At 36.2% G+C, this 72,089-nt stretch overlaps 1 protein-coding gene across 2 annotated transcripts; it reads left to right on the forward strand.

Annotated features, from left to right (window-relative positions):
* Nucleotides 1-7,005: 7,005 nt before the first annotated feature.
* Nucleotides 7,006-51,937, forward strand: LOC149771564 (toll-like receptor 1). 2 transcript variants are annotated; one of them, XM_089948339.1, is made up of 2 exons: nt 7,006-7,343; nt 49,511-51,937. In XM_089948339.1, exons 1-2 carry the CDS (start codon nt 7,330-7,332, stop codon nt 51,843-51,845), a joined length of 2,349 nt encoding a protein of 782 aa, XP_089804465.1. In that variant the 5' UTR covers nt 7,006-7,329; the 3' UTR covers nt 51,846-51,937. The 2 variants fall into 2 exon arrangements, with proteins under 2 accessions (XP_089804465.1, XP_089804466.1); XM_089948340.1 differs by lacking the exon at nt 7,006-7,343 and adding an exon at nt 47,937-48,162.
* Nucleotides 51,938-72,089: the final 20,152 nt, after the last annotated feature.

Below are 72,089 nucleotides of genomic sequence, written 5' to 3' on the forward strand. Positions count from 1 at the left end.
TTTCCAAAAACAATGAAACATACACGAGGTACCGGATGAGACAATTGCAGTTTATCAATTCACTAAAGTTTATGAATTTGTCAACGGAGAAGTTAATGAATAATCTGACGACAGATAACTTCAGTATCACTGTCCAACCAATGCTGACTTATAACGAGGAAAGGCGTATATTCCTACGAATTCTTAAACGACTAAAACATATTTGCTGCAACTCAGTTGCCTCCAATTGAGGCGTTTTATTCATTGTTGCCACGTGAAGGTATTCCCGCCGACGACTATGAACTCGCCAAAAACGTTTGTTCTGCGTTCAAATGAAAAATCGATGGTGATTATAACGATATGTACCTATGCGCCGATGTGATATTGCTCTCAGCCGTGTATAGGGCATATCGTGACAATGTATTGTACTTGCACTAGCCTCGCCCGCAATATATTAGTATGGACGCAAATCCACCGAATGGACCGTAATGGTACTGAGTGTTCGAACCAACACAATTAAGTACTGCTCGTTCGAAGTCTGCAGTTGTATTTGCGATTGAGAGTGTCAAGATCCATTGAGTTCTAAACTTGTGTCAGCATCATTCGGTGGCTCCGTATGTTCAAATGAATCCGGACTTAAACACAAATGCAATCGATGAACTTGAAAAGGAATTTTTTAATTTCATGGTCAATGTCACATTTACAAAAAGCCCGTATAACTAGGACAAACCAATTCTAGTCGATATTTATTTCCGTTATAACAGTGAGCAAGACATACTCAGAATGTTCATTGCGGAACAAGCCTTGGAGTCCATACACATTTTTGAGGGTGAACCTGTTGTTATTCACAAAAGTCGACAAAGCCAAATTATGTTGGTACGTCTGTGGTGGACTTGCCAAACGGCTTTATCAGGATCGGGTCATAATGATGCACACCGATGCTGACTCACTACTGATTCACATCACCACTGATCGTGTGCACGCGGACATGGAGCAGCCACTATAGTTTGGAAAAAATGTGGTACCTGGGATTATCCCAAAGAACGTCTGAAGAACGTCCGTTCTTTAGAGTCGCCAATAAAACGTTTAAAGACGGTAAGCCTTTCGAAGAAGATGTGAGGATATGACCCGCAATCTACTCGATTGTGGTCGGATCCAAAATTATTAAAATAGCCAAAGGTATTCCACTGGTGATCGTGCAGGTAGATCTCAAACACTAACTGTTATACGTTGTTATAATAAAATAATGTCTTCATTTTGTATCAGATATTGCGCAAAAACACGTACCAATAATCCTGTTAGGGTTCAGACACGCAATTAATGGATCTTGTGTTCAATGTGGAGCAAAGAAAGGCACATTTATTGAAACGTCGAATTCCATCGAGAAAGTTTTTAACGCCAAATACGAGTGATTTCATGCACTATCACAACATATAAGTTATGAATCAGTTACATGGCAGTACTTTGATACAAAACACTGACGATTCGTGTCCTAGAAAGGGATTCGGATGTTACAGTAGTTGTCAGATATAATGTTGACATACATTGGTACATTGATTAATTCTGGATTGACATTTTAAGCAGAACGAAATAAACTAGGTCGATCATATGATAAGGGTAATAGAAAAATGAATTGATTTAATACTACTTTGGAAAATGTACAGTCTCAAAACAAGAATACATCGCCAAATGCGTCTAAAGACTTACGATAATTTTAGTGGATTCGCTAGCTATAATAACGATCCTATCCAGGAGTCAATCACCTAAACAATTACAGATTGGTATTAACATAGGTGTGACATCAAACTCACCACTCTTCATTTTATCTATGAAAGGTATTATATCGACAAACATGATTAGCAGCGCAAGAAAGGATAAAAATTTACATATGTTATTGCTAAACACAAGGAAGCAAAGTCAATTGATGAAGTGTACAAACGCTCCAGAAAAATGATATTATTAGATACCAACGCACATAGTCAGGTCATGCTCGAGATGGTGAAATACTTTGTCGTGAAATGTCATTCCAGCTTCTTCATTGTGGCATCCTAGTAAAATCATACAATCAGCATTGTCGGCTACATGGATACGTTCACTTCTACTGTCAAATTACACAACCAACTGTGACATCACATACGCTTGTTATTGCATAGCAGAATAAAAATAGTATAAACTAAAACTTAGCCAGAATTGAAGATATTGCTGTTTCTAATCCGATTAAACTACGAAACTTAAGTCATTGACATAATTCTTAATTTGATACACTTCCAAACCTATACGATTACCATGCCGTAGCTAAAGCAGATCTCACAATAGCTTATATAAAAATATCAGGTCGTATGCTAAAGGCTGCGATACACTAAATATTGAGATCAACTAAAGCAACCTGTTCCAGCGATTATTAATCCACAAGCGGTTGCCACTGCACTGGAATAACAACAGCAACGTATACTAAATATACTTAAGTTTATTTTGCTTCTGAAATGACGTGTCTCTTGCTAAAGGCATATTAAATTTGAGATGTAATACCATATTTAGGGTTTAACACTTCACTAAAAACACGCAGTCAATGTTAAACTATACGGTATTCATTTGAAGAGGCTTCCTGTTTGCTAAATATTTTGCTGGGCAAAAAAGTTCATAAGTACTAGCGTAGTTGGAGAGAGAGAGAGAGAGAGAGAGAGAGAGAGAGAGAGAGAAACAGAGAGAGAAACAGAGAGAGAGATGATAATTACATAAAAGATAAGTGTATGTATGCATGTGAACACAATTTAGAAACGTTCATTTTGTCTCTGGGTTTATGAAAATGTAACTGAACTAAACTTACACCAGGTCTCATCAATACATGCATAACTTCCGCACTGAACTGCACTTTTCGTCCTAAATAGCAATTAAAGATCGAAATACTTTGTAACATTCATTGAAGGCAAGTTTAATTATGTATGATACTATTAACATATATCGAATATGCATCAACATAAAATCCACATTCAAGGTAATTAACGCCCGGAAATATATATGGATAAAAGCATAACACTTGTTAAATGAGAACAATGTAACCATGCCATGCTCAGCAATGGCTGAAATCGTAATAGTCAACCTGCAAAGCTTCCTATTTTAACGGTGAGCTTATTACCTTTGAGCATTTTGTCGGTTATGTATCGGTGGATCTGACCTTGTTTGCCCTTGAGTCAATATATCACTGATAAGCCAGTTACGTTGTTTGCTAACTGTAAATAATCGGATATTGTGTGTGTCACTCTTTTCTCGGCGGAAACATATTTGCAAGCTTGAAATGAATTTATGTTTGGTTTAATATAACTGAAACTAATCACTTGGTTTGTTGGTTTCGGTTTACACTTGAGATGAGTAACTGTTTGTTCTAATTAATTACTGACAGGTGGAAATAAATTCAGTTTCGATGGATTCCGGTAGAGACGATAGACGATCTCGTTTCGACCAGATGTATTGCCTGTGTGGATATGCCTACAGTCACATGTTTATATTGTCCAATGGACTGGAATGTAATAATCTTTTAATTCTTGATATGTTACAATAATGAATCAAAAATGACCTTGTCTGATTTCGCTATAACTTCATTTTGTATTATAGGTTGTTTTTTTGTTTTTTTTGGGCCCTTTGTAATGCAAGTTAATAATTAATATAGTTGAACTGACCATAAGTACTATAACCTGAACACAACAATAACACATTTTCTTGTTTGGATGTTAAGGCAAGAACGAGTAAGGTGTAACGAAAACACAATGCATGCAAATACCTAAGACACTGAAATCAGGATGATGTTCAGCTACCTTCCAAAACAAGGAAAGTTGAACAAAAAGTTTATGAATTTCGAAATAGAATGTCCGAGGTGAAGATTTAGATCAATATGTTTACATATATTAATAAAGATCATAATATAGTTATTTAGAACTATAATGTATATGTTACGCTTTAACAATATGAACATGTTAAAGGATGGGTATGCCATGAACTTGAATTCACTCAAAGATAAATTACAAACGCACGCACACACACACACACACACACACATATATATATATATATATATATATATATATATATATATATATATATATATATATATATATATATATATATATATATATGTGTGTGTGTGTGTGTGTGTGTGTGTGTGTGTGTGTGTGTAATCATGAAGAAAAATCCAACATACAATACAAGTTAAATATATGTATCAACTTTTTACATTTTATTGCAAAACGTTTCATATGACTATTGTTACGTATTGGAAATTTTGTTCAGATGAAATGACATAAAGCAAAAGTGCAAGCCCCGACCGCATTTTCGCACTATTTAAGCCCAGTCTGAAACTGTCAGTACGTCGGGACAGAAACATGTATTTCACGATGCTTAAACTAGATCACTCTGCTATATGTAGACAGTGGTAAGATTGATAATTTCGGAAGTGCAGAATTTTCAGGGATGTGTACCCCATTTTGAAACATCATTAAAGCACAAAACATTATCGAAATTTAAATGAACATAAAAAATAACAAGCTCCGATACATCAAGTTCCACCACCATGGGCTTAAAGCAAACGTTTTTTTTTATTTTGTAATCTTCAATACAATTCTCACCAGTCCAAGTAACAAGTCTACACTGTTTTACTTGTGATATACATATATGTGAGGCACAATTCTACAGTCATAGTAGTGTGTGCTGTGGTGTCGAGTAACGTTTTGAATAGCTGTTTCCAAACAAAATTATTTCCAATGACTTGAATAAATTGTCATAAATGTGAATTTTATTTCGGTCACCTCAGCTTTTATCTATATATGGAAAGGAGGAGGTAGCAAAATCTTAATATAAATTGTAGGTTGTCCCAACTTTTCATTGGTTGCAGCTACATTTTATCACCATTCCCGTCTGTAAAATGAACATAACTATTTCCTTCCTTATGGCAATACAAAAGAGAAATAAAATGTCAAGGATTCTTCTAATGAGTTATTGCATCATAAAGCCTTCGCGAATTTGTGTTCTATTTTTGGGTGGATCTGTTTGAATAGAAACAGGACAAATATATCAAGGAAAAATATGTAAGAACGTTGATTGTATAAACGCGGATATTGCGATGTTGCAGTTGTCGTGTAGCTTTAAATCCCTGGACAGGCTAAAGCAAAGACATTTGACAGGAGGCTGATTCAATAGGAAGAATAACAGCGGTAACATGATGACAATTGCTATTGAATATATATACATTTTGAAGGGGTGGCCTTCAGAATCGTAGACTTGTATTTCTGCCGCAGACTTAAAATGATGGAATTAATTAATGCATCTCCACGCACTTATGGATTCGCCAATGAGATACCATGAGGAAGATGTTAAATGTTCAGCAGAGTAAATGATTATATTGATGGTCCTCCTTGATTATTGAATTATTATGTAAATTGCTCTGCCTGAATTGAAAACTCCGCTTATATTATCTTTTTTAACTCTAATAATGAAATTATTTGTAAAAAAGTTTACTAAAGACGTTGTGTTTATTTGTTTCAGTTATGTCATGACCTCATCTTGCAACTTTATATATGTATATTAATATGGGAGGTTATAGCAATATGCAGAGTTGGCTAAATATGATAATTTTATTTCTGCAGGAATATACCACGTGTGGATATGATAGTAATCTGACAATATCACGTGTTTACATACGAGTGCTACGACAGGCCATGACATTACTTCAAATTCCAGTACATCAGCTCAAACTAGTAACATAGCATGCTTATGAACACGTCTGTCATGTAGTGATGTACATATACATTGTATCATAAAGAGTGAGAACTGTACAAGTTTGGAAGGCCCAGCCATCACTATGTATGGGAGTGTCAGGTATTGAAAACGACGTATTCCATTTTCCGTAACTTGCCCATCTGACTCTTTTAATTTTCTTTTTTTTTTTGTTGCTGTTCTTGTTTTCTTTAAAAAAAACGAATAAATTGCAAAATACCCTTATTGTAATACAAAGTATAATTTGTTCTGCTCTTTTATCTCACTTGCAACAATAAAGTTAATATGAAACGAGAGAGAGAGAGAGAGAGAGAGAGAAAGAGAGAGAGATCATTTCTACATTAACCCACTCACTCCTTTTTGCAACTTGGGAATCTAATAAGGCCATCGTTTTATAGCTGAATTTCAGACCTAGTGGTATTTTCCTGCAGCAAAATAAATTCTCAAATTTGGAAACCATAAATAAATGGTTGCCTCAATGAAATCCAGGTGACATCGTCCATAAATATTTTGCTGCCGCACTAATACTACCAGCGTTAATATATCATACATATTAAGAAATTTGTTAATCAAATATTGTATGAGTTTTTTTTTTTTTTATCACTTACATTCATATGGTCCTTTCTACGTCAACGTTCCTACCCTGCACTAAATTACAATAGTTTTAAGGGATATATACACTGAATAGGATACCTAGGCTTTGATAACATGAATCATGAATTCCGTTGCCTCATCCATATTTCTACAGACGCTCGTTTAATTTTGACATGCTTACATTAGCATTCAAACTTGTAATGCATCGAAGACTGGTGATGATATTATAATCCAGACCTTCATTTAAATTAATATATGTCAGGTTACTTTAAATCTTTTTGACACTACTGTCCTAATGTATTTCATGTAAATATTCAGATACGTATAAACCATTTTGCATCAGACATCATATACACAACGACTCGACAACAATAATTATTTGAACTCAATTACAACATAAAACATTATTTTAGTCAGCGCCGATAAAATAATGGAAACAGGTAAAACACATGGTGATCTCAAGGGTTCATACAATATTGTATATAAGGCATACTTTGCTCACATGTATGTGTACCTTTTTATTCTCGTTTCGAAGAGTGTTCACTGTTTACAGTTGATACTAAAGCACCGTATTGGACCCTATGCTGATAGCGCAATGAGTGCACATACATAACACACAAACTTGTTCGTGGATCACAGTGAATCGGATGAATCTATACTTAGACACTTAATGTTTAAATCTTCCGGTATTTATACAATGAAGCTTGCGCAAAGGTATGTGACTTGCTGGGAGTAAAGTGTTTCATGGAACATGCAATGCGGAAATTTATTGTAAATTTGGAAATGAATACTAGTCTTTTAACTGTACTAAATGTGACAAACGTTATATTAGAACACATTGCGAGTATAACTATTTTGAAAACAAGAAAATGTGGTCTCGACTGTTGACATGCTAAGAAGTCATCTCGTAAATTTGAAGTTCTAACCGGAAAGGCTGTGTGTTTGCTGGTTTAGAAAACCGAATTATAATACGGTATACGTAGTTGGAACATGTGCATAAACAGGTAAGTTTAATAGGTAAAGGGAGCTAAGTATTTATTTTTCTTGAAAGATTTGGCGTGAAGAAAGCATATATATATATATATATATATATATATATATATATATATATATATATATATATATATACTTTATTTCGCGAAAAAGCTGCTTGCTTTGTTTGGTATTGCATTAATGACAACGGTATATTTTACTTTATCGAACATCATTATCACACTGTCAATTAAACTATTCATCTTTCAGGATTTTCCATCAGCTATCTCATTTGCATATTGGATGTTAAGTTTGTTTGTTTGTTTGTTTTTATTTTTAACGGTGGATCAGCACTGTTAGGCTATTTAGCGCCAAACAAAATGTTATTTGTATAATCTTTTAAAAAATTAGTAAAGGTCCAATATCGACCAACGATATAAAAGAACAAATGGTTGAAATTAAAAACGGTAAGATGGTATCGGTGCAAAATAAAGCTTCCCGATCAACGGGGGATGTCAATGTTCTATGTTAATGAAAAAAGATGAAAAGGTATTAAAATGGGACGGCATATATATTGCATAAAGCTGCACAAGGTGATAGCATAAAAGTTAGAGTTTAGAGTAAATATTTACGGCTTTCAGGAACTCTATAATACGAGTGATGTTCATAGTATCAAAAAGTTCTTTCATGTCATGCACAATGTAATAACGATCGCGCGTAGGTTGCACGTCAAAACACTCTATCATAAAGTGCTTGACAGTGAATGGTTCATTGCAAGAAACGCACTCTGGTGGGTCTTCACCTTTTAGTATGTGGGAGTGGGTGATATAAGTATGACCAACCCGGATTCTTGCAATGAATATCTCCTCCCTACTTGGATGTTAAGATTGAATCATAGTATAAACGGTAATATCAATCCAACATGCGCAATGACGTCTTCTTGAGTGTATGTTCTTTATTGATTGTTTAAATTATGGTCGAGAGCAGTCCTTACCAGCTGAACGCACATATTACAGATGGAGGTACATGTTTAGATACATAGTTGCAGGTACATTAAGACAAATATTTGCATAGGTTTGACTTGATAGCATTATGATAAATATTGAAAGATCAAAGTTCATGTTCAATGTTTCAAAGAATTGTATCACATAATATATGTATTGATAGTGTTGCATAATTGCCAATGATATATGTTATCCACATTCTACACAAAATCTTGATCACTTATATCATTGGTGCAATATCGGGTATGACATTAATATTCAGAATGAATTAGCAGACACGATCCACTTCCGTCTTAGTGACAGTGGACTCATATTTCGATAGATACAATTGATAGACAAAGTGAAGTACATTTTAAATAATGTATATGCATTTATTTTAAAAGCGGCAACTTCATGATTTGTGGTAGAGGTTGCAGTACATTCATCATCTACAGTTGGCAATATTCCTAAGTTAAGATAGCATTTCGTACGACACTCGTACATTAGTGTCAATGTTTGAAAATGTTATACTCAGAAAGAAACGTTAGACCATCCATTGTTTTCTAAAGGCAGCTTAGCTGTTTAGATGAAAGTATGTCAGACAATTGTATATGAAATAACACATATATGACCGATATGACACACGAACGTTCCAGTGCATAGTTTCTTATCTTATTTATTTTACTTCTTCTCATTTTATTAACTAACAAGGTCATATTACTCGTTAATCGTATCTTTATTTTTGATTCATCATAAAGTGAGGACGTTTGTAACTAAACGGGTCGCATTTTTCTGTCGATGTTGTGTATCAGGTCATCACATTTGCGCATTACAGTAAACTGTCTACGTCACATAACGGACGAATGGATGGTTGGAATGCTACTTATGGAGAATATATAGACAACACTTACAAACATTAAGATGATTTAGTTAGATGATTATGGTGAATATAACAATATATTGCACAAGAGCACCATAATAAACTGAAGTTAAACCGTTGGTTAGTATTTGTCCATTCTTACAGTTATTACTAGAACTTTATGTTCACTAGCACTTACGCACTGAATTAGTTTCACTGATTAAATACGCTCTTCAATGGCTCCTTCAATGTGTTGATGTGGCTTCCTATGGCACCTTCACTGTGTAGTGAAATATATGACGAAACTTGCAACTGGGACTCCCTTGACCTTATGTTGTATGGATATTCCTGATTTGTCCAACCATATGGTAGGATTCCCTAGCTAGCACAATTCTTCTCTTCAGCAGTCTCACAACCTAGTCCTAAGTTGTTCATGTGACTAGCTCTTCCGTGTCCCGACGTTCTTAGGACGTCCACGTATGTCCGTTATTGTAGCAGGATTCCCTGGCTAGCAAAATATAACGTTAGCCGTCTCAACCTGGCCTTATCTCTCCGGGGATGGAAGTTGATATACCATAATGGTCGTATTTTTGATTCGTTTGATATAGGGTGAATGAGAATAGTTCACTGAGTGATTTATATGAAGTGTCATCCACCTATTCTAGTCGAGCACTTGTTTCATATCACGTTTACAAGTAATTGTCTCATGTACACAAGATGAAAACAAATCTAATGGTGTAGTGAGAACTATTATGCCACTATCACGATCATATTACTTACACGAGTCTGTGTTCTACAGTGAACATCATATGATACGTTTTAGTAAATTCTACTTCAGAAAATATATTTTCTGGTCTTTATTATACTAAGAATATAAACTTGTTGAATGCATAAATAAAATAAAGGAATAGTGTTAAATCAGTTCGTGTCTACGTTCCCCAAAACGTTGTTTAAGCGATGAGTATAGTTGCATTTTAAAAGCTACCTCAGTGCCTAATGAAGTGTGATAGAAGTATCTCAGCCATTGTTTTCTCTACCTGGAATGTATTAAATTCTCATAATGAATGTTTTGGAATATTAATATCCATATCAACAAATTTGAATTTGACAGTTTTCACTCGTTCTATACACGAGTGGCTGCTGGTCCGTTTCCAGGATACACATTGATTTAAACAACTACCTGTGGGATTTGGAAGCATATCATATCACTGCGAGGCACTGATTCTCAATGATGGAATAATTCTGCCCCTAGGTGATAGTTTTCTACTGGAATAGACAACATGTCATTTTATATTTCATGTTTCTGTGATAATACTGCGCCTAAACCGATGTCAGAAGCTTCTACAATTAGAATACATTTTATCTAGATATTGCAGTCTACCTATCAGACTAGTTTCCAACATCTCAATTGCTCATTCTTTGATTGCACAGCATTCAATTGTATTCATTTGATCCTTCTTTTTCAAAGTGTTCAGTGGTACAGACGTAGCCGCAAACTAAAATGAACGTCCTAAAGAACTCCACTAAACCTAGATAATAAGGCACCTGCATTTCGATTTAAGGACGTTTTGCTTCCTGTATAAACTGCACAATACTAAGGAATGTAGATAACGTCACAGACTGCCCTCTCATATACCCTAAACAGTTCAGTCACAGACTGCCCTCTCATATACCCTAAACAGTTCAGTCACAGACTGCCCTCTCATATACCCTAAACAGTTCAGTCACAGACTGCCCTCTCATATACCCTAAACAGTTCAGTCACAGACTGCCCTCTCATATACCCTAAACAGTTGAGTTTGCGATACATTACATTAAATTTTGTAGGACGTGCCGTTAATCTAGACGCTCTCAATCTTGCTAACAATCCCCGTAATGCTACGATCTGACTTTGCCATGTTAAGGTAATCACAATTATGTTATATGTATGCTATCTGAATTAGTATAGACGTGCAGAACCTTTCTCATTAATCTAGTGAATATCTCAGGAGCATTAATTACCCCAAATTGACATCATTTTAAACTGAACCTACCAGTGAATTTTTTTCAAACAAAATGCGGCCTTTGCTTTGCCTTCTTTGACAATGTCACATGTCATTACCCTTTACTCAAATCAACTTTGCTGAAGAGTTTGTATTTTGCCATTGTTTAAAATGTTTCTTCAGTATTCGGTAGTTGCTCTTCATCAAGACAGTAACTTTGGTTATATTGTCTACAATCAATGCAAAACCTAACTTTGTTTTCCTTGTTTGCGTACAAGTACGACTGGTGTTGTAAATGGAACAAAGTGAAGATTCAATCAAATCTATCTGCAAGATCTTCACTAACTACATCTTAACTATAAACTGAGAACGAAAAGGAATAATGGTGGTATTGTCTGGTTTGTGAATACATCTGAAAAATCTTGCAAAAAGTATCGATCTCTTGTGTCTGTTCTACTGATAATTCTGAGATCACCATTTCATCTAGGCAACCCCCGTAACATTATGTTAGCGGACGTATCAAAACATCTGTCGGAAAAGTCGCAGGTGGACCGACATCCCCATTCACCTCGTCATCTCCCACTTCAATAACACTAATGACAACTTTCGCCAATACACCTCGCTGTAAACTTCATAATTCTGGTTATCTCTCACTATTTTGCTTCATCATATTTCCATGCAATATCTTGAGGTTGTTTCGAAACTCAACTATGTAGTCTAAATTGCTAATTACATACTTCACAATATGTGGTTCTCTCCACTGCAAGAACACACTTATTCTTCACTGGAATTTTTATTAGTACCTTGCATCCTTCTATAAACTGTATGTCCCATGTTTTACTATAACATTACTTTCTGTACCTTACGCCTGGTGTTATCAATTCATGCAGCGCACGTTTAGAAGTTTATTCTCATCTCTCCATCACAACTAGCACATACAGATATGCACTCCTTTCCTCACTATCATCTAGTTTTTCTGCCCATAATTATTTAAGACTATTTATGGGACCTATAACTGCCCTGGCATACAATAAATAAAAATATACAAATCCTAAGCTTTCTTGTGGAATCTCCCGATGTGCGATCAACATCACTTGAAACTCATCTCGAACTAAGTGATGCGATCTAGCAACGTTGTTTGAAATAAATTATTGGTGGATCAAACCTTTTTGAATACAGAGCTAGCTTGACCACTTCTTCTACTCTGTATAACAACCCCCTCCTTAGCACGCTTTCTACACAACTCAAAAGTACTAACTGCCTTTTTTTCACCAAAAAATCATGCTCATCAATATTTAAGATTTGTGATCGAACGTTCATTTTCATTAAATCTGTTGCCTTATCGTGCGATATAGTTACGGCGTGAGCTAAACAACCCGACTGAAAATCAACAACACCTTCCACCTTCTCAAAAACCGAATCAATATTGTGTTATCTAGGAAAAGACCTCCTGTACCTCCCAGCAAATATGGACTTGTAATGCTTACATAATCCGCTTCCAATCCATTTTAGCTTCCGTCCATATATCTACAAACTCCCGTTTTATCCAAGTACATGTGGGTTTTCACTAAGCTTATTTTAACAATGACAAGTACAACCAGTGTCCATCGTAACCATACTAATATGACCATTTACAATTCTGCCTTAGCAGGAACGATTGGATTTATGCCACTTGGTACTGATCTAGTAAATGTGCAGGAATTGACAAATCCAATTAACTGATCTCGTATCAATACGTCGATAAGTGCTTCACAGCCCTTCTCCACTTTAATCAGTCTAAACCAACGATCTAATTATTCGGGTATCCTACCAATGAACATCACACAAGTTGCATTGTTCTTAGGTTTTGTCCGTTGTCTTATATCCTGCCTCTGTCAATTCAAGTTGCCTAAACGACGCATTTTTTCAACTTATACACCATCATATCCTCTAATGGGGATATCTTGTTCCTCTAAGAATGAAACAGGTATAGCCCACACATATTTACATCTTGCGCCTTGGCATACGTTTCTTAACCGCTTAGGTAAGCGCCCAACTCATCTGTCATTTCATCAAAAGGTGACATCATAACCTTAACTTTTCTCATGTTTAATTTCATCCCTCTTTAACTTAGACTTGTGCTCAACACCCAATTTTGCGAGTACCATTTCTTCAATTTCCCCTTTAGCATATCTCTCTCACCTAATCGTCTCAACCATTTATCTAACCCTTTCCGCACGAAATTTCCCTTGCTCGATCCATTTACTTGCTATATTTTATCGCTAGCATCCTTGGCCTTAATTTCAACGATATTTGTTTCTTGCTTAAACTTGTCTTGAGCATTAGTTAGTTCCTACTCTATCATATTCTTGTCTTGAGATCATGTTTGTTCCTCTCTTCCATTTCCTTAGCTTGTTCGACTCGGACGAATTCCCTTACGTCTTCCTTAGTAGACACACACTTCTACCCAATCTAGCTCAAGTCACTTACGAATAATGATTAGTATGTGCATAATACGTTAATATGTATACACGAAAGAGATGATATAAAATATATCACAACACTTCAGAGACAGGTGTTATGTTGCAAGTGCAATAGCATTTTCCCTATAAGGATTTTAATAGTGACTCAGTCAAGGAACACTCCGGCAGATTGATCTTCTCTTGTCTGCTCCAAATACATTCATTCACATATGCACAACATATTGTAACGACGAGTTACAATATAGTTATGAAAGCTGCAACTTGCTTGTCTCTGTTCATCTAAGAGGCTGTTACAATCAAACAGCCCACTTCTAACACCAGTCACATAACTGGCGAATGGATGGTTGGGATTCTTCTTAATGATACAAATATGGTTGAATTAAATGATTATTGTAAAAAGAAAGCAAAATATATTGAACAATAGTACCATCAACAACCGCAGTTCAACAGTTATTAAGTAGTTACCTATTCTTGAATTTCTTTAGAGCACATTATGTTCAATGGTACTTCCGCACTGAATTAATTTCATTGATTATATATGCTCTCCAATGGCTTTTTTACTGCATAGGTACGCCCTCCAATGGCTCCTTCATTGTGTAGGTGTGCCTTTCTATTACGTCTTCAATGTGTAGTGCACTATAGGATACATCTAGAGACTGGGGCTCCCATGTCCTGACGTTCATAGGAAGTCCCATGTTTGTTCGCCCTTGTAGCATGATTTCCTGTCTAGCACAACTCCTCCTTTCAACCGTCTCTCACAATAGTCATATGTAAGTGGTTCACGTGACTGAGGCTCCCGTGTCCGAGTGTTTATAATACGTTTCGAGTTGCCTGCCCCTGTGTCTGGATTCATTTTCTAGCGCAATTTTCCATTTAAACTCTGAACCATGCATTATCTATACATGGTCAGAGACGGCTAAAAAAAACGAAATTCTTGTTTTAGTCTTATACTATAAGACCAATGTATACATTTGACTGAGTGACTTATATATAGTGACCCCGTTCTGATTTAATCGAGAGCTTTATGTCACGTATACCATTATTTCTATATCTCCACACTAAATGCAACCAAACCTAATATTGTATGAATTCAAGGTAATTAAAACATGAAATATTTACTTCGCAGTAGACCTGTACAATTAGATTACAACATAAAACTTAGTTTGTTCAAATTACCATAGTTGCATACTTTAATGTGATTTACAATGGATTTGATAAATATAATTGACTGTATCTTATCAACAATTATTTATTAAAATATATATGCAAGTAGTGAAAACAATGAGTTGCAGTAAATATAATAGAATGCTCAAAACAGTACACCTCTTCTATATAAACAAAAAAGAACAAAATGTTACGTCCTAGTAGTAACAGTTCAAGTTGCAATACCTGTCAAGATATTATTCAAACTAAATATATAAATAATGAAACGTCATACCTTAATCAAGCAGCTCTATATGTCCAGGTTTTAGCTCCTGTCCATAGAAAGTGTACGTGTCACTGCCCAAGTTATACATTGCATATAGTCGCGTTGTGCTGACCCATTGCAGTTATCGTAGCGTGCACGATCTTCCCGCCTTGTGAGACATATTACATTACTCACGTGTTTAACAGTCTATTTCAGATACTATATTATCAGGTCTTTATCCTAAGGGCAGTTTAGACTGATTTAACGCATGCATAACATGAAGCAATATTGTGATGTCAGTTGGTAAAACTCGAATGCACACTGCAGTTACCTCTTACCCAAAGCATATTTATGAATCGATTACATGAAATACATTTACTGGTACGATATCTTACGTTTTTATTTTTCAAGTTCAATAAGAACACTGATCAGCGGATCCTTCAAGCTTGTTGTAATGCTCATATGTGTGATTTGGTTTATACAACATAAATATCAGATATATATATATAGTTTTCAGTGCATTTATTAATACCAAATTAAGCAGCAGCACTGTAGTGACGGTATTAGTGCCGCCGGCTATTGACCGGCTATTGATTTACATTATGGGCAAATAATGATATAGATGATACTATATTACAATGTAATTACTGGATAAGTATGGGAGTAATATGATTTGTACATTACAATTATGGCATCAATTTGTTTTACATAAATGGGACCTTATTGGGAGATTATATTCAAATTCACTTAATGTCAAACACAGACGTCAATAAACTGTAACATACATGAGCTTCAGAATGATCTTTTAAGTTTATATTTGTTCTTTGACCCGAAAAATAATGTGTAAATTATGGGTCTTGTTTAATTGACAAATACTGAGGCTGACCTAAGTCCAGAAATGAAGCGGATACATAAAGCAAGGAGTTAACTCTTCTTTTCTTAGATTGATATAGCAGCAGAGGGGGCGAATCGGACATTTTGTCCAATCGTTATTTTGCTTAATTATTACTTTCTGCACTCAACGATCTAGTGTCGTCAGCGCCTGGTAAAAAAAAAACGACGACGGTCCATCCTACACGATGGTGACGTCATTTGGTTTAATTAACACCTTCTGCGCGCCGATCCCCAGTGTCGTCAGCGTCCGGTAAGCACATCGACGACCGCGTCGATGTCATCGCCCCCTCTGCTGCTAAGTGGTTATTTACAATGATCTTACAAACAGAGTGATCACTAACTCCTCCTCCTGTAGATCAATTAGGTTATTTGACTGATCGGTGAGTTTAAAATTAATTCTCGTTAAAAACCGATCATGGCATCGCATATAGACCGGATTAATCGGATTCTCAACGATTAAAAATCCCGGAGGGGCTGTTGGTGAAAATGAATAAAGGATATATCCCTGTTGAGCTTGATTTGATTGATTGGTATCTACCTGGTAACTCCCTTCGATAACATCACACACTAGATTGATTGCTATCACCGATGCGATATTTACGTTGTATGGAGCAATATGCCTACCATCATCCCCGTTATCGTGTCTGAGGATATAAGTTGATGGACCGATAAAATCATTAAGAGACTTTCTTAGTTCTGGCGTGTTGTATCTTGGAAACTTAAAATCGGGTAAATCGGCTTCTGCGATATTATACTCGGTTAGGAATTTTTGTTTATTATCAATTCTGCTAGTGGATATTACCCCGATGATTCTTTCATTGATATATTCCATGTCTAATATAAGTTGATTTAACACCTCAACGTGTTTTTGTGCTTTTGTTTCCCGTAGCTGTTCTAGTTGTGATTGGTAAATACGATTAATCTCGATAAAAAACCTATCGATATCATTTAAATTAACTTCGGCCTCGACGACCGATCCAGGAGTTTTCTCGTACCTAAAATACCAATACATGGTATTCCTGTCTTGAAATGTAAACCAGTCGGGGGGTGACGAGTTTTTCATAACAAACAAAACATCTCGATAATTGGGATTAATCTCATGATACGATTGTTTGCCCTCGGGGTTTTCATAAGGTGGATTCTTAGGCCATCCTAGTATGGTTCTTATTGAACTGTTATAAATATCAACCATATACCCCGGTGTGCTTATTTCAATCGTCGACGATAACGTCGGTTCATGAACCGTAATAGCGATTTTTGATTCCTTTCCTGTGATCGATTTTATCCTGCGTTGAAATTCTTTATTGATTTGTTCTATTTGGTATGACCCAGTTGGTATTGTAACCTCCTCCCAGTTTGGGGTTCCATCGGGTTTATTTTTCCGTGCAAAAACCAGCGAGTTATTAGGTTGTTGTCCGTTAAATGCGTCCGCTCGAATATTAGGCCAACTGTGATATACTCGCAATTTTGCCAGCGCTATTTCCTTCACTGGAACCGGTGATGGAAAGTTTACACTGAATTCGGGTTTCGTTGATGTTATCGATATCATATTTGTTTGTACCGGAGTGGTGTTCTCCGCGATCCGCTGAAGTAATTGAAACCCTTCGGGGTTCAGTGACATTATTATTATTTGTTGTCTTTAGTGTTTAATATTAATAACCAGAGCCCATTGAGGTGGTTCCGGCTTCCAGTTGAAAATCCTCGATTTTTGACATCGCGGAGCTATACAACTGGACCATCGTGGAGAATTCAACATCGGATACGAACAAATTATCAATCGATAACGAGATCAACCCGGATAATTTCGAGTATGCGTCGGATACTATTTGATGTTTTACTGTATACTCGTTGAGTTTTTTCTGAAAACACGATGATATCTTTTTAGTGATTGCGTTGGCGACTCCAGCAACTGTTGTCATTGCGGAGACAGCGATTGGAACAGCGATCGGGGCTATCGTGGTTACCGTGGATAAAATAACACCGGTACCGGCTATTATACCCGACACCGAGTACACGACCGCGTCGATGGCGGTTATTTTACGACGGTATTTTTTTATTTTTACACGGTATTGTTCGGAAAGCGTTTTCAAGTTCGCGGAAAATTCTTTTGCGGTATCGAATCGATATTGATGTGACGTCGGTGATACCTCTGATTCAATTTCCTTGGTGGTCATTTTTATTTTAAAAGAGCTAGTGTTTTTAATTACTTAGATCCACTACAAATTCCGCATACCATGTGATGTTTGCCCTAAATAGACTGCTATCAACGGCTTTAATTATAAACCGTTCGATTGTATCCTTGTCGATGATTGTTGATATTGTATTGTTAAACCCGGATGAACTCGGCGATGATATACTGAACTGCATCGCCGAAATCAATGTCAATCGATAAATGCCCTTAACAATTGCGGTGACATCTATTGCATTACGCGTAGGAGTCCAATCGAATGATCCGTATTGAACCGTGTATACGCCACTGCCGATGATCCCATGAGGTGTTTTCATTTTTTCGAGTTGCTCTGTCATTCTAGGTAGTTTGTCCTTAATCGCTTCAACATCAGTTTTGATTGTTTTTATTTCCCCTCCATACGCGTCTACATTTTTTTTGTTCGCTTCAATATTAGTTTCGAGTTGCTCTGTTATTCTCGGTAGTCCGTCTTTAATCGCTTCAACATCAGTTTTGATTATTTCTATTCTACGCAAATTCGCGTCTATATTATTCTTGTTCGTTGCAACATTAGTTTTGATTGTTTCTATTTCCCGTGTATTCTCGGTCATACTTTTTTTGTTCGCTGCAACATCAAGTTTGATTGTTCCTATTTCATATGTATGTACGTCTATACCTTTTTTGTTCGCTGCAACATCAGTTTTGATTAATCCTATTCCCCGCCAATACGCGTCTACATTTTTTTTGTTCGCTTCGACATCAGTTTTGATTGTTCCTATTTCCTGTGTATGCGCGTCCACACCCTTTTTGTTCGCTTCAATATCAGTTTTGATTGTTCCTATTTCCTGTGTATGCGTGTCCATATTATTTATGATCGTTGTAACATCAGTTTTGATTGTTTCTATTTTCCGTCCATGCGAGTCTACATTATTTATGATCGTTGCAACATTAGCGCCGATTATTTCTATTTCCCGTTCATGCGCGTCTACACTCCTTTTGTTTGTTGCAACATCAGTTTTGATTGTTTTTATTTCCTGTCCATACGCAGTGATATCATTTATAGTTATTGTGATTTCATCCGGTTTGGCATTTTTTTTACCAAGGAATTTATCAAAGTTGTCATCGATCCTGTTAACATTTTTTCGTAACGAGGTAAATTGGCCCGACAGCGTCGTAAACTCCAAAATAGTATTTTTTATTGTTGCAAGATTCGGTTCGGTTACCGTCGGGGTTCCAAAAAAACTAGCGGTAGTGAGTTGTATATCGGTGACAGATTTTTTCACCTCGGCGACAGATTTTTTCACCTGCGCGTCAAGTTCGGTCACCGATCTATCTAACCTTGTAAAACCGTCCTGGACTAATGTTACCCTATCCGTCACCGCTGATATATGTCCACCCGGTTTGAGTCGTCCGTCGCTGGTATACAGCGCGATAGTGTCCTCGGCGGCATCACGCTGTCGTATTAAAACGTCATTCAGTGACACATTACCGGATTTCAATTTACCCTGGCGGTCTTGAAATACAACTATTTCGCCCGGGTCAACACTTGTTAGATTCAACGTATCAGCGATTTCATCCTCAATTAGTTTTTTTATGTCATCGGTGGCGGGCGTTTCCGTGGGCTTTTTCAGCGCCGAAACCGGTCGTCCCCAGATATCAATCATTATTATTGTAAATGTTATTCTCTAAAATCCGTTGAGCTTCTACGACCCCACTAGTGTATTCGTTTACAACCACATGAGGTGGTTTTCGCGATGATGAAATCGCCGCAAGTACGTTCAATACCTCGCGGCCACATATCGGTGGGTCACTCAATTGCTGTGTTGGCAGCGTGGAATAAAAAACCCGGGCTGAACACGCCCGGGCTGAACACGCCCGGACATACCGCATGAACTCTTTCGGCGGGGCTAACCCGTATGAATCAAAATAGACGATCGCACGCGGATCAATTGCGTATGCAACCCAATGAGTTCCCGCTCCGGAGGACCCATCGAGGTTAATTATGCCGGTTTCAGTATTCCCTGGGGCCGCCGGTAATTGATCCCTCATAAAAACACCTCTGAAGTTTTTTATCGCTAGCGCGTTTGCGGCATCTATTAAATCAAAATTAGACATTGGAGTCATAGACTCAGGAGTCATTGACTCCCGAGTCAATAAACGGTTCCCGGTAGTCTTAGACCCTTTCCCGAGTACCATGAATACGGGGTTCCCGGTAGTCTTAGACCCTTTCCGGCCACGGGTCGTTTTTTTTTGTAGCCTTTCCCGGTTGCCTTCTTCAATGCCATCCCCGCCGCGGTACCAACGGCTCCTAACGCCGCCGCCTTAGCCACTGCTGGTGCGGCCGCGGCAATCAATGCCGGAATCGCAGCTAACAGCGGAAATATTCCACCGGTCTTTTCCATGTTTTTAATTGCTGCGGCTGAAAAATCTATTTGAACACCCTTTTTATTCTTCATCGCATCATTGAAATGTTTTATTTGACGCGCCGTCAACGATATCTTATGATTACCACCCGCCATCTGCGACGGCTTCAGCGTTATTGTGGTCCCGCATTGTTTAGCCGACTTTGATCGTAATTTCTTGACTTGACCATCAGTCAACTCTACACTGACGACACTATACGACATTTTATTGTAAACGCGTTTATGCTTTCAATTACATGTTTTCCACTGGCGCATCAACGATTCTCATTCGTCCACCAACACCTTCTAGCAGCATTGATTTATCGCTGAGAATGACAGCAACCGCTCTATAATTAACACCAGCCGGGGCTATACGAGCTCTGAAGTGTATATCAACGACGGATTGTCTCGTTAAATCAAGATGTTCCAACGAAAAGTAATAAATCGGATACAGGTTTTTAAAATCAAGTTGTGATATTTGCAAACCGGTGTCGACGTTTTGATCACGACCCATATATGACAGCAATCGATGATACACACGTGCGACATGGTTGTCGCCGTAATTAAGCTGTATATCCTCGGATGGTTCCTGTTGTCCGTTTATTCTCAGCGAAACCTCCATGACTCCTAATCGATCAAATATCATATGGCTGCGTTCTTGATTACCCAATCGTTCCCTATTCTGTAGCGCTATGAATATATGACGCGGGGCTGAAACACCCTGTTTTGATGCTAGGTGCCATGTAAACGTATCGGCGACGTTATCCTCTTTAGCATCAGTTGTTACCGCTAGCCAACTCAACAACGATTTCCCTCCCTGTTCCATAAATGCTAACAATCGTGCTTCCGTGGTAACTGATGGAGTCAGCACCGGCATCCACAATGCCATTTTAGTTAAAATGACTTTACCGGCAGCGACGCCAGCAGCATGCCATATTGCATTGTTATCATCGCCCCTTCGCGTCAGGGCAATTGTATGCTTAGCCCCATAGACAACTTTTCTGACATTTCTGCAGAATCCGAATATGTGATGGAGTGGAATCGCGCATGAAAACTTTCGGCGTGGTCTTTGCAACATTCCTACTCGTGTTGCAAATCCTAGATTAAAATTATCGTTAGTACTTTTTATGATATTGAACTCAGCGCCTGGTCTTGCTCTGCGGTCTGGATTGGCTGCTTCAGCTTGTGGGTCAAATGCGGTATCTCTTTCCACCAGCACGTTAATGTACTGAAGATGATCAGCGTTATCGGTGGAGTCCTTCGCAAACATCATAGATGGGCCCGCCGATCTTGTATAATCATCTGAATACCTCGCTAACCCAATTATCGTCGTTGCAACATCAACCTCGCGTTCTATTGATTCAATTTCTCGCCCGTCAATAAGATATCTGGCGCTCTCAAATAACGCCATGATACCGTTGTTGACGAAGCCAACTCGAACACGATGGTCATCTGCGTATGGTGCATTATCGGCGGCATTTGTCACGAGTTCTCCCTCGATTTCGATAAACGCTTCACACGGCAAAAAATATTTACTGGTATCTTGGACTTGAAGTTCAATTCGCGATCGTAGGTCAGGTTGCGCTGCATAATAAGAATAATATTGATAATCACGGACAGAATCATCCCTGCGTACTGGGGCGTCCATATCAAACGCGGGATCAGCGGTACGCGCAAACATTCTATTATTTATCATGTTGATGTTTTCAATTGCGATTTTTTCGTCGTAAATTCTTTGAATTTAAACCACTCCCCGCTATCGCGTTCATGAGCGCGTTGGTTGCCGCATCGGCGGATGGCGAAGTCGCCAACGACGGAGTCGTCGCCAACGACTGAGTCGCCGCCAACGACTCTAGTTTTTCTTCCACGGCGTTATTTATTACTTTACTGATATTCGCAGGCATCACTGTCGTTGATGGCATCTGTTTTTTTCTCCTGAATTTCACCAATGACATTAGTTTGTCCCGCGCGGCTGAAAACGCCCTTCCGGCAACATCTCCAATAGCACTAATACCCTTATCACGAATAACATCAATAGCCTTCATTCCTAATTGTTTGGCTAACGGCGCTACTTTTGGAGCCATTCTTGTGAATAACCCCGCAATGGTGCTACCGAGACCATCTCCATAGTACGCGCGGTAAACAGGCAATCGCGAGTTTACCACGTAGACGAGTACTGGTTTATCATGGTTGTAGTGTATGATCATCCTTATTAAAAACACCAGTTTTCCAATTAATCATCCACGAGTTCGTCTATGAGCGTTCGATATACATTAATGTCCATAATACCGCCTGCAAATAACCGCTTGCAAATATCAGCGGCCTCATTGATTATTTCCGTAGAGTTATTTCCGGCTCGTTTTCCTCCGATTAGTACTTCCAGCCGTGATATATCACTGAGAACACTATTAGGACAGGTAACGCCATAGGATTCTTTACCAACAGAGTATCCTTTTCCTTTTTTTGGTGTTATAATCTTAACTTCCTTGTGGAATGCGTCGTAATCGGATTTACTATGATGTGGTAATGCATCTTTATGTTTACTTGCTAAATACACTATTCTTGCCCAGTCCTTTAACGACTTTATATTTTTCTCGTAACCGCTATTGATATGCTTCTTATCTCGTATGTTCTTAGCAAAATTGTTGGCAGTAAAATTAATTAATTCTTCCCTGTTGCTGAAGCCTCTAATTTGATCTATTGTGTTCTTCTTGAGTATAATACGGGGTATATTCCCCTCTTTTTCTTCCGGTATTTCTTCTTCTGGTGTTTCTTCGGGTATTTCTTCTTCTGGTTCTTTCGCAGTAGCACCTAGTTCTTCTTCGTCGGCCATTGTAACATAAGGTTCTTGTGGTTCGGTTATAGCGAGTGGTGGTGGTCTCCGTGTTGTAGCAGCCGCTATTTTTGCAGGAAGTGTTTCTAAAGACCTTTTTGTTTGTTCGGTCTGAGCCGCTATCTTTTCAAGCGCACCAAGAACGGGTACAGTTGCCGCCGTAACATCCTTAGTCGCTTTAGTTACCGGGGCAAATAACTGTTCACTTCCAACAGCAAAATCAGTTTGCATTTGTTGTCGCGTTTGAAGTTTCTCTCTCACCCTGTCTCGTAACGGTATAAACTTTCTAAGCGCTGCTAGCCGCTCTCTGGCTAGCCGAGTAGTAAGTGATTCACCTACCATTATTGTAAATTGATCCGCAATTTTCTAATTTTCCGCCGAGTGTACCATCGGGAGCTCCACGGAGTTTTCGTCTATAATCCTTCTAATGTTTTTGATCTTACTAGAAATCTCCCGGCGTCGTTCATAAACACGTCCGAGTTTTTTTCGTATTATTTCAACGGCAGTAAATAGTCCAATGAATGCATTTGCGTCATTGTGGTACAGGTTCTCATTAATCGTATGTTGTAATCGTTTTATAAAAAAATACTCGCGGGCCAGGGTAAAACGCCCCCGTTTCGACTGTTCGTTAATAATCTCATAATCGGATAATATTTTTTCACTGTCGAGACCATCAGATAATTCAATTCCTTGATTTTTTAATTTTGAAATCTCAGTTAATATATTATTGATGTCTTCGATATTCATTATTCTTATAAAACATCTTATTTCTAATATCAAAAATTTTAATAAAATTATTGGGGCCATTTTTGACCCCGTTTTTTGTATGGACAGTACAATGCCATAGATCTCCACTCGAGTGTTGTGGCAGATTGCAGGCATACATGGACAGTACAATGCCGTAGATCTCCACTCGAGTGTTGTGGCAGATTACAGGCATATACATATACTTAATTAAGGACATTCACATCTTGGAACCCCAAAGCATACATCTCCGGGAGGGAGGCCTAGGGTGACAAACGTCATCGTAGACCGCCCAGAAGATATGCTTGGGGGACATCACTACATGTACTTAATTAAGGATGAATATATTTACAATGAAATGATTGATGGATGATGGGACGGCACAAGACAGCACAAACATAAAACGGCGGGGCGGAACTCTACGGCCAATTCAACCAATCAAAAGCAACCCAATTAAATTAACCCGGTTGCATGATTGTGAACAAAAGACAACCACACGCCCGGGTCAAGAGCGTGGGTTAGTTTTGATTAGTTGAATTGGCTTTCGAAAGCCCCAGGCTTATAACGAGTCATCTTATATATAAAGTGACTAATACAGCGGCGTCAGTCACAAGGTGTGTGTTAATTTGAATTCCCTTGAATCGTTCGAATCCTTAAATACTTATTAATGGTGTTTCACGGCATTTAAATGAAACCAAATACTCAAATAAAACATTAAAAAAAAGAATACAGCTGTTAGATAACAGCGTGTATTTCATTAGTTTTCATCGTAAAATGATTAATTAATCGCAACATTAATTGGACTTCAAGGGACGCAACATTAATTAGACTTCAAGGGACGTAACTCTTGTCATGCGACGCTATCACAAAACGAGTTATCTCCCTTTGATGTTATATATGAAAATCGAATTCTATGACCCGTCTTTTTTGAGATCGCTGTTTTAGTTATATTCTCCGCAACATCTAGAACTGATTTACTACAAATATCGAAGTATTTACCAGCCGCATTCATAGAGCGAAATATTTTTTCCTCGTGCGTTATTGTATCAAATGACTTTACGGGTTTTGCCTTTCTCATCCCTCCTGTTTTTCCAAATTTGGAATTTTGACTCGGTGTAACAGCTCTTAGATTACACAGTCTGTTATTTTGAGGACATCCATCAATGTGATCAATAACGAGACCGTCGTTGATCAGTCCGTTAAACGCTTCATACACCATCCTGTGAATAAGACAGATTTTTTTCCCAGCATTAAATCGCAAGTATCCGTGATTATTTACGGTACCAACCGGCTTCTTCAGTCTGCGGTTTCTAACAATACCGTCGCGAGATGCCTCGTAATTAACAAACACAGGGTGAGGTCTGAACTCTTGGTCCATTTGTATAATAATACTACTTGTCTAATTTATTATTTGGTTTAATTATAAACCTTGCAATGTAGTCCTGAGGAGTTTTGATGACGAAGTCTGCGGTGGGGTCAATGACGGCGTTTTTAATTCGCTTGTCATAATAGCGTTTTAGTTCCCTGTATCGCTTTCCGCCACAATTAATACACAACTGGGATTTTCCTCTTACACCGACGTGGCAAACCAAGCACGGTAGGGGGCCAAGAGAACCATTACGAACGCTTTGTAAATGATATCCGCAGAATTCACCTCTACATGATTTATTGCACGGGGTTGTCGACCCAATCATCAACCATTTGCAGTGATTCATTATACTATATTCTTTCATTTAAATACTTGTTTTAATTATATGGATGAGTTTGAGAGATTAGCAGTAATTAAGCCCCGGAAAAATATTAGGTTTAATCTCGATAGAGTCCTCAAGGACACACCAAAAGCGTTAATAAACGATAAAACCCTGTTGAGTAAAATACGCGATTGTATCAATGAATTCAAACGTGATGGTGCATCTCACAGTTGGTCAACATTTCGAATTGATGGCATTGTTGATGCTACCATGAACGACAACCGCGCAGCAATGATAATATCACAACTTGACGGTAAAAGGTATTTCTTCAGAGTAAAATTCATTGTCCGGGTGGAATCAGGCGATTGGATCATGCGTGATAAATTTGAACCAGTTCTCAGCGACAAGAAAACAGTCACTGTCAGCCGCGACTCCAAGCCGGGGTTGTTAACCGGAATTGACAAACCATACTATGAACGAGCGTATCCTGAAACAGCAGTTGTTTATGGAATATACCCGTTAAATAAGAAACCTGATATCGGAAAACTGAAACCGATGAAACAGTCAACTGGGATAAATTGTGTAGCAGAACGAATAATAGAGCATTTTACAAATGCATGTCGAGGAAACAAATTGACTGATTTACGACGTAGCAAAATCAACCAGTGGGAACTAACCGTAAAAGAGCGTGGAGCAACCATCAGCGACATAGCGAGATTAGAAACGTCGTTGAGATTTCCAATAACCGTTACAACGATAACCGGTGAAGTATTATACGAATCGAAGTATAAATCGAAGGGAGCCCCAATCAAAATTATCGATCATAACGAACACGCATGGACGCCCGTGATCACAATATTTCCACGGGATAGAACAGTAAAGTATATACCCGAAGAATTCCTGGGAGAACAATTCTCCAAGGACGGTTTTCTCGCGGAGAGGAAACTATTTGATGCTATTGCCTACTTGTGTAAAAACGACCCTGTATCAATGTGGTTACTTCGCAGCGCTGAAAACGATGCGGATACCTTTGATCAGTTTGTAAGACCAAACGGTGAATTATATCGCACTGAAGCATTTCACAACAGGATGAAAAAAACCGCCATAGAATTTGAGGAGCATGATGAACAACTGCTAACAAATTGTTTTACGATTCCATCGGTTGTAGCTCATGTTGCAGCAAGGAAAAATGCGTGGAGACCAACGCGCAGGGAATTTCTACCGGATGTACAATCCAGTTGTTTGGAATACTATCACGGTGGACTATGGAACACTGAATACAACCGCGACGCTATGATCTCGGTTGATATGGTTGCCTGTTATCCAGCGAGTTTTCTCGGGTATGGATCCGCCGCTGAGTACTTTAGACGATTTGGACACCCCAGTCATGAAATGACTCGTGTTGCTATTAATGGACCACTGCCTGATTTTGATTTAACCGGATTCGCTCGCATAGTATCATTTGAATTCGCGGCAGGACTCCATCGCTGTTGCTATATTTGGATCGGTAGACACATGGCTGAAAAGAGATGGCTGCCAATAGCGCTGCTACGGTATATGATTGATTGTAGCATGCTAGTTTCGTTGATTGTCAGTGACGCGATTATATCATACCGGGCACAGACTGAAGTCTGGTTACCAGAACCGGAGCGTCTAGATAGCATAATTGACGAGTCCAGAAAAAACATTGATGCCGACGAGGAATATATCATCGAATGGTCCAGGAGGATATTTAACCAACGAAACCGCGAGGCAAAAGATCTCGGTAGAAGAATAATTGGTAAGTTCACACAAGGTGGAAAAAACCACGACTACAAACGATATTGCTCACGGCTGATTATAGATGACGCAGAATATGATTTCGTAATCAAGGACACAGTGGCAAAAAATAGATACGTGAACTGCAAAACAGCTTTCTTGTCCAATGGAACGAGGTTGGGTACAGTTGTTACCTACAGCGATGGAGACAGCCCGGCGTATCCACATTTGAGGGCGTCTATGCTGGGTTATGCCGCTATTAATTTATTCTCGATGATAAATAGATTTCCTGACACCGCGGTTAGAGTAGCCGTTGATTCATTTTATATTGACGTAGCGTATAAGGGAAACGTAGCCGAGTTTACTAGTCCGGACGAGAGTTGGGGTACATGGAGAATTAAAAATGAAATACGACGCGATTATTCCCCGTCAGCAGATGTCACCGTTGAGAACGACTACTTACGCGGTGATAAATTGTCAGAATGGTCTAATGCACCATCGTGTTCTGATCCAATTTGTAGACACAAGACGGTTTATTTAAGCGGCTGTGGCGGGTCAGGAAAGACGACTCGGGCAATTGAATTATTTCGAACGCGGGCAAGTATAATCGTGCTTACACCGACCCATAGACTAGCGCGAGAAATAAAACAACGAAATGTTGACGCCGTTACTTATCACAGCTTTTTTCGATACAGCGGCGGTGAGTGGACTCCTGATCGAATGGGTGAAAAATTTATTCCCGACATTATCATCTGGGATGAGATATGTACTGTTTCGTTAGATACTTTACAAATGTTTCTTGAGTGGTTGCTGCGCGCGAATACAGCGGTAATCATGTGTGGGGACCATGGCCAACCACCACCATTTGTCGGCGAGGGTCCACATGATTGGTTAAGGGGTTTTGTGGACTATTATGAAGAAACCGATACTGATTACCGAGCACTTGATGAACAACTGCGCGAGGTTAAGAAATTAATCAGATTACAGCCGGATAGAATTCAATGTGAAATAATTCGCGAGGTGATTCCGGAAACGCCGTTAAATGAATTCTGGGAAACATGGAGACCAAACGATTTGATTGTGGCGAGTAGAAAGATAGTCAGAGACACACTTCAGCGGAAGTTGTTTACGTTGCATAAGGAAAAGTTTCCAACGCGTCCAGTGCCGTTATGTTATAGACCCGCGGACACACGGCGGCAGAACATTGAAGTTGAAATTCCAGGCCGGACAGAAAAACAAATTCTCGTGCTGAATGATATCGTGCTCGTTGATATCAGCGTCGTCGAGGACGCGCTACGTGCTGATAAATCCCCGTGGACGCTAGGATACGCAACAACAATACATTCCTCGCAGGGACTAACCATCACGGACACAATTGTTTGGATAGTTGATAATCGCATCGAATGGTCAAATCTAGTCTATCTTGCAGTGTCCAGAGTACGAAGGATAAATCAGCTTCGAAGAATTGTTATTGACGGAGCCGATGACGGAGTCACTGACGAAGCCGGCGACAAAGTCACCATCGATGCAAGCGTCATTGATAGAAAACTCTCGGGTTACCGCCAACAGGATAAAAAAAAACAGCGGCGTTTTGATATTGATGCCGAATTAATAATCTCGCTACGACAACAACAGAATAATCACTGCGCGAGTTGCAATTGTATAATGAGTTGGCGTTATTCGGATAAAGACACTCGCCAATTTACCGTGGATAGGATCGATAACAGTCTCGGTCATGTCAAAAACAATGTGAGGTTGACCTGTCTTGAGTGCAATAGACGCAACGGCGCTAGTTAAGACCACGTGGGGGTAATTGAGTATCGTTAGGTATCACTTGTAGTTGCTCGCGTGTAAATCCGCGCTGAGGAGCAGTTGAATCCAGTCTATAGATCGGTGGTCTACCAGTTGATCGTGTTATCGTTGATATGTTATGTGTGGTAACACTCCAAATAGGATCGGTAGCCCTTTTTTTACCGCCTTCAAGCTCTCCTGGTTCATATAGATATCTAACAGTGACATCGCCAAGAATCGGCTTAGAAACGCTATTTATTTTTAATTTTCCGGGTATATACTCGTATTTAATCGCGTCGCTGGGCTTCATGTTGATTACTCGGGTAATCTCGTTATTTAACGCTGCAATTACACCTGGCAACCTTTTAACCCATTCACGAGATCGTTTTTCTTGGATGAATTCCTTCGCGTATTGATATCCAAATAACCGTTCAGCGAGAGTCCGATTGAATCGTTCAACAATTGCCTGATCACGATGTAGCGCAGTATGACCTCGTCGTATCGCGACGCTATGATGTTTCAGCGTTGATAAAACAGCGCCGCGAAATTCACTACCAGGATCAACTTGTAATAGATTTGGCCAGCGCAGAGGACCTCTTCGATAAATCCGCTCAAACGCATCGGCTACTTCAGTTGCTGACTTTGTTTTCAACGGTTCCGCTTGTTTGTATCGACTCGCAACATCAACTACGGTTAGCGCGTATTTGTAACCGTTGTCATGCGGCAGAAATAGTATATCAGCCTGATGAACTTCATTAGGTACGCTGACATCAAAGCGCGAGAAGTTGATTTGTTTAGGCGGTGGTAGATAGATTTGCCATATAGCCTGTTTGGATAACCAATTAGCCGCAGTGGTCTTTGTTACCTTTGCAGCGCTTGCAAGCTTACCAATTGCGGCCTTCCCCTTCCAGTATCCTCTCGGAGAATAATAGATGGAATCCATCGTTTTTCTTGGATGATTGTTATTAATTACCAGCGCCAATCATTAATTTACCTTTCATAGCCGATTTTACCAACCATGAGGCCAATTTTTCTTTGACGGATTTATCAGGAATAGCATTTAGCGCGTGAATTAATTTTACATCCGCGATATGACGCTGTTGCAGATCGCTACTTTTGTAAGCAACATCATGAGCATGACACGCCTTATCGATAGCGTTTATTGGATACTCACCGGGTTTGGGCTGATTTTGATCATCGAGTCTAATATCTAATCGTGTTCCGGGGCCACAGTAGTTATATCCTGGGAGGTGTTTTTCTCCTGGATACTTTGCCCACGGTGTTCCGGGGAGTTTTGCCAATTTGGCTGCGATGTCACCTCCTCGCTTTTTTTTAAAACATCTCCGGGTCTAATAGAAATAAATCTAAATTTCTTTGTACCGCATTGTACACACTTACCAGTAAGCGCCGATCTGTTATTTCTTGTCGTAACGGTTGTCATATCATTTGTGCCAGTACGCACTCTACACTTCACACAATATAGATCCATAATTTATGTATAGAGATATGAATATAATTGATTTTTCGGCGACTAAAACAAGAGAACCAGTTAAGCATGTTGCAGCGTTACCAAACTCGATCCGGATGATTATCATCGGACCATCTGGATCCGGCAAGACGCAATTGTTACTCAATTTAATAATGAGATGGATGAAGTGGGATAAGTTGTATTTGGTTGCTCCTAGCGTAGATGATCAACGATGCTACGAGGTGTTGAAAGATTTCAACGAGAATGCATCAGCGATCGCTAAAAAGAATGTTATTGAGTTTATTACGGATATCAATGATGCACCGGGTATTGATGATATTGATGGCGACGTTAACAATCTAGTCGTGTACGATGATGTTATGTTAGACAATCAAAAGAACCCAGCTAGGATATTTTCCAGAGGCAGGCATAAAAACACTGACGTGATATATGTCACTCAACGATACACTCAGATTCCAAAAGTAATCAGAGATAACTGCAATATTCTTGCTGTATTCAACGGCGTTGATACACACACGCTACGAAATATTTGGCAGACATGGTGCGGCGGTGACATGGACTTTAATGTTTTTCGAAACTTTTTTAGTCATGCTCAGTCGACCCCACATGGATTCATAACGATAAATTTACATGATCCTCGGACACGATATCGTATCGGACTTGACCAAATATTCGGTTAGTTGTAAATAATTTTCATTGTAAATAACCACTTAGCAGCAGAGGGGGCGATGACATCGACGCGGTCGTCGATGTGCTTACCGGACGCTGACGACACTGGGGATCGGCGCGCAGAAGGTGTTAATTAAACCAAATGACGTCACCATCGTGTAGGATGGACCGTCGTCGTTTTTTTTTTACCAGGCGCTGACGACACTAGATCGTTGAGTGCAGAAAGTAATAATTAAGCAAAATAACGATTGGACAAAATGTCCGATTCGCCCCCTCTGCTGCTGATATATATATATATATATATATATATATATATATATATATATATATATATATATATATATATATATATATATATATGTGTGTGTGTGTGTGTGTGTGTGTGTGTGTGTGTGTGTATGTGTGTGTGTGTGTATACAGAGAGAGAGGGGGAGATATATAGATACACATATAGACAGGTAGAGAAAAGGCTGGAGAGATATACAGATATACAGTTATAGACTATAGAATAATCAATAGTCTGTGTGCTTAGAAATATATGGGTTACCGCGGAGTCTAAATGGAAATGTTAACATTAATTTTAAATAATAGCCTCCTAGTTCATATCAGTAGTATGGATTGAAAACAATACAAAACATAATTGCAAAGAAAAACAGGTCATGAATCAATGACAATGTGCGGTCTGCGCAATTACGTTCTTGTGGTGTTTGACATAAGCACGCTGACAGATTCCCCCCAATTGCATTAAAAAATATCATGTTTGAAGAGAAATAAAATGAAAATTCTTATCAATCAATGAAATAAATGAGAAAGTTAATTGAAAAATTTTCAGGGTCATGGTTCCTACTTGACATTACCCAGGTTATATTTGTATCTACCGGTTATAGTGACCGTCAGCAATAGCACTTAGAAATGGATATATGCCTCGAAACAACAACAGCAAAAAAATGCTGATCATATACAAGAAGGTCTTATATAACGTTATTTCGTCCACAGTCGGTCTGTTAGTGAAGTTTTCATATTACTCCTTAACTGTTCGAATAATTGCCATGCGAGTCTACAGACTCACTGACATCGCATCATGGTTACTTGCAAAATACATGGATACATAATATTGCCGGAAGTGCGGTCATATTAGACATATTAGATATCCATACCACCTAAATGGATGGTCATGTCAGGATGAGGTTTTCACTCAAACATTTTTGATGACAGTAAGGTGGCGCTATATTGAAATGGTACCTATCTTATGTCGTATACGACTGAAATTGTAACAATCCTTTCGTCACTAATCCTGATTTAAGATAAGAATTATTGCAATTAAGATTCTACCAGAAGCTTATTAGGATGCATAGTTGGTCATGCTAGTAAAAGGTTCATATGGCACATTATAAAGGGCCTCTACAAAATGTGTATCGATATTCATCCTGAATGGACGACTAAACGAAGTAAAGTTTGGTCCTAAATGGTCTACTCAATGAACATGGGTCGGTAACGAAAACTTCTCCGAAATAAATGAGCATATTTTTAACTGAGGATTCTTTCGATAGCTAGTCGGTTATAAATTAAAACTATGCTGATAGGACATCCGACATGGTTGTTGGAATGACCAGCTTGAGCGTATAATGACTGTTATATCATCTTTATGGCTGCTAATGGTGATGTTGTGCTTTCTCTAAATTCACGTTATCATAGGTTAATTTTTCTCAAAAGAAATTGGGTGAACTGAAAATCCAATGTGTTTGATATGAAAGCAATCATTGAAATTCGTTGTATAGCTAATTTTTTGAAAGGCAGAGTTCTCGACTTCTAATTGAAATATCATCCTTAGGACATATGTTGTTTGATGCAACGTTTGTAATCATGATAATGATAACATGGCACCCTTATCAGAGATGAAATACTTTATTAATGGTTTTCGATTTTTTGCCAATATTTATAATTTTCAGATCAAGATGTTCTGGGCATTATGCTGCATTGTCTTCATCATTGGTAGTTTTCACAAATGCAGACCGGAAGTTCAACGATGCCCTACTCACTGTACGTGTAATAGAGATAAGCTTTACGGGAATTTTTGCGTTTCATGCGAAGTCAGTGACCAAAATTCTGGATCAGATTATTCCCCCTTTCCAGTCATATTGCCAAACATCACAAGGGTCTTTTTCTTTACGGGCACGAAAGGAGATTATGTATATCCACAGTCACTTATATCATTTGCAGATGTCAGCTGGGGAAACGTCGAGGAACTCACCCTACGAAAGGTAGCACGTTTTGAACTGAACCAAGAACGACTAACTGGCCTCTCAAGACTGAGAATTCTACGCATGCAGGATACGATAAAACATACACTACATCCTGACGTATTTGTTTCGACGCCCAATATAGAAGTTCTGGACCTGAGCCACAGTCTTTGGTTGCCGCTGAAAAGTGTTGTTGCAGCCTTAAATAAAAGTCTTCCCCGTTTAAAATATTTGAATCATTGCTACGTGCAGAATGCATTAAGTGAACCATTTATTTTGGCTAAGGATTTCGCAATGGCTATTGAAAAGAAGCCTCTATTTGCTCTAAATGTGAGCAACACTAAAATATCCTTATTCGACAATGGACTCACTTCTAAATCTATCCGATACCTAAATGTATCATATACTTCTGGATCATGGTTTGTCCCCAATCCAAACCACAACCTGGTTCCCAATCTAGAGGAAATTGATATTTCCTACACAATTTTCTCTACTCCGAAAAAAATGTGTCATACAACCAAATATGCATTTCCGCCAGGAGATTTCCTGTTTTCAATCTGTATCATCAATAAAGCGATTCATTTCAAATAACATAAGGATGACCTACCCGATTTACCTGTACGACTTTAACGTGGAGTTTAATGGTAGTACCATTGGTGTGGATGAATTTTTTTTGCGTAATTCGGATATCCGACGGTTAAACTTTACAACAAATATTAAACTTTTCAGACTGAAAATTATAAATCTTGAAGGAAATTATCTAGAATATTTGTCCCCCGACATTATGAAAAAGGTTCCAAATTTACGAGAGATTTATCTCGCACGAAACGTATTGTCAGGTATGGTAAATCTAGGAAATCTCTTTGAAAGCAACACAGAATTGGAAATCGTTGATCTCTCTCAGAACGGGCTTGCATCCATATCATCGACAGTGTTCGTTTCCACTCCAAGTCTTTCAACTTTACGACTGCAAGGAAATTCATTCTCCATTTTCCAATGTTCTATGGAGAGGTTGTATAACCGTAAGCTATTGGACTTGAGAGACAATATGCTCAAATACGTTTCCAAAGATACAATCGGTGGATTAGTGCATACTAGTATTGATCATAGAAGATGGAGAATACTGTTTTTGATATGATCACATATATGAGAGATGAAAGTGAAAGTTTACCGCAGAAGAATAATTCAATTGTATTAGGCGAATTATTGGTCAATCAATTAACGATAGACTTTACTGGCAATATAATGGAATGCGTGTGTGATAGGATTTGGTTCATTGAATGGAAAATATTCACGAATATTACACTCAGTGGGAAAGAGCTGTACGAATGCAAATTCGCAAATAGAATAAATTACATGACGTATGAGCTTTTGAATGATTTAAGATATCATTGCAAACTAGTTGATTTTCTTGGTTTAATAATCGCAATTCCATGTACTGTATTTATAATGGCTGTGTGTATGTTTACTGTTATAAGAAAACGAAGAAACAATATGAAAATATTGCAGCGACAAGATGCGCTCTTGGAGAGATACCGACAGCTCGATAATATAGAACAACAGAGATATTTCGTGTTCTTGTCATTTGCAGGAAAAGACGATGAGTTGGTGAACAATTATATATATCCTGAACTTGAACTATTTTTGAGAAACAAATTTGGAAATAATGGCAATTTGATATGCACAGGAGACACACACTTTACCCCTGGACGTTGGATTGCCGAAGAGATTGATCGGAGTCTGAATAGATGTGATGTATTTATCATGGTAGTAACACCGCCTTTCCTCCAAAGTGAGTGGTGTAAATATGAAGTAATGTTGGCCAAGCAGAAAAATATTTTCAAGAGGTTGCTTGTTAATGACCAGGTCTACCAGAAAAAAGATTCCGTCAGCACTAAAAGACATGTTAAAATTGTGCACTCGTGCAACATGGCGATTACATGATGGTCAGTTTTTCATTAAACCCGAGTGGATAAGGATTTGTGAAGGAATGATCAAAGGATCCGCCAACATTGCAATCGATAGTGAAGAAGAAGACGCAGTTTAATTTTCGATTGCGCCAAAGTTGAAGCAAGGCATTCATGCATTGCACATAAGTTATTCTTATCAGTTGCAGTGTGATTATATTTATTTTCTGATTAAATTTATTTTGTGATTAAACTCTGGAAAAACTGTTAGGTTAGCGTCCTTTCGTTTTGGTAGCTTATTTGATAAAGCCTTGTATATGACGTTATGGACAGTTTGTATGAATAATGATATTCTCAAACTAACATAGTTCACTTAAAAGAGATTATTCAGGTGAATCACAATGTCCACATATAGCCTATCAAGTAATGGACATTATTGGGTGTTAGGTAGAATTATTTATTTATATATCCCGGAACACACACACACACACACACACACATATATATATATATAGCAAAGAGGAAGTTTAATTAGGAATCGAAACTAGGCAAAGAAGAGCCCAAGTTCACAGACCGGAAAAGATGGAATGCATGAATGGATCTCCACCAACGGTTACGGATCAGACAATTATACACCATGAGGGGATTGTTAATGTTTTATCAGGGCAGATGAATTATGTGGACTATCCTATTCTATTTTCCGTTTCACGATATGTATAGTCAACGTCCTGCACAACATATTGAAAATAAGATAGTCGTTTAGAATTTGAAGTTTAGAGTGCTGCTGCGATACACTTGAAGTTGATATCGCATGCCTATATAATTTTCTAGATTATTTTCGAATGTTGTGAACAATTAAATTTAACTATTTAAATATATTATACATCAACATTTAACTAGGAAAAAAACATGATATTGTAAATCCTTCGCGAAGACATACTTAATGAAACAAGCTTTAATGCTCAGTTAACAAAACTACATGATATATACACACCCCGGCAAAGTTTGCGGAATCGCAAGGCAAGTCCTTTCTCTTCTTGCCGATGGGTAAATGAAACTGAAATCTAATTATCACATTTTCCATCTTGTATTAATATATACATATATAAATATAGTATGGTTTGGAAATAGGTAGAATTCGGAGAGAAAGTATTGAGAAAAGGCTGATTGTAGGTTAGAAAAAAAAACTTTGAACTGAAACAATAACTACTTTTATTTAATAATGTTCATTTGACTCGCTTTTAGAAACGTTGTTATATTCGCTTTTCCTCTATATATGCTATCAACATTATTTGTACAAATATGACGACTAGAATTTATGGAATGATTTGTTTTCTTACAAAAGTGATTTTAGAACACTACTTACATATTTGCTTTAACAATTAATGTCTAGTCACCTTGAAATCGGCCACATGCATTACAATTATATCTGACGAGCTGATAATTAAGAAAGAGTTTATAGTACTTATTTGTATTCGTTTTATTACTTTCCAAGCAATAAATATTTATCGGGCTTCTGTAATTTGCATGTCAACAATCCAACAGCAGATGATACACACCGACTAAGGTGATATATGTTAGGTTGATTGATTATGCAATTAAAGAAATATAAATGTACAGTAATTATGGGTAAGTGTTTTTTTAAAGCATACCTGTAAAATAAATCTAACACGAGTTACATTATTAACACGTCCATGTATTCCCTAATTGCCTTCAAGTGGTGGACATGCATCAAAATACTCTTTGTGAAACAGACTGTTTATAGTCTGGAAGCTTGGCAAATAATGCAGCTTGCACAATCTTGAAATGTAACCGATTTTGTACTATATTTTTGTCAAATATCTATGTGATGACACGGATTACAAAATCGAAATTATGCACTCTAACTTGGACAGCCTGATTATAACAACTGTGTAAAGTTATGCCAAAACGATTGCGATATATGAAATCATACATAAAGGTGATGCTATATGTACGTTGGAGAGACCGCAATGTATAACCATTGCAGAACATAAAGCATCACGAACTATATATGACCTTATTTAATTGTATCGCCTTGCCCACTGGATGCTCACCGAGACTAAAAGTAGATTATCCCTGATATCAGGCAAATATATTTTGAACGCCCTAGTAAAAAAATACGAGGGTATATTGTTCTGCCTCAAACTGAGGACTTGGACACTAATCTGATGACGATATTTACAATTAAGAACATTGTGCGAGAAAGGGTAGGGTGAGAACACAAAATCAGATTAAAAGTTGTTTTTATTCCTACTGTTTAAACATAGTCTTCATCAATATTCAATTGTGTGCATGTAATTCGTTGCAATGAAACAATTTCTGATCACGTGTCGTACCAGGTGCATGATCCTGGCTCCTTCTAGGACGATCAAACTAATATGAAAACAAACAACACTGTTCTGTCCATATTATATATCAGTTTTGCATTACTTTTATTTATAACAAACTAGACATCACATTACTATATTCTGTGAAGACCCAATGGCAATATGACTTCGTATTATCGGGTAGCTAAACGATTTTCAAGATGCCTACCATGGTGGCCATCCTATTCATCAGGTCTGCACACTTTTAATTTAGGACGAAGTCATTACATTACGTATGTTGGACGAAAACCTGATATTGGTGAGACTGTCCACTCAGGCGTGACGAGAGCAATGTTTTTAAAATGGGAACTCTGGTGGCCATATTCATTGTATGAGTGGCATCATTTTAGAAACAATTAGCGTAGGTGTGGTAAAATGTCGTGGCAATCTTCATGGGCGGTCCGTTCCAACATATGCTTCCTTGCAATATGTTTTCCTCACATATTTCTGTGATAAATCCAATGAGAATAGTGAACATCTGAATTTTGTCGGATTTTATTGCAAAATACCAGTGTGGACACAGAGCATTGCCTGAGAAGAATATTGCAAGTGATAAGAATTCCCCATGTCATTGTTCTAAATTATACAAGAATTATTAGCTTCTTTAAATTACATTTATGGAATGGGAGGTGTTGAAGTATGTACACTTATACATTTCCATTCACTTTCTTTCGGCCAATAAGTTATGGTAATGTTTAAGTCGAATTTGAAATAGTGCGTACAGTTTTTAATCTTCATCTATATATAAGTCAATGCCGAGTATACGACAAAGCCAGAGCAATACCTAAACAGTGTCATATTCATTTACATGTGTTCCACACAGCTTAGTAAATATTCCGTGCATTTACAGGTCAGCACCATTGTATGTAAGTATAATTACCAAATTCGGTTCACACAAAATATTTAATACAAATTACCTGCTTTTAGTTAGAGACGACCTGAAACTTTACTAAATAATAAATAAGATACGATTTGCAATGATGTGTCAAATGGACTATATAAACTTCACATTTGTTAAAGAATAGTAATGTTGATATTGTATGTATGTCAGATTAGGGGCAATATGGTAGTTGCATCACTGATGATAACATTCCTTTATCATAGTTCTGATTGATGAGAGATGCAATCTCAGTCCATCGCTTTTCATGTTTTTGTACAGTACTGTCATGTTTGTCTGGAGATAGCTATAGCGTTAGTTGCTATTCAGAATGACACTTAAGTCGCAGTGTAAAAAACATATCATTTGATGATGACCTTGCGCGAATGAGCAGATGACTTTACATCGTAATATAGTCATAATATCCCTAGGGTGGACGCATTTCCCGATTTTTGATCTGGTCTGCCTAACATTGACCTCAAATAGGTTTCAACTCGAATGACCGTGCTCAAACATTAGTGTATTTTATTTTCATGTACATAACAATGCAAGGCTGTTATTTCTTGAGACAATGTATGTCATAATTTAAACTAGAATGTATATTGGCAAAATAGTATCGACTGATTAATATAATGTAGAATTGCCTTTGTACATGATTATGATCAATATTGACAACTTAGCACTACATTTTTACAATTATCCTAAAACCTCTCTTTCATATTAGGACATATTTTATATGACCTCGAGATACATGAAGAAAAACACGTGATGGAATATCTGTATTTCTCATTGTTATTCACGTGTTAATGCTGATATATATAATCAAATTTAGAGAACGTATATTGTTAGAACATACTCCTTTGGCACAATTACATCTGATGCATATAAATGCACTACTGAAAATCATGTAGATATTTGAATAGTCTTCTCAATTTCAGGTACTACATTTTTTGCACATAATCTCATCCCAAAACGCTAATTACTTTACATGTTATTTGTGATACTTTTAAAAAAATGCATATATATATATATATATATATATAACAAAGAATTACACCCTGAACGATAAAACGATTTGAGTGGCATTATCAATATATGTTAAAATGTGTAAAAAAACATGCTGAACGATAAAACGATTTGAATGAATACATAAGTTTTAGTATAATACGAATCCCAGACTTTCTGATCATAAAGTATCAACTTATACCCTATACATTATTGATCAGTTTTTAATTTTTAGGTATAGATTCTATTTGTTTATCGTCAACTTAGCTTTAGATTTTGAATATTTATTTTAAAGAATTTAATCTGGCTCCATATACGCTTTGCCAAAGTCGATGCATCCATCTTTGACTTGTCACATGCTGCTTTTCCAAGAAGTAAAATTCTTACACATTGTCCCAGTTTTATTTATTCAGCTGCTTTCTCAGTCACTAGATCATGGTACACTTGTAATTTTCTTTTTCATTACTTTCACAAATGACTTACAGTTTTTATATATATCCCTCTTTTTTTTTTTGATAATATGTTCACCAAACATTGATACCATATTAAACAGGAATGGTTCAACTGTTTAACGTGTAATCAATGTGAAAAAACAATCCTGAAAATGGAAAACAATACAATTAGGATATTGATTTCACGCTAAATTTATTTTGTAAACAACGTATATATGGCTAAAATAGTATCTATATTTATTTGGCTGATATTATGATCATGATGGATAGAAGAAGTTAGTATGCTTATACGGATATGGGTCTAAGTATTTAATGCTCTTAGTGTATTTCAAATATTTCAGGTTCTTATTATTATTTTGTAAACAACAGAACCATTCATGAAAATTAATTTCAAGTAGGTAATATTTTATTTACAAAAATTTTAGCTAATACCTTAGGTCGGTCAAATAGATAACTATAAAATCGTGTAACTGACATGATTATACTGACCTGCTTTACGACCTAGCACCTACAAGTTGAATGTTAAGTTGTGTTCAGCATTTTATTTCAAACTGGAATCTTATTTTTCAAATTTCTGTATTCAATACATTATTGTCTCTGGAAATGCAAACGTGCTTTTCATAACATTCTTCGCTAGAGACATTCACCGGAATTTATAACGAATTTAAACTTGTAAATATAATAATGTGATTTAACCAAAGACTGCTCAATCATCAACATATTACAAGTACTACACACACATCAGCACCTTAAGCATTCTATTTAATTTTGTAGGACTTGCTTCTGTAGTTCAAGGAATATTGGTAGTTAGTTCAAAATGCTGCACAAATGCATTTTAATTACATTTCCCTTTCTATTCTAAGAAAATACAGTATATTTTACATTTTACAAAGCTTATTTCTTCTCACTCTTCCTATTACTCATCTTAAGTTCATACCCTCATAACACTGCTCTTTCTTATTTTCGTCATTCCTTTTCCTCGTCTGAATCAAGATCCTCAATAACATCTTTAAAAAAATAAATCTTGAAATATATTTTACATTAAGTAAAATGTAATCACTTGATAAATATTAATTATTTTCACTAATCAAAACAAATATAACTAGAAAACAAAACATGATAGTTATATTTTACCTTGCTTCTATCCTACCTTTAAATGTTGGACCTGTCAAGTAGGGGCGAAACGATAAACCTGTTTCGCGTATCTTCCTTATTTATTCACTTTATCTTAACCATGATATGAATATATGTTTCCTTAGCATATAATCCGCAGGGCTAAATTGATGTAGACAACATTGGTTGTATCAGGTTCCATCTTCTGCCCATTCTTCATTTAATTTCGTAATACCACTCAACGGGAGATTGACATTCATGCCGCCTTTGTTTGCGCATTCAATATTTACATTATGATAGGGCTCAAGATCACTCACTTGTGTCTCGATTAACAATATGCCAACTTCAGCAATACTTTATAGCTCTACAAATTATTGTCATCATCGCTATCACCAGTCAGTATTTGCTAAAAGAAAAAATAATAACCATGCAAGGAATCAAACATGTTCGATTTTCTAGGTAGCCCATATTTTAAACATGCATTTGTAAAACTTCAGTGATGGAAGGTTCGAACGACGAAATACATCTCATTCCAGGACACAATGGAAAACTCATCTTTAGTTTTTAAAAAATCATTCATGTCATACGTCATGAACTCAGATGAGTAAATATTAGCCTACCCCAAAAAAACAGATGTAGCAGCAATAACGGTAAATACAATTTGCGTGAGTTTTTGTGCATCACAGTTCTCCATTTCGTTTATATTTTGCACGAAACAATAGCATACCCTGACAGTATCACTGTGCATCTAGCTTACATATCAATTAATTTTGTGCAAACTTTCTCTGCTGCATTGCCCGTTTGTCACGCAGGGAATAAGCTAAACTAATAGCTGATTGGTTCTTATTATTTAACCTTTACCGGAATAAGCAATGGGAAGACAAAGATGGATGATTATTATCGAAAATTTGATCAGCAAAATCAAACTGATTATATTAAACTAATACTATGCAATTTTAAAACGCTTAATGTCATTTGCACGTAAACTGTATGCTCTACGTCATTTGATTAATTTAAGGACCACTTATCAAGCTCAATGTTAATATCGTCAAGGAAATCAAGTCATTTTTTTGTATCAAAAAAACAGTCACGTTTTTCCTATGAAACAAACGTTATACTCATTATAAGAAGCTGTTACTCGGGTACAATCAATCATACCATGTAAGACATGACCATGATATAGACTGATATGTATAATGCCTGAATAATCACTTATATATATATATATATATATATATATATATATATATATATATATATATATATATATATATATATATATATACACACATACATATAGCACTTCCTCTCGGCAGTCGGAGACGATATCAAGTTTTTTAAGAATATCTTTCCTACTAGGCAACCCATATTTACTTTTTTATTATAATTGTATTATTAACACAATATTGAATTCGATGACTTTGTTCTTATCATACCGATATTTAGTTTTGTTTTTAAAAAATGTATTGTCCATTTGTAAGTGGATTGATTAATTATATTGGTAGAAATCTTCCCATTATTTTTGAACTATGTGTTAATTAGTTTTTAACAAAGTTAATGTCCAATACAATTTGGTGGTTCGAAAAAAAAATGAATTAGCTTGATTCTGTCTATAAAAGATTAGTAAAAATTAAGCCCACGCCAGCTTATGGTATAACATGAGAATGAAACATGCATGCAACATAATTTGTTCACGAGCTGTGTCTTTTTGTGTGTGAGTGTGTGTGTGGTTGAATTAGGGTTTTAATGTAGCTTGACCGGTTTTTCGGAATAATTGATACCATGTCTATTGTTCCACCCAGTCGCATAGCACCAGCCTTGACAAATGTGCGGCCTGGCTTGGATTATATTGCGCCTTCACCCGTGAGCACGACATTTGGAAATAAACTTTTAAACAAGTTTTATATCATATTGAGCTTAAAATGTTTTGTTGTATTATTTAACATTACTAACGCGCGGACAAGTCTGACACCATACCAACCGGTTCTATCACTGACCTCTCAATAAAGAGCGTCAAACGATGCATCCAGTAGTACATTTGTATAAGTCTTGGTATGACTCGACCCTGGTTTGAACCCACTGCCTCTCACATATGAGACTGACAGTCTTACCACTAGGACACTGTCGCAGCATGTTCAGGAAATAAGATATTTACAACCATCATTCACGCAATGAAAATTGGAGGCGACATCTTACACAGTAGTACTAGCGTTAGATGTTATGTTGTTCCTATCGCAACCGTAATGCTATATTAGTCCATCATTCAAGCATTAATTTCTAATTTCGCTTCTAATTTCTGATACAAGACATGCATGTCTTGCCTCTAAAATTGTTGTCTGTACAAACCATGTAATGGGTTCATCAATGTGATAACGTTCTATGTCGCAGCTATAATAGTGTGCGTTTGCAACAATGTCAGGGATGACGTCAATGGAATATATATAACAACAATGGCAATGATAGCGTCACCTAGTGTTGTAAGCGGGAACTATATATTATATGTTGTTCAAACGTCACCTAAATCTGTGTGCGGACACCATATATTTATGGGACATGACAGTACCGTCTACATATGTCAATCTATGCCAATCATTATCCGTGTGCTGATAATTGCAGGGAGATAGCATATGTTATATTCCAATAGAACACAGCACTCTGTCTCAGTTTAACAGAAAACCAGTGAAATCAGGGAGAAAGTGGCCAGTTTGTATATACAAATCTAACGCCGTAATCAGCCACCTAGGTATAAACAAATCTCAAGAAATCAAATACACAAGTGAAGTCAAAAGGGTCCAGAATGTTGCATGCCTACATTAAAACAAAGCATAAGACTATTATCCACTCGACGAAAGAAGTAATTGGCAATTCATGGCAAAATAAATTTGTTCACCCCAAACCAAAATTTATACCCGCAATGTTCTTGTCCACAAGTCAGTTTTTACAGCATGTGATGCTCACAGTGCAAACAGAAGCCCTTTTCCTAGACGAATATTCTGCAAAACAGTGTGTACGAAACAGGTTAATGCAGCTGAAAATAGCTGTCACCAAAGCTGTGTTTGAGATATTTGACCTGCCCGAAACCCATGTGCGTACTAATATGGGAGGGTAGCTCATCTTCCTTTCCGATTATTGGTATTTCACTATCAACATAATGCAGAGTAACTATAGATGATGTACACACCTGACATCAGTTTAAAGAAAATATACAAGCCCGAAGCACCTAGTTCACTAATATATTCATATATTTAAATAGCAAACAATACTACCTGGAAAAGTCACACCATATACTTAAGTTAAGAAATTTAGCATAGGCCAATTTACGAAACTGGACCCTGCCACTTTAATAATATGGCTGAAAACGTTTTATGTCAAAGGTTGTGTACATATCACATATGTCGACACTATCTAGTAAAATGTTAAAAGCTAAACCTTTTTGTGCGCAAATATAAAAATAGTATTACGCTTATATTAAAGATTTCAAATTGTTTGCAACCGGGGTTTCACCTTTGTTTACCAACATCGCATCGGGACAGAATACAATACCTTTACAATGTGTCATGAATGTCAAGAAGAGATTTGGAAGATATGCATTTCAAGAGGGAATTACATAAATGGTATGTTACTTGTCAGTGACAGATGTGAATAGTTTATATAAACTCTTCTAGCAAACATAACGATATCACACATTAAAGCAAGTAAAGTGCTTTAGAAGAACGTATAGACTGATACAAAACAAGCAGTTCCTAACCTGTCATTATCATTCTGGAGATGCTAATAGTAGCAATCATGTGGGGTGATTGATTGGGGGTGGGCTTTAACATAACAATACGTCTAGCTAATCTGGGAAGACAAGCACAAGCCCTTTTCTTAGATGACATTTCTGCAAAACAGCGTGTTCTAAATAGGCTAATGTAACTGAAAACAGATGACATCCAAGCAGCATTTTATATATTCCACTTGCCCCAAACGCATTATTTAGATACTATCTAGTACAATGTTAGAACATTGTTGGTGCGCACACGACTGGAAATGGTATTCTGCATTTATAAAAGTGACTATCTTGCGGAAAAATGCACTCCATTATTTACATTGTGAAGTTTGACTGACTTCATTTCTTGAAAGATTTCAAATTGTTTTCAACCCCCAATGCTTTTGGTTTTTGTTTACCACCATCGCATCATGAAAGAACAACAATCCTTTATAATATTTCATGAAAGTCAAGTGATTTGGAAGTGATACATTTCAAAATGGAATGACAGAAATGATATGTTAGTTGTCAGTGGCAGAAGTTAAACGTTTCTTTTTTATAACTCTCCTAGTGAACCTAAAGAAATCACACGTTTAAGTAAATAATGTGCTTTAGAAGTACTGTTAGACTGATACAAAACAATCAGTTCCTATCCTTTCATTATCATTATGGAGATGCTAATATTATCAATCATGTTGTGTGTGTGTGATTGAGGTAAGTGGTGGTTGTTGTTGTTGGTCTTAATACCATTTTAAAGCACGCAATAGGCTATATATGGCGGCCAGTACGAATGGTGGAGGAAGAACCCGGGAAAACCCCTGTAAAAACCACCGACTCATGATAAGCTACTGGCAAGCTTTTTAACATACTCACATTGGCTGTATCCGAGACTCGAACTGGCGTAGACGTATGAGATGGCAGTGATCCTTAACGGAGAGCGTTATAGACCACTCAGCCACTCGGGGCCCCGATGTAAGTGGTTGAACACAACAACAAATCTAGCAAATCGAAGAGATTCATTTTTAATCAATTAACGTTAGACCATGCCGGAATTTTTATATACTGATGTAAGGGACCCTTCTAAACATACAAAATTGACAAATCAAATAAATGCATAGCCACTGCAATTGAAAAAACATATTCAATTAACACAGTTTAAAATACATTTCTTATCAGACACCAATTCGATTACAACTGACTTTAATCATTTAGAGTTTAATATATAATATTGAATAATAAGATAAGGTATGAAGAAATATATAAATTTAAGAGTCAAATCATTTCACCGAATTGGATTTAATGAGCACGTACCATAAAACAACTCCAGCGGAAGCTACATCTGTCTGTCAATGTCACTATCGTGTGCACTTACATCAGAATGATTATATAGATGAGAGTCAATCTAGTGTTACTTTCAGTATGACTAACCAATTAATTATAATCTTTTGCTATGTAAAATGAAACCTGCAAAAACGAAATAAACAAGTGACATTGATTTACTTTTCAATCTCAGTGAAAACAAGAATTTCAAAAGAGCAAATGTGTGTGTATGGTGAAACGCATGAATCTGCCACTTTATTGTAAGTTTTCCCCCTTTGTTAACTTCACTTGGACATTGCAAAATATATACATACGGTTGGAACATTTCCTAGTATCACCCAAGTGGTAGATATTAATATATTATGTCATCATCACAGTGGGGTCATGAAGGTAGAACATATGCTGGTGTGTTAAAACTTTCATTCTTCTCACCAAACTGTGCAACATTGTCATGATATAAACAGTTCTCACAGTGAGGTACAAAACACACTTACCTCCCTCTAAAAAGTGCATTACATAACACATTAAGTAATATCTTGATAAAGAATGAAAATATAATGAAACATATGCATAACATTTATTTCATATACACATAGAAACATAAATGTATAATAGATGTGGCAGACTGCATCAAAAAAAAAAAAATAAGCAGTTTTTCTAAAGGGGGCAATTGCAAATGTTTTATGAACATATTTAATGCCGGAATCTGCGACATAGAATAAAAAATCATTAAAAAATTCAAACACACAAGTGAGGGCAGAAATGTTCATATTTTCATAATTATATTAATATAAAGCATAAGAGTAGTATCTACTTAATCATATAATTCAATGTCAGTTCATAGCAGAAGACGTGTATGCACCCAAACCCCAAATTTCTAACTGCAAGTTTCATGTCTGAAGGTAAGATTTTGACAAAATGCGATACACACAGTGCATACACAACCCATTTTCATAGATGACATTTCTGCAAAACAGCCTGTTTCTAAACAGGCTATTGCAACTGCAAATAGGTGTCATCCAAGCCGTTTCTGAGATATGCTATTTGTCCGAAACCCATTTATATACTAATATGGGAGGCTAACTCTTCACCGTAGCCGAATATATATATATATATATATATATATATATATATATATATATATATATATATATATATATATATATATATATTCATTTGTCTTCCGCTTCGAAGAGAATACATTATGTTCACTGTTTACAATTAAGAACAAAGCACGGTGTTGGACCCTACGCTGAGAGCGCAATGAGTGCACATACATTACACACAGAATTGTTCGTGGATCACAGTGAATCACGTGATGTTTATACGTAGACACTTAACGTTTAAATCTTCCGGTATTTACACAATTAATCTTGCGCAAATGTATGTGACTTGCTGGAAGTAAATTGTTGCATGGAATAGGCAATGCGGAAATTTATTGTAAATTTAGAAATGAATACTAGTCTTTTAACTGTACTAAAGGTGACAAACGTTCTATACCACGTTTCGTGTATAAGTATTTTAAAACCAAGAAATTGTGGTGTTGACTGTTGCCACGATAAGAATTAATCACATGCATTTTAAGATATAGTCGGAAAGGTTGTTTCTTTGCTGGTTAAGGAACCCGGATTTTAATAAGGTATTAGTAGCTGGAAAATGTGCATAAACAGGTAAGTTCAATAGGTAAACATAGCTAAGCATTGTTTTCTTGAAATACTTGGAGTGTAGAAAGCATATATATATATATATATATATATATATATATATATATATATATATATATATATATACTTTGTTTCAAGAAAGAGTTGTTTGTTTTGTTTGGTATTGCATTAATGACAAAGGTATGTTTTGCTTTATCGTTATCTCATTTTCAATGGAACTATTCATCTTTCAAGTTTTTCCATAACCTAACTCATATACATATTGAATGTTAAGATTTAACCATAATATAAACGGTAAGAGCAATCCAACACGGGCATTGACGTCTTCTTGAGTGTATGTTCTTTACTGATTGTTTACATTATGGCCGAGAGCAGTCGTTACCAGCTGAATGCACATGTACAGACGGAGATACATGTTTAGATACACAGTGACAAGTACCTTGAGACAAATAATTGCATATGTTTGATATATTATCGTTATGATATATATTAAAACATCAAAGTACATATTCAATTTTTAAAGAATTGTATAACATAAACATATATGTCTTGACAGTGTTGCATACCTGCCAATGACATATGTGATCCACATTGTACAATAAATATTGATGACTGACATCATTGGTTTATATCTGGTATGACATTAACATTCATAATGGACACGATCCACGCCCGTCTTAGTGACAGTGGGCGCATATTTCGATAAATACAATTTATAGACAACGTGAATAACATTTTACATAATTTATAGGCATTGATTTTGAAAGCGACATCTTCATTATTTGAAATACGGATGGCAGAGCATTCATCATCTACAGTTGGCAATATTCCTAAATTAAGAAAGCATTTCGTACGACACGGGTGCATTAGTGTTAATTTTGGAAAATGATCTACTCAAAAATGAAATACAGATCCTCCATTGTTTTTTTAATGCACATATATGACTTCGACACACCTGTTGAAATGACCAGTTTGAGTATATATATATATATATATATATATATATATATATATATATATATATATATATATATATATATATATATACTGATATTTATTTTTTATGATATTCTGCTTCAGCTTAATTCACACTATCAAAGCTTAATTATACATAAGGAAAATTTATTCAAAAAAGATCATATGTGTTCGTTATGAAAGCAGTCATTAAAGTTAATTGTATTGCTAAATTGTTTAAAGGGACATTTCTCGAATTCCATGCTTAAGTCGTATGTTATTTGAGTCATAAACCGCTTGTAGTCATGACTTTGATAACATGGTTCATTTCAATTTTTACGACAGGATGAAATGCTTTATTGATGGTTTTGGAATTATGTGCAGTACTTATACTTTTCAGATCCGACATGTTCCTGACATTGTGCAGCATTGTGTTTATCATTGGTAGTTTTTGCACATGCAGACCGGAAATACAACGATGCCCTTCTGACTGCACGTGCAATAGAGAAAAAATTGGCAGGTCGCTTAGCGTTTCATGCGAGGTCAGTGACCAAAACTCCGGATCTGAGTATTCCCCTTTTCCATTCATATTGCCGAACAACACAAGGCTATTTTTCTTTAAGGGCATGACGGGAGAGTATGTATATCCACAGTCACTTATATCATTTGATGACGTCAGCTGGGGACAGGTCGAAGAACTCACCCTAAGAAATATAGTACGCTTTGAATTGAACAAAGCACGACTAATTGGCCTCTCAAGACTGAAAGTTCTACGCATACAGGAGTTAAGGTATATAACAGGTCCTGACGCATTTCTTTTGACGCCAAATATAGAAGTTCTGGACCTCAGCGGCAGTCTTTGGTTGTCGATGAATAGTCTTGTTGCAGCCTTAGATAACACTCTTCCCAATTTAAAATATTTGGATCTCGTTTATGTGCAGAATGGATTAAGTGAACCATTTATTTTGACTAACGATTTCGCAATGGTTATTGAAAACAAGCCTCTCGTTGCTCTCAATTTGAGCAACACTAAAATATCATTATTCGACAATGGACTCACTTCTAAGTCTATCCAATACCTAAATTTATCGTATACTTCTGGATCATGGTTTGTCCCCAATCCAAACCACAACTTGTTTCCCAATCTAGAGGAAATTGATATTTCCTACACAATTTTCTCTACTCCGAAAACAAATTTTATACAACCAAATATGCATTTCCGCCAGGAGGTTTCATGCTTTCGATTTATGTCATCTTTAAAGAGATTCATTTCAAATAACATAAGGATGACCTACCCGATTTACCTGTACGACTTTAGCGTGGAGTTTAATTGTAGTACCATTGCGGTGGAGGAAGTTTATATGCGTAATTCGGATATCCGATGGTTAAACTTTACAACAAATATAAAACTTTTCAGACTGAAAATTATTAATCTTGAAGGAAATTATCTAGAATATTTGTCCCCCGACATCATGAAAAAGGTTCCAAATTTACGAGAGATTTATCTCGCACGAAACGTGTTGTCAGGTATGGTAAATCTAGGAAATCTCTTTGAAAGCAACACAGAATTGGAAATCGTTGATCTCTCTCAGAACGGGCTTACATCCATACCATCGACAATGTTCGTTTCCACTCCAAGTCTTGCAACTTTACGACTACAAGGAAATTCATTATCCATTTTTCATTGTTCTATGGAGAGGTTGCATAACCTTAAGCTATTGGACTTGAGAGACAATATGCTCAAATACGTTTCCAGAGATACAATCGGTGGATTAGTGCATACTAGTATTGACCATAGAAGATGCAGGAATACTGTTTTTGATATAATCACATATATGAGAAATGAAAGTGAAAGTTTACCGCAGAAGAATAATTCAATTGTATTAAGCGAATTATTGGTCGATCAATTAACGATAGACTTTACTGGCAATATAATGGAATGCGTGTGTGATAGGATTTGGTTCATTGAATGGATAATATTCACGAATATTACACTCAGTGGGAAAGAGCTGTACCAATGCAAATTCGCAAACATAATACATTACATGACGTATGAGCTTTTGAATGATTTAAGATATCATTGCAAACTAGTTGATTTTCTTGGTGTAATAATCGCAATTCCGTGTACTTTATTTATAACGACAGTGTGTATGCTTATTATTATAAGAAAACGAAGAATAAATATGAAAATGTTACAGAGACAAGATGCTTTCTTGGAGAGATACCACCATAACGTTAATATAGAACAACAGAGATATTTCGTGTTCTTGTCATTTTCAGGAAAAGACGATGAGCTTGTGAATAATTTCATATACCCTGAACTTGAACTATTTTTGAGAGACAAATTTGGAAATAATGGCAATTTGATATGCACAGGAGACACACACTTTACCCCTGGACGTTGGATTGCCGAAGAGATTGATCGCTGTCTCAATAGATGTGATGTATTTATCATGGTAGTAACACCGCATTTCCTCCAAAGTGAGTGGTGTAAATACGAAGTAATGTTGGCCAAGCAGAAAAATATTTTCAAGATGTTGCTTGTTAATGAAGAGGTCTACCAGAAAAAGATTCCGTCAGCACTAAAAGACATGTTAAAATTGTGCACTCGTGCAACATGGCGATTACAGGATGGTCAGTTTTTCATTAAACCCGAGTGGAGAAGGATCTGTGAAGGAATGATGAAAGGTTCCGTCAACATTGCAATCGATAGTGAAGAAGAAGACGCAGTTTAATATTTGATTGCATCAAAGAGGAAGCGAGACATTCATGCATTGCACATAAGTTATTCTTGTCAATTCCAGTGTGATTAAATTTATTTAGTGATTAAATTTATTTGGTGATAAAACTGTTAGGTTTCCGTCCTTTCATTTTGGTAGCTTATCCGATAAAGCTTGTGTATTATGTTATATATATATATATATATATATATATATATATATATATATATATATATATATATAACCTTTGCAAGGAGGAAGTTGAATTAGGAAGAGAAACTAGGCAAAGAAGAACCCAAATTCACAGACCGGAAACGATGAAATACATGCACGGATCACCACCAACAGTTATGGATCAGACAATTATACACCACGAGGAGATTGTTAATGTGTTGTCAGGGCAGTTTAATTAAGAGGACTCTCCTATTTTAGTTTCTGTGTCTGATATGTATAAACAACTTCTTGCACGACATATTGAACATATGATAGGGGTTTAGAATTAGAAGTTTAAAGTGTTGCTACGATACACTTGAAGCTGACATCGCATGTGAACCATTAAATTTAAATATTTACATATATCAGATATCAACATTTAACTAGGAAGAAAGACTGTATTTGTAAACCCTTCGCGAATACATAATTAATGATACTAGCTGTAATACTAGCTGTAATGCTCATTTAACAAAACTACATGATATATAAACACACACGCACTGTTTGCGGACTCGCGAGGCATGTCCTTTCTCTTCTTGCAGACGGGTAAATGCAACTGAAACCTAATTATCATATTTTCCACCTTGCATTTGTATATACATCTATAAATATATTATGGTCTGGACATAGCTATTCGGAGAGAAAGTATTGAGAAAAGGCTGATTGTAGTTTATGCAAACAACTTTGACCTAACACAATTAATACATTTCTTTAACAAGGTTCATTTGACCCAGTTTTAGAAACAAATCAAAATTTTGCTTTTTAATGAAGAGGTATACCACCAAAAGATTCCATGAGCGCTGAAAGACATTTTAAAATTGTTCAACATGGCGACTACATGATGGTCAGTTTTTTTTCAAAGAGGAGTGGAGAAGGATTTGTTAAGGAATGATAAAGGATCCGTCAAAACTGTAAACGAGAGCTACGAGGAAGACGCAAACTGATTATTTCGCGAACGTTCCCGTCCCTGTTCTGCGAACATCAAACCTTACGTATATTTTGACAGACAATACCATTAAAAATATAGGGTACCCTCTCATGAGCTATTGAATAGTACAACTTTAGAAAATGTATTTTATTTTGTTCTAGGTGAAACGACGTGAACAATACGTTTCAAAACATTCCAGAGAAAATTAGCATGTATATCAAGTTCAAGGGATATAATCACGTGGGAAGTGTATTGAAACTATGGACACGTAACTTTGAATAAATGAATCAAAATAACAAATGGCAAAGACTTTTGTCAGAATATCGATTCTAAGTGACCCAGTATGGCGATCACAAATGTGTGTGTCTGATTAGGACCTCTCGGATGGAGGTCACAAATAAACCTCTCTATCTCCATCTCCCTCTATCTCTCTCTGTATATATATATATATATATATATATATATATATATATATATATATATATATATATATATATATATATATATATATCATAAACTATTGTCATTTTAGGAATCATACTGTAAAACAGACTACCATTTTGACCAATGTAAAATACAAAGACATCGTGCAAGTAATAAGGAGGGATGAAGATAAATGGTGCACACAGAAAGACAGATGCATTTTTACTGATCTTTACTTCGAGTTTGTTTCTGTCTCGCGAATAACCACACGGAGACTTGGACTGCGGCGTTATGTTGTTAATCCGTAGCGCATTTGCCGCTCATATACCATTGATGTTCGAACAATGTTCGCGTGAGATAGGTTGTACGAAGAGAAGCAACCAATGTAGCATCACCTCGGCGTTTATATAATACTCACCGACTATCTCTGGATGACTTACACAATACGGATATATTGCCGATTTGGTAATGTAATTTAATCCAAAATAAATACCGTATTCGACTCTCCAGGTTCATGTCAGGTTAAAATCATTGATCAATGCCTACCCGAAATAGCTGTTACATCAGATGTAATATCTTAATAGACATGCCAAACTTTGATTTTCTTTGAATACCTGATTACGGATGCAACCCAAAGATCTAAACAAAGAAACAGCTATGACCTAGTAAAATATGGAAATAACGAAAAGTCTGACATGATACCATTTATCCTGACCTACCATCAAGACAACCCCAAAGTAGGTAAAATCATGGGGACACACTGGCCCAACGTCAAAACGTCGGACGCATTAAAGTTAATACTCCATAACAAACCTGTTGTCGCCTACCGGAAACCAAAAGACACTCTAGGACATCCTAGTCAAGGCGAAGCTAACTCCAATCACTAATCAATACCACCCCAGTCAATCTGGCACCTGTATCGAGAAATGTGCAAAACCTGTCAACATATTATAGAAACCAGGACAATTTCTAACACAGTAACTAGAGAAATATTAAACATACATGGTCCAAACAAAATGGGCAAAACAGAAATAATGTAATTTATCACATGTAAGATCTGGAACTTTCAGTATGTCGGACAAAATGAAAAGCTACACAAAAGGATCGACCATCATATATCTGATTGGATGACGAAGAAGCTAAACGAAGCCCGGTCGCATATCACTTCTCCTCTCATGGACACATTTTCACTGATAAAAAACTTCTGGCCATAGCTCAACCACAATTGGAGTTTTAAACCAGGAGAAAAAAATTAACTGGATAGAAAATTAAAACCAAACGATTTAAACCAAGAAGACTAGAAAGAGAAAAATATGCACATATACAACTATAATTTGCAGCCGTCACATTTTCTGTACAATAATTATCTAAATTTGCTTAATAGCAAATGACTAATATAACTATGAAATAGCCGGATATAATTTCCGCTTACATAAATGTACATAAAATAACATATGTCGTTACGGCTCGTCATTTTTAGGTCAATACAAACATTTTCCAGAATCAGCAATAAGCTGAACCAAACTAGTTGACAAATAACATAGTTAAAAGGTTGGATTCCTGAGGAAACAGCCATTCAGTTTCGCAAAAATAACCATTTTTGTTTTATTTGTTTGTCCTGTCTATGATATCTATTTGGCATTGAAAAAGACTAACTAACGGGTCGAAAGCGCTCAGACTACTCAGAAATAGTTTCGCACTGTTTGTTGTTAGTGTAAGGCATATATATATATATATATATATATATATATATATATATATATATATATATATATATATATATATATATATATATATATAATTGGAATTCTCCTGAATGAACTGGTTAAGGTGTAGCCTGGACCAGTTCATAGTACTACATGTACCATTCCGGTAGCCTAGGAGTTAGGTCCGCTTGCATGGGTCGCGTGCTCGATTCCCAACCGAGTCATGCATGTAATCACCTTGAGAAAGTAATGTGTCCATTATCATATCCTTCGATTCTCTACAATGGTTTCTGAAGTTAGTTTTATCGATATATATTATAATACTGCTGCTGCTGCTATGTTATTGTGGTGTTTGTTATATGCATCCATGTGTATTTCCTAAAATTCATTTATTTCCGGATAATGTTCAACCATTTACTGATTGCATTCATAACATGTGTTTTGTTTTATTGTTGCAATCTGATTTCAAATCTATATCGATATATTTGTATCAAATTCGTATTGTCAGAGTATGCACAAGTTCCAATAATTAGGTAAACTAAGTGTGTTTGTATGTTATATTTGTTTTTAAAAATATTTAAAAAAAAAACAACAAAAAACATATACTACGATGTATGCAGTGAAACAGTTTATAGCGATGCATCATGTCACAGACATACAACAACATACTCAACCCAGCCATATTAGCCTGACACCAGACCGTCTGGTCATAATACTAACCTCGTAATGATGAATATCAAGCGAGGCAGCTGCTAGGACCATTTATAAAGGTAAAATAGGTAATATATAAGTTATGTAAGCTGTATGTCATTCAAATTATGCTAGACTAGAATATTTTACATTTGTAATATCTAGTCTGACTGTGTCTCTGTTTAATTGTGTTATAACTAATACATGAAATTAATCCCTAACGATTTCGAACTTTTGCTTATACCATTCAACAAGCCCAAATACGGAATGATTTTTGCATAATGTTATCGTTTGACAATTATGATACAAATCTTAAAACAGTAGAAGCATGTATTCTTAGTAAGTAGGAAAGCGAAAAATTTTGAGCAGATCAAACTCATTTTGATTACATATATAAAATAACATGCTACATTTATTTATACTTATACTTATGAAAGCTATGGAGAGGAAAGAGTCTTTATACAATTTTGTAGAATAAAGCGCGTCATTATAATTACTTTACGTTCTTTATTAATTTAGGCTAAATTCGATGGTGAGTGACTGGGTTAAAAGCCATACGTCTATCACCTTACATGTCATGAAAGAACATGTCGTATTGGCTGCCTTATTGCCTACACTAGATTCAACGTGATATACGACTTTATTCAAACGCCCATTCAATAGTCATGATATGGTACCTTCTGAAGCGTATATGTATATTTTGCGTTCAACGCAACATATGTGTTGGGGAAAGAAATTTTATTTTACTTGATATAATTCAAGAAATCCATTACAATAATCGCTTATGTGTGTATATGTAGATTAATCATTCAATGCTTTAGTTAAAATAATATTATATGTGTGGCTGAGATTAGGGTGTGAATAATTTAGTGAGAAATTAAACGTTCATTAACAAAACATATCATTATTAAGCATACCATCCACATTAACTAGCTATGAGCATGTGTTATATTTATTACTGCTTACGTTCTGCTTCACTCTCCCAAACCATGAATTTGTAAGGATCGTAATGCCGTAAACATATATTTTGTTCTACTAAATATGAGTAGGTATTTTATGCAATCAAAGCGTCGATAAAAAACACATACATGTTCTGTCTTACAACATCTCTTTATTTTTCAGTTTGACTCTTTGTACTATTTAAAACTATCCAAAGATGGTTTCTTCGTCTTCTCATCACGATTTGCACCATACAGCTACAACGGAGACCGAATATCATGGATGTTTAGCTCATCAAAACTGCTGCTGTTGTATTTGTTACTTTTAAGGAAAACAAAAATACCTGTACTAATAAGCCTAGGCACTTGATAAATGGTTTTGATTAATATTGCTCAGTGGTCATGACATGTTGTGTATTGGTGTTGCATTTAGATTTTTATTACATTGCTTACGTTCTGCTTCACTCTCCCAAACCATGAGTTTGTAAGGATCTTAATGCCGTAAACATATATTTTGTTCTACTAAATATAAGTAGGTATTTTATGCAATCAAAGCGTCGATAAAAAACACATACATGTTCTGTCTTACAACATCTCTTTATTTTTCAGTTTGACTCTTTGTACTATTTAAAACTATCCAAAGATAGTTTCTTCGTCTTCTCATCACGATTTGCACCATACAGCTACAACGGAGACCGAATATCATGGATGTTTAGCTCATCAAAACTGCTGCTGTCGTATTTGTTACTTTTAAGGAAAACAAAAATACCTGTGGTAATAAGCCTAGGCACTTGATAAATGGTTTTGATTAATATTGCTCAGTGGTCATGACATGTTGTGTATTGGTGTTGTATTTATAATTTTATTATATTGCAATAAGGTAACTAAACCTATGTTGTTTTAACAACTATGTAAAGTTCGTTTAACGAAAAGGAGTCTCGATTAATCAGCCAGGAAAATGGTGGCAGTTTAGTGCATGTTTCAGCAAGGTGTACTGGTTCTTACTACTAAATACTTTATAATGGCAAACAATACAATGTGAATAACTTGTGCAAAAAACTGTTTGAATTCATACCCGGCAATGGATGCATGAAAATATAAACACTTGTTCTCTATTAATTATTGGACGGAAGTATATGACCGACACTTAAGACTGCTGCGGTATCCTGGCGGTTACAACGTCCGCCTCGGATGAGGAAAGCCGCGGGTACGAACCTTGGCCAAGTCATAATAAAGACTTTTTAAAAAAATGGTGCTATCGGCTTACTGTTATGGTGCTCATCATTAAGATGTTAGTGTTGGGACCGGTAGACCAGGTGTTAGGATAATGTGAGAGGAAGGGCCATCATACCACATGTATTCGTCATGTCCCGGTGCTAGACATCACTATAAACTGTGACACTGGATACGGTGTAGCGATATGACTGAACAATGGTTAAATCGATGCAAGAACTATAATTTACACAAGCACATACATAAAGCACTTTTTATAGAAGATGTCCGATGTTTCGAATTATCTAAGACAAACGGAATCTTAGAAGAGAATTAAAAAGAAATTAAGATATTACATTATCAATGATAGGTGCTTTCCCTTTCACATCATACTAATTGTTTTTAAATGTTACGCTGATTTATGCAAGTACATACTTAAAGTTATCAAGGTTATAAGTTTTATATAAAAAGTATTTTAATGTTAAAACTAATTGCATCCCAAAGATTTGACCGTGATGCCAGTACAATGAGATGTGATATTACATGGGATAAACAGCATGCCCTCCACAGAAAAACCTGGATAATGTAGCCTTACTGGTCCGGACGTTCTACATATGATAACGTAGTGTTGTGCTATTCCATTAACACGACCAATATTTCTAGCGGTTGAATCGAATTGTATGTGGTTTCGCGGGATATAAATTGCATCGTTATCAGTTTGTGACTGATCTGTGTTAGAAGGTCTTCCATAGTCTATTCGGATAGGTTTAGTGCTGTCCTCGTGCCAGTTCCCTGAAGATAAGACAAGGCTTGAGTCAATGAATGCTAGGACAATTACCGTGTAAACAAAAGTAGCTATTGATCTCGATAAGAAAGACAGTGCCAGACTATATAATTTGTAACACGCCTTTAACAATCGTGGAGTCTCACATTGTATTATGCGGAGTACATCTCCCTGATAAAGAGTATTTCCAGATCCTTTGAGTACATTATTGTAGGCATCATGAATATGCAATAATACGTCTATCATGCTTTGACAAACCTCATACAGCTATGAAAAAAACTATCAGGTAGATATTCAATCGATGCTTCAAACACAAGCAAGGGATATCATATTATTGGGACCCGCTCGATTTCTGAATTCACTTGTGACATTATCTGCACTGTCGTTCTGACTACTTGTGTTGTGTAATTGTCGCAGGACTTATATCACACTTATCAGCTGAAAATCCGTGTCGTCCTCCAAAATACAAGATGCGATGACCTCCTATTGCTGCCCTATTTAAAACGTCTTGTACTCACAACGCAGATAGAACTCAACTGATGTAGGAAACACTAAACGTCGTTTTATTGACATTTATGGGATTTGGTTACTTCTTCGTTTCATAATCATAACGGGGGGCTAAGCATGACTTGATGTCGCTCTGTGTATTCCTTCGTGGAGGCAGGTGTCCCAAGTTGTGCAGGTGATCTTTGTAATAGTTTTAGCTTTCACTCCATGTAGTACAGGAACCATTTCATGACATTTTGGATAATGATGTTTCGGCGTCAAATGATGTTCGGAAAATAAAGATTAAGGTCGCATATGTGGTTGTGTCATAAAATGTGAGCCGACAAAGTTAAAAAAGTTATCTTCTTTCATGGGCTCAAGACTAGTAATATATCTCGTTGAGTCGTAAAAAAAACCCAACATAATACCATTGCATTAAAAAACTAATGCTGAACTACTGATTCAAACAGTTCACGTGCATACAAGCGGTGGCGGACGATTATACTACTGTTAGCGTATTCGTTATCAAAGATCACCTTGATTACGCTGCATAACTGGCTATTATATTATCCACACCGATTTACTAATTTGTACGCTGTGATCATGTATACTACATCGCAAGGGACATCTGGATGATAAGAGGAAGGTAGAACTAGTAATCGCTAGAGGAACAACGAACGAGGGAGGACATCATCGAACACAGCGCAGATCATTCAATACCAGATATATCTGAAGTGCTTAAACCCAGACACAATCCTAGGCATGCTTGTTTTTGTATTAGCATCACGTTGTTTTCGACTTGGTTCCGTGCATTACATTTGCAAGAACAGTTGGCTCAATGCATACATTTTCATGTTAGGCTGTTTGGTCTTTTCGCGGTGTTCTAGAACGTATATTGTTACCTTGTGTAGTAAACACAGACGACTGATGTCTAGAGCATTTTGTCATTAAATATCAGGATTTCATTTTTATATGCTTCAAAGATGGCATCTTTAAGTTTGATTTTGATTTTTATCGAACATACCCAATAACGTTATTGAGAATAGGACTGGCGTGTGCTAGAAATGTTTGATACATATTTATCAACATGGTGGCTTCATTTCTAAACCCCTCCAGCAGAATCCAACCATGGACCTACTTAGCTTGCGATCCATAAGAGTTATCCAAATGCACAGCAGAATGCTATCGCAAAAAAACACGTTAGTCCGACTTCGTTTAGCCTATCAACGTATCCCTTATGCAGTGCAGATACTGATTTATTTCTTAGCTTTACTGAGTGTTCCATTCTGTTCTCTTTTATAAAACGGAAACCTAATCCTAATCTGAATCAACCTCACACTCCATTCAAAATGAACACATTTTCCGGAAGGAATTCTTCCTTGGAAAACACAGGGTCTCAAGTGATGAATGACGCTGAAACCGGAAGTTGCGTTTGATACGGCATAGTTTTATTAATTTTTTTAAACTTTATCTGTGCTATTCCAGATCACCAAATTTACACAACATTTTTCAACTCGACGAAATGCAGTATAAATGTATCGGTTATGTCAATTAACTCAGTCTGAAATGGAACTAAAACATTCCACACAAACGTGTTGAATTTGAGGACCCATTGGTGTGTGTGTGTGTATGTGTGTGTGATTTTGATTTTTTAAAGTAGCTTTAACAATGTTTCCGTCCTTTTGCTACGATGGCTGGAGTGCGCAGTTTAGAGTGACGTATAACAATTGGGCAGCATGTCGCAAGAATGTAGCATGACGTCCAGCCCAGTCACGTTATCCTGCCACCAGGCCGATCAGTCATAACACTAACCTCTTAATGCCGAGCGCAAAGCGAGGCAGCTGCAGGTACCATTTTGCTAAGTTTTGGGATGGCATAGTGCCATATTGTATAAGGTTTACGTATGACTCGGACAGGGTTCGAAGCCGCGACCTCCCGCATCTGAGGCTGAGGCTCTAACCAATAGACTGCCATAACCTAAGGATCCATGTTGGGATTTGCTCTCTCTCCATATCGATATAGTTTAAAGTGTCATTTACACCGTGTTCCAAGTTGCTATTAAAGATAATTGCTAGTTGCAGTAATATCATCCGTCAGTAGTTATTCTGACATTCAATACAATATTTCACTTCAACTATCCGGATAGGTTAATTATGAACACTTGATCACATGATCATCACCATTGAGAGTTCAGATGTGACACTTCAATACATTTCATTCATCCCAACATGGTACATTATGAATTTGACAACACGTGTTCTGAGCCTAATAATTACGAGTATATTTTAACATGATTATGCTCGTAACAAGAAAGCAAACATAGATATGAAGGTTTCCATTAACGAAATAATTTGGGACTTCGACGTGGCTTGCAGAGTTGTCAGCATCAAATTATGTGACACCCCCGTAGATCAGTTTCACATCTAATCACTCTCTTTCATATTTATATTAGACTCAAAAATCTAGCATGCCCACCCCATGCCACGCCACACACAGAAAAAAATTATAAATATAAAATAGAGGTTGGCTAAATGAACACTAAATGAACCTATAACCTTTTGATTGCAGTCTCATTCCTCCAAAACATAATTTGGAAACTGTTTTTATTTCATTTATTTCGTTATTAGGTATTTTTGCAATCAATTTCATTTTTAAAATACACAGACACTTAGGCTGACAGTCTATATGATGGGCATCATATGGATATATTAGGTTTCCGACATCTTTTTGATAACAGGGGACACTGGTATTTAAAAATCTATGAAACTTCAAAGTAACTCATTAGACTGTTTTTCTTCTGATCGTCTTAAAGTGTGCTTTGGTGTCCCATAATGTCGCCTCGAGCATTGAGCATTATATCCATATATACAAGCGTGATCATATATGATATGTATGCGAATCTTTGATACAAAATTACCTTAATGCAGCATGCCATTCAATAGGAATTCAGGCATAATATTCGTTCAAGCGGAATTGGTCAGTTAAATACTCTCAAATTCAAACTAAATCCGGACGAACTTATTTAATAAATTATTTCAAGTAAATGTCAGTAGATGAAAAATATATTAACGTGTCGGTAAATAATTGAAAGCATTTAACGACGTGGGTACAGTTTATCACCCTGTACTTGCCAATAAATTTAAAACTTGCAACGTTTAAATGTTAGAGACAACTTGTGTAAATATTAAATACAAAACTTTTAACAAGGTATGTGCTCATGGGGATCATAAATATGAACAATACAATTATAGGATCACTCCCAATTTAAAACCAAGTACAAATTGTGAAAACGTAACCTTAAAGGTTGCATGGCTGTGCTATCAGAGCTTAACCTATTAAAGTCATGCTTGATTCAATTATCATGAGATTGTTGAAATTACAATAGTATGCAGTCATAAACAATCATGAGTTATCTCCAGCTATTTTCAGTGAAGCTTGTCTTTGATCTGTCATATGAATGAATAATCACTGTGGATGCACTTAAGTCTCCCAATAAAAAATTCAACTTGGAATCCTCACCTGATGTTTACTGAAAAAATTATCTAACGTTTTTAAGCTGTTTACAATGTGAAATTTTGAGGGTACATAAAAACATGAAGAAGCATGTAATAATTACTAAGATCTGTTTTATAATGTTGCAAGCATTTCTAAATCTGTATTTGCCTTATTTACCGCCAGTTAAAGGAGATAACATTGCAATGATTTTAATAAATTATGTGGAAAATCATGACGCACAACTTCATTCCCTATGGTTATTGTTTACATCACTAAAACGAACACATTCATATTTCAGCTGACACGATTGAAACGATGTGGTTTAAAGGGTATACTAACCGCCGGATATGCATACAAGTGGAATTTAACATTGAAAATCAGGTTGTTAAAGTTAATTTACTAACGATATGAACAACGTCTTTATTATATTTTACAAGCATTCTGGTATCAAAGTGAAAAGTGACTTGTTTTTCTTGGGTGGAGGTTTTTACCTCTACTATTGTCAAGTTAAAGGAAGTATATTCGTTTTGAAATGTGTTTCATTCTCTGTTTAATTCCATTACTCATCAACACATTGACAGAACTTGAAGTGTCTTGTTTATCCTTGTACCGACAATAAATAATAAGGTCGAACGAGGTTTACTTGGATTAAAACGGAAGATAACATAAACGTGAATCCGTGGAGAGTGAAAAGTCCATTTTATACCCAGCAGTTAAATGGAAACCAGCAAATAGAGACCAACAAGTAACATGAATAATACATGTACACCACGCCAGTTGTTGAGGTAGTTTTGATGAATCTTTTAAGAAATGTTTTAAACTGTACTCAGTCGATACTTACTAATAATTTTACAATGCATTATTACACGGATTCAATGTCGATAAACTGTAAGTATAAAGTAAATAAACCGTTTGATATGAGCGGAAATGAAATACAATCTACAATATACAAATCGTTAAGGTGGGAGAAACACACTTATAATGCAATCAATAGAGCTGAGAGTCGTTTTCTAATAGACCAGTGGGTTATACTGAAAACCGTTGACTGCAAAACCCATCAAATTATGTCGGCCAATACGGTAAGAAATGAACGTACTGCTTAATGTGTGTAATCCATGTGTTGAAAAAATTTGAAAAGAATACACACTTGTTAAACGATGCCAATCTAATTGCTTAAATAAAGTGTGTGTATATATTTCTGATTTGACGAAAATTGCTATGTTTATGTTCATGTTTTGCTGAAATCCTTAATTATTATACATCAAGCTATCATTTGTCCGCTATGACATCTACACATTGTTTTCTAAGATAAAGTCTGACTTTCCGCCCTCTTTTATGTTGGATACATGAATCTTTCATTTTAATTTAAGGAGTCTGTGATTACTAGTTTTCGAATCTCTTTGTTTAACATACAAACTGAAAAATATGCTGTTATAAAAAAAGATAAAAATATATACCAAATTTTCTTTCTGACACTCATATCATACGTACAAATATACAAACTGCCATACGTGACGTATCCCACATTCCACTAAAGCAAAGCAAATACCAAGCAAATTATTGAACCAAAAAGTAGCAATATTCACGAGAATATAGACATAGACCAATGATTACACTGCTAGTTATTTACCAGAAAAAAACATAACATCGAAACACACTATACTGTCACAAACAGCATATACAAACTACCAGAAAAAACAATCACACAGTATCACACATCTCCCGAAAACAAATCAAGCAGCATCAAAACATAACCCAACCTAACTGCACAACAATTAAACAAATATAGGCGGGGTCAGTAAAATTAAAAACACTTGCGAACAGAAAATGTTATCTGGAATAGAAAAAACAAAAAAAAACTGACATACTAAATCATATGCAGATTTAAAAATCAAACCACACTGAGATTCAGCCTAGTAAAATGCTGCTCAAACACTATATATATATATATATATATATATATATATATATATATATATATATATATATATATATATATATATATATATATATATATATATATATATGTGTGTGTGTGTGTGTGTGTGTGTGTGTGTGTGTACAATAGATTGGAAACAATTTTCCAATTAAGCAATAGGACATCAAACTGTACACAATACAATTTTAAGAGTGCTATGTTCACCTTGCACATACGAAATTATTATCTTTACACAATATGTATGAAACATTTTGCCGAAATCAAATTACAAAATCATGCTGTTAAGCTACTTTGCAAGACATTGTGAAAATATGACGTGTACCCATAGTATCTCTGCTATAATGTAGTCATTTTATGGGAATGTCGAGACTGCATTATTTGGGTCCTAAATGATACACACTGTCATACTATTTTAGTCTCAGGGGATAGAGGTGATTGGATAACTTATTGATTGAGAATAGTTGCGTTGTAAAATATGTTGAACGTGGTTTTGATATAATATATGTATTTATTGCATACTCACTTTTTCATTAGGACAGCCCGAAAATCATACCACGCGATTATGTTTGCGAGTAACGTCGCTTTATTCTGGATGTTTAAGTAGATATGAGATATAGGGCTAGAATAAAATGAAAGTAATTGTTATCATTATTGTAATATGCACATAATTACTTACTGGTATGCAGACTGTAATTAGCACGTCGGAATCCAAAATATCACGCAGATATTGCATATAGGCAGCCCATCTTTACATTTTGAATGAGTATGACATGTTGCCCTACCCACACTCGTGCACATACAAACATGACTTATTTCACTTAATTTTCTAATTCCTAATTTACACTATTAAATAGTACATATATAATATATTAGCAATGCAATTCATATGATAAGCAAAACTTACTTTCACCTTTCTTGTTCAACTTTGAGTAAGATATATGCGGGAACAAAAATTTATACCGGCGTTTCAATATAATGATTCGTAGTGTCAAATCTGTATTTCGACAGAGCTATGCATTGTTAGGATTGTGAAATTGTACAGTGTACACATAACCATGAAGTTACTTTGTATCTTAGCTTTGACACTGATACAGATATTACAGATGCTGATAATACAGTCTGGAAGCTCATTCATGCTAGACTTAAACAAATGCCAAATTTTGTTTAGATACTTAATTTAGTTGTTGTTGTGGGGTTTAACGCTATTTTTCAGCACACGATAAGCTATACATGGCGGCCAGTACTAATAGTGGCGGAATAACCCTTGAGAATCCCGGAAAGAACCACCGACACACGATAATTTACAGGCAAGCTTTTTCATATACCAACATTGGCTGAATCCGAGATTCGAACCGGTGCAGACAGTGGTGAGATGGCAGTGATCCGTAACGGAGAGCCCTTTAGACCAATCGGACACACGAGGTCCCACTTAGTTTAGCATTTGTCCGGGTGTAGTTAATGCAATTAGTGATATAAATACTAGCTTTCTAAAAAAGACATTGTATGTATGACTAATTTGCCTCATCTAATTAATGACTTCAGCCACAGTGTAAAGTAGGGTTTATCAAGACGCGCAAACTGAGAATAAGGTATCAGTGCCTTTTGTATAAGGAGACCTTGACGTTATATTGTACATTGTCTCTCATAAACATGTTTACAATATATATGACACAGTGATAAGCGTTACATCCAGTCGACTATTTAGAACACAACAAGCTATCCCGTTATTGTCCCCACGCAATTAATAAGGTGCAATAAATACACATGTAATAATCAACAGAGTGTATATATATATATATATATATATATATATATATATATATATATATATATATATGTGTGTGTGTGTGTGTGTGTGTGTGTGTGTGTGTGTGTGATGTGCTCATGCACATGTAGAATAGGGGTGCAAGTTATTGTCTGAACGAAAGTGACTGAGAACTATGGTTTGTATTATCAACTTGTTTGATAAGATTGTAAAATGAAATGTACACGCACCAGCCTACTCTTTCCGATATCGATATAGTCCAAAGGAAGATAGAAAGTGAAAGGACAGAATACCCTAGGTCAGTCGTGAAAATATTACAAAGTCAAAGTATATGGGTACATGATTAAAACAAAGACAAACTTTGTGTTTGATGCTGGCCACTTTCGTGACTTTGTATTGAACATAAATGATATTAGTGAACCAAATATTTGCTATGTATTTACAGCATAACATAACTATGTGGACAAAGTCTATAGCGTAAACGTGCTAAGAGATTGAACAATGAGACATAGCATATAATACAGACATTTTTTGAGGCTGCAACCGCCGTAAACATAATTGTTATGTACTGAGCAGACTCAACCTAAACTATGTATTTACAGCAATGTAACTTTGAACAAAACACATCAAGTAAAGGTGCTAACAAATGGAACACCGAGACGAGCGGTATTATAATACAACGATACTGTAGAAGCCGTATAACCTTGTAAGACATTACTGCGGATGCAACAGCCTAAAAACCGAACAAATGGAGAAAGTAAAATATAACAACAAATAAACAAAAACAGCAATAAACAACACTAAACAAACATATCATCAACAATATATCACATGCCAATTATATATAGGGAGGTATGATGGGGTGGAGGTGGGGAAAATTTCTACAGAAAAAAGGAAACACGTTCGCATCCCATAAGGGAATTGGCTCAACTGATTCTGCAGTCCCTATCAGAGAGAATCGCTCCGCGCGCTGCCGGAGCGAGAATATTGCGATTGGCTGGGCAGAACACGTGATAGAAAGCTTTAAATATATTGGCTCTTGACAGCGCGTTACACGACAAATCTGGCGGGAAAGTGTAGACCCAATCACATATCCAATACATGTGCTTACGCGAGCGTAAATCGTTTCATGTGATGTGCTCATGCACATGTAGAAGAGGGGTGCAAGTTATTGTCAGAACAAAGTCACTTTCGTGACTTTGTATTGAACATAAATGATATTAGTGAACCAAATATTTGATATATATTTACAGCATAACGTAACTATGTGGACAAAGTCTATAGCGTAAACATGTTAAGAAATTGAACAATGAGACAAAGCATATAATACAGACATTATTTGAGGCTGCAACCGCCATAAACAGAAATACAGCAAATAGAGCTTGCTATCAGCAATGAACAAAGTAAAATAAGTATGAATTCTAAGAAAAGGCAACATGTTCGGACGATCCATTCAATTGCCTTTCAAGGGATGCTAATGTCAAGCGGTAATATATATTATTGTGCCAAGGTATAAAACATGAACTTTATTCAAACGAAAATAAACTTCGATAACATTGAAACCTTTGGATGAAATTAAATAAATATTTCCTGTTTATGATTAGAATAACTATAATTTTCTTCCATAATCTAATTTGTATATATTTGTCAATACAATATTCGTTGCATGCGTCTTCCGGTGATAATGAACCATTAGTTTACAGTTGCATGTATGGATATTTCCCAAAGCAGATAGTGGTAGTTGGGTATTCGTATTATAGTATTTTGCTGCTTCAGCATTAGTGTCTGAATTCGGAATACGCAGTCAGTATTAAATACTTCCAATACATGATATTCGGATATAAAATAGTCTGCTCCGACGTATGCCAGCTAAGTATTTTGAACGATGCCACAAGGAAATCCAAGCCACAAAATAATGCATCGTTCAGTCTGATTTTTATATTACATATTTGATGTCATCTGATTATAAGATTATCCAGGGTTATCCTGACAAAAGGTTAAATCCATTTCAAACAAAATTTTTTGAAACATAATACATTTGTCATAAGCACTATTACCTTCATTCGTGCATTACACAATAACACAAATTGCAAAATATGCCAAGGAAATAGATAGACAACTAGAACAATTGCTTCTAGCTCTGAACAATTCAACAAAAACAGTTCAAGAAAGATTGAAAGAAACCCTGAACAGTATTACTATTAGCAATGAAAAAAGTAAAATAAGTGTCAATTCTAAGAAAAGGGAACATATCGGGACGAGCTGTTCAAGTGGTATTCAATATAAGCTAATTTCAAGCGGTAAGATATATTATTGTGTCAATGCATGAAACATGCATTTGATTCAAACACAAATAAACTTAGCTAACATTGAAACATGTTGATGAAATTAAGCAAAACTTTCATGTTTATGGTTAAAATAAAGATGCTTTCTTTCCATAATCTAATTTAAAAGCGTACTCATTATGGATATTAGTTAATTGCTTGTGTGCCAATGTAATGCATATCATTGCCATGGTTGAATAATATTACGCTAAGCAATATATTTGTCAATACAATATTCGTTACATGCGGATGAGCTGATAATGAACCATTAGTTTACAATTGCATGGATGGATGGATGATTCCCTGAGCAGATAATGGTAGGTGGGTATTCATATTATGATATTTAGCTGCTTCTGCATTAGTAGTTTTAATTCGGAATAAACAGTCAGTATTACATACTTCCATAACATGATATACTGATATAAAATAGTCCGCGTCCACGTATGTCAGCTAAGTATTTTCAATGATGCCAAAAGGAAATTCAAGCCAAAAAATAAAAACAAAACGCAACGTTCAGTTTGATTTCTGTACTACACGTTTCATTTCATCTGTTTAAAAGATTATCATAGCTATCCTGAAAAAAGTTCAATCCATTCCAGACTAAATTTTGTTGAAACATGAAACATGTATCATGAGCATTATTACCCTCATTCGTATATTACACATGCAGGAGAGATAACATCAGAACCATAAGCAAAATACTGGAATAAATTGTGTTGTTTACTTAATGATAATCATACAATCATTGCAAAAAAGTGTAAGCTGAAATGGTTGAATGCTCAATTGATAAATGTCAATAAACTAATAGTGAGACTTTGCATACTTTGAAAGATTTATTTCCATTTTTGCAAGTTTCTCTAGCGACTTCTTTCTCTTAGCTTTGCACAGTATTAGTAAGGACATGTAATACGCATACTGATTTGAAGACTCCGAGGAGAAAAACACAAAATAGACATGAGCCAAAAAGTGTCACTTCAGGTTATTAAACCTGACGACAAAATATAATATCATACACGGACCTTTCTGAAATTAGAACTTATCTTGTTTTGAATAAATATCTTACATCATGACGACTTTGTGATAAGTTACGTTCCAGAGAAGAAAACAATACAAAACGATTATAACACGTTGAGCAAGGCTAGTCACCTAGATGCAAAGAGAGTGGGGTTTGCACTACGATTGCAAAATATAGAAGAAATGAAGCAGAAAATACAGACATCCATTGTGTTAACTCAGAAGTTAATGATTGATATTGATGGTGGTACTGGCGCGAAAATGAAATGTATGAAAAACTTGAAAGGCAGTATAAATGACCGTCGCAAAGGACAAAACAAGGAAGATCTGCTTAACGAGATGAAAACATACCAAAAAATAGATCATAAAGAACAGTGGGTGAACAAAGACGATGAAAGAAGGTGTCGGATAAAGGAAGAACAAGAAACAAAGGAAGGAGAGGAGCGCAGGTAAAGGGAAAATAACGACGGAAAAAAAAGAGGAAGAAAGGCGATTTAAAGAAGATGAGGAGCTCAGGATACGCGCAAAAGAACAAAACAGAAAAATGGAGGAGGCTCGCAAGATACACGAAGAAGAAGAACTAAATATAAAAATGTTGCAATAGGATACAAACAGTTGAAGAAAAGCGATTGAGAAAGGAAGAGGAAGATCGCAAATTAAAAGAAGAAGGTGACAATAGGATTAAAGAAGGAAAAGAGCGCAGATAAAGAGAAGACGAAGAGAAAAGGCGCAAGAAAGAAGAAGAAGATGAGAGAAAACGACTGAAAACGGGAAGAGGACAAAACGCTCAGGAAGCAGGAGGAATAAAGAAAGCGAATATAAGAAGAAAGCCTGAGAATGGATCCCGTTAATTGGAAGCCAATTACGTACGTACCTAATTATATGCCGGATATTCCACTATAGTTGCAATTGGAAATTTAAATGCAAAATAGTACATATGTATTTGAAGTGAACTCTTATAGCTAAAAAGGAGCCATACCAATATATATTTCAGTGGCTTAATAATGTATTATACGCATTACTGTATTCTAAGCATTACACAGACACATTTCTTCCGACAAACCTTTCATAAGCATATATATATATATATATATATATATATGCATGAGAGTATGCATCGTATGTCTAAGCATTTATTGGAAGGACGAAGCAAATTGACAACCTCTATATCCGGTATAGTACCACCTGTGTTAGTTAAGTCATCTTTAAGGAATATTAAAATAGGAGATGTCCCAAAATATGCATAGGCGTGTTACTGGATGTTATATGTCCATACAAGTGCGTTGAACACCTATCTAAACTAATATGTGTATATTTCAGATACAGAGGTTACGATTCATATATTATTTTACACCAATTTTAGAAATATAGCTGTCATAGTTGAAATAACTGATATATACACCAGACTATAACGTGTATGGTACTTACCTGTTTCCTCAAATTGGCACAATATTGCTGGCAAAACATCCGGTCGGTCTTCATTGGTCTTTTCATTGATATCTGACTGCGGAGGAATATACTTTACATCTGAAATATGACTCATCCTACGAAGTAGACTGACTTCGAAAAATGTAGTTTAAACGCTTTACATCACAAAATGACCTTGAAAACCCAAAGTACATGTTCAATATTAATCTTAAATCCATCCCTAGCTCTCGAGCGATTCAACATACACTACATCGTTTGAAAAAAAACAGACTGGTATTATGAGAACTCTTGCTTTCTAGTACAGTGGAACAATGTCTTGTCGCGACAATCTTAATGCCCTACGAAATCCGGTTCATCAATTTGAATTTTCGTATCCCTTGCGTCTGGCCAAGAAGCAAATGCAATGACCCCATAGGCTACACTATCACTTGGAATTCCTGCCATTTTACACAGGACTGCTACATACCAGCCGCAAATAGTAGCATCACAAGAGCGTCAATTCATTAAAAATAGGTATGTGTCACGTACCACAAACATGTTCAATGCGCTGAAAATTAAATTGTACAAACCCATGCATGTATCTATCTATCTATCTCTGTCTCTCTCTCTCTCTCTCTCTCTCTCTATCTATCTATCTATCTTTCTATCTATATATCTATCTATCGCTATATATATATATATATATATATATATATATATATATATATATATATAATCTGGTCATGGGGGGGGGTGGACTTAGCCTAAAAATAACATGTTATCGTTATATTCCAGCATGTAAAAGAACCATACGTGAACGGTTTATAATTGTTCCAAAATTCCAAAATGATGCATTTGTCAGTCCAAGTGATTTTACACTGTTAGAAAATGTATACATACACAACCAAACACACATCCTAGATTAATCTTACACC

This window comes from Sinohyriopsis cumingii, unplaced genomic scaffold, assembly GCF_028554795.1.
Source record: "Sinohyriopsis cumingii isolate HCF-2022 unplaced genomic scaffold, ASM2855479v2 utg001770l, whole genome shotgun sequence".
NCBI lineage: Eukaryota > Metazoa > Mollusca > Bivalvia > Unionida > Unionidae > Sinohyriopsis > Sinohyriopsis cumingii.